The sequence below is a fragment of the Camelina sativa genome, chromosome 4 (assembly GCF_000633955.1).
Source record: "Camelina sativa cultivar DH55 chromosome 4, Cs, whole genome shotgun sequence".
Classification (NCBI taxonomy): domain Eukaryota; kingdom Viridiplantae; phylum Streptophyta; class Magnoliopsida; order Brassicales; family Brassicaceae; genus Camelina; species Camelina sativa.
Genome location: NC_025688.1, coordinates 6,750,378 through 6,815,238, shown reverse-complemented (window position 1 = coordinate 6,815,238; position 64,861 = coordinate 6,750,378). Strand labels below are relative to the sequence as shown.

General features: G+C 35.1%; 3 protein-coding genes, 1 long non-coding RNA gene and 1 pseudogene across 5 annotated transcripts; 3 read left to right on the top strand and 2 right to left on the bottom strand.

Annotated features, from left to right (window-relative positions):
• LOC104779994 lies at positions 832-1,672 on the top strand. 2 transcript variants are annotated; one of them, XR_766617.1, is made up of 3 exons: positions 832-927; positions 1,027-1,203; positions 1,292-1,672. It is a non-coding gene; the product is annotated as an uncharacterized LOC104779994 (long non-coding RNA). The 2 variants fall into 2 exon arrangements; XR_766616.1 differs by lacking the exon at positions 832-927 and having other exon boundaries at positions 934-1,203.
• LOC104779992 (pumilio homolog 15-like) lies at positions 4,701-5,124 on the bottom strand. The gene has a single exon (XM_010504456.1). It carries the CDS (start codon positions 5,109-5,111, stop codon positions 4,701-4,703), a length of 411 nt encoding a protein of 136 aa, XP_010502758.1. The 5' UTR covers positions 5,112-5,124.
• LOC104779991 (pumilio homolog 15-like) lies at positions 8,800-9,223 on the bottom strand. The gene has a single exon (XM_010504455.1). The coding sequence runs from the start codon at positions 9,208-9,210 to the stop codon at positions 8,800-8,802; it is 411 nt and encodes a 136-aa protein (XP_010502757.1). The 5' UTR covers positions 9,211-9,223.
• LOC104783624 lies at positions 16,589-18,671 on the top strand (annotated as a pseudogene).
• Positions 60,851-62,890, top strand: LOC104783621. The gene is made up of 2 exons (XM_019244561.1): positions 60,851-62,589; positions 62,690-62,890. Exons 1-2 carry the CDS (start codon positions 60,879-60,881, stop codon positions 62,806-62,808), a joined length of 1,830 nt encoding a protein of 609 aa, XP_019100106.1. The 5' UTR covers positions 60,851-60,878; the 3' UTR covers positions 62,809-62,890.

Sequence of the window (64,861 nt, the reverse complement as noted above, 5' to 3'; positions counted from 1 at the left end):
CACTTTGCATGATTTTTGTGTAGTTGGGGATATCAGATACGCCAAACCAGGAGAAAAGGTCGAAGTCACTAATAAATTGGTGGCTAATAATAGCTCTTCACGGCCGCTTTGCGACACGTGTCGTTGTCGTTGCCCAGGTCCCTTCATTCTCAGGGAAAGAAAAGACGTTTTTTTTTGTTCTTATTTTTGTTGTGTAACTCCATCCAGTAAGAGGCACTACGAAGTTAATTTCAGATGTCCTCCATGGGTATCAGGAATCTATTGATGGAGTTGCGAACCACCAATCAAAACCACAACGGAGAACATCGATGTTACGGGAATAGTTGTAGGAAATTATTACTACAAATTGTTACTAATTAGTGACTAATAAGTTGGGAAAAAAATTTGTAGCTAAGATGTCACTAAATGTGGGTATTCAGTTACTGAAAGTGTCAATTTAAATCTGTAGAAAATTTGCGACATAGTTTGTGACACAACATGTTGTAAGCATGTTTCACACAATTGAAGTCGTCACAAAATGTAGTTAAAGATAAAAAAAAATGTAAAATAATAAAAATATAAGTGTAACAATCTGCTATTAATTAAAATAATAAAAATATAAGTGTAAATTTTTTTCTTTAAGTCTTAATTAAAATCAAATCTAATACTTTTTAGATCCTAAACTTTCAATATCAAAATTATAACATTAAATGAGAGCAAATTACTTTATCAAAAAAAAAAAAAGAATTTTCTCATTGGCTAATATAGAAAAACCCATTTTTTCTTTATAAGAGATACACGTCATATATATACTACGTATTATGTAGACTATCTGTATGTCATATCTTTATTTCATTAATTAAAAAGTTATAGCCACTTGTAATTAAAATAAATAAACTAAAACCTAAATGCTCTTCTTTTTCGTTGCTTTACCTTGCAGCGCCGCTGGTAAGAGAAGTTTCTGTTCCTTTTTTTTCAGATCTAACCGCAAAACACATGGATTATACTTAGATTAAAATGCTTTGACAAAAATTTTAACGCTTCTAGGTCAATCTGTTCTACGCTTCCAAACACGAACCGTACGCTTCTCATGCGCTTCCAAATCAAAGTTTTTGGAATCTCGATTCCGCCACGCTTCCAGGCGATTCCGAGCGTTTCCGATTCCCATTCCGATTCTGAAGCGGGAATCGGAGCTTCAATGACGATTCCGTGTAAAAACACAGAGTATGTCTACGGAGCTGTTGTTTTGGTTTGTCACCTTCTCTCTCTCCTTCTCAATGTGTTTTAATTATTTTTTTGATTTGTATTTTAGGTTTCATCGACAGATCTGAAGAATCAGTGTCAATGGCGATGTCAGAGGTGGTGGATCTGAAGACCCTAGTGTCAACAACGACATCGGAGGTGGTGATCTGAAGACCCTTGTGTCAACGATGACGTCGGAGATGGTGGTGGAAGTGAAGGACCACCGAAGATGCTCGCACCTTTTACCACCGCCACTACGTTTTGAAGCTTCCGCCAGTTTACCACCAATACATCTCGGCCGCCGCCGTCGTTTTGTTCTCCGTTGCTCCGTCGCCGCAATAATACATATCCGTAGCTCTGGCCGATGCCATCTATAGATATAGTTGTATAGATATATATTTATTATACATATAATGAATTTAAGAAACAAATAAAAACTATTATTAATTTATTTTTCTAATTAATTTTTTTTTTATTTTTTTTTTAGCATTTTCCCATAAATTGTCTAGTGTCTAATTGGTAGCACTTTCCTACACTTTTAGTCACCAAATAATTATTAACTTTTTTGATCGCAAATTTGTAACTAATCTTTTCTTGCTACAAAAATCATAAGATAACTACAGAATTATTAGTAACTATATGACAAGTTTTTACTAGTGAATTATTAGTAGCTAGAATTACTACAAATAACTACAGAATTATTAGTAGCTAGAAATTTGGTCCGGTTAGATATAAATTTCTAAATCGGAAATACATGAAGTTTACGATTTATGTTTTCTTCTCCTAATGTTTAAGCAGCCATCTCTTCCACTCTTTCCTGTTTTCCTTGATTGTATTTGTAGGAGTTACGATTCCACTTTGCTTCCTGTTTTGTCTTCTCCTTAATTATGTTTTCATGAAACTTGTTTATGCAACTTATCACAAGCTTTTTATCTTTTCAAATAGTGTCTTTCTGCATGCTGACTGTAGCCTACACCTCCATTCTTTTGTTTTATGTCAGATTCAAAATATATATCATAAAGTGGAAACTGATCATATTCGTGGCATCAACATAAGAACCTAAAGCAACCATTCCAACATCACCAATCTAGTTTTTGTAACTCAGTGGAACTTTTGTACTTACACTGATGAGGTGGTAGTTAACGTCCGTGTTTGAAAGTAAATTTTTTATGTGTTTTATGAGCTTGAATTGATTGTTGTTGTCACTACTCACGACAATTCTTTGTCTACCTACATTTTACATTACCTGACAACTATAACATGATGATCATGTATATGTTTCCGAGCCTCGATGGAGCTTTGGCTCTGGCACGATCCCTTCTATATATGCTGTTTCCTACGTATGTTAGCCTACAACTTCATTCTTTGATATATATATATATATTTTTGTATCAATCAACAAGACAACAATTAATACAAATATTCATGGTATACGTGAAGTTAACACTCATACATTCACATAAGTTGGTGTAGCCTAGCTACGATAACACAATGGTCTTGTTTAGTCTAGAATCTCCAAGATTGGAAGTCTTCTTATTCCGTTCAAAATGCACTTGTTCTAGTTGTAATAAAGATAATTAAAAACAGAAAAGATTTTTGGTCTATATTATGTAAAAGTAGAAGTTATCTTGATGCAAAAAAGGTTTGGGGAGGCAAATTGTTTGTACATAGGAATCAAACCCTCTACTTTGAGAATCTTACTTTTGGATTACTAACCATTTAGCCACTAGATTTATTTTGTTTAGTACTTTAGTGTAACAATATCGACTATTTCAATTTTACTGGTGGTATAAGTACTGCACCCACAATCCACAACATGGATTCGCGACTGCTCCTTATCTCAATATTCACATTTATTTCTAAATTTCTTGTCATGTTGCATTGATTCATATTAGTATAAAATATTTTTATGATAAGAAACAAGAGAGGACTAAACGAAACCCACTTGAATGATTATTTTTATTAATTTCGAAGGCATCATCGTCGGCTCAGTGAACTTTTAATTTTGACTTCTTCCTTCGTTGATCTCGATTGATTCAATAAAAATATGAATACTTGCATATTGAGAGTTAAAAGAAAAAGGCAAAATAAGAAAATAAAAGATGTCAAGTAACTAACATGGCAGACAACCTGAACGGGACAATCAATATTAAACTAAACAAAGACTAACGACTTGCACTGTTGCACACCTGTTGTATTGTATTACTATAGATTCGTCAACGTATATTATAATTAGATCGAATGTACTGAGGAACAACTATATTGATCCATTTTTTATTACACACTAAACTGAAGTCGGGTAAAGTACTATTACACAAACATTAATTTGCATACTCTCCTAACCGCAACCGTCATGAGTTCCAGCTTACAAGGACACAAGCAAGCATCGTGTATCCTAGTTATACATCGGTGATCGTTTGGAATGCGATGCTTGCGATCGATTGCACGATGGTCACTACTTATGCGGCGAATGCAAGTTTAATATCCAATCCAAATGTGCATTTGTGTTGAACACACAAGAGATATGCGACCACCCTTCTCATGTTGGACATTGTCGCAAGCTTCTCATGACCGGGGTTCCTGATCACACCGGCCCAAAATGTCATCTATGCGGTAAAAACATCAAGCGCTTTCTTTTTTATCATTGCTATGATTGTAAACTCAATTTGGACATTGGTTGCATAGTTGATCACATAACTTCCCCGTTCCATTTTTATATACCGTGGCACCACCACCCTCTACAAGACTACAATTATGTTATTTTAGATCATTACGTACTTGCGACTTTTGTAACGAATCTGTTGGACAAGGCTATCTCTGCCTTCGTTGCGGGTTGGCTATTCATGCGCAGTGTCTATTAGGATAGTTAAATGGAAAAATCTATTTTGACTTAACAATAAGCTAAGAAACAGGTCTTCGAGCTTTAGAGTCATGAAAGCTGGTTGGATAACACAGTATTTGTTTTGTAGGGTTCAGCTATAAGACACACAAATATATTCTTACAAAATTAGTGTGATACATCATTGAAAGCTATGTGGGTGCAACTAGACATCTCAATACCCTTTTCTCAATCTAATTCACTGACTATGTTGGGCTTATATCATTTTGTTGGCTGGTCATTGCTCCACTTGGATCACAAAGGCACCAAAGCGTATTACAAGATAAGAGTTACTTTCTAACTATCTCCCTAGAGATCTAAATCCCTCCATAGCTCCAAATTAGCATACGAAACTATGATGAACGAACTTTATTTATATCACTAATTCATATGTAGCAAACTCTCGCACCCTTTCATCGAGTATATACATTCCAAAACTTTTCAATTCTTGTTTGAGTCAATCTGGGTAAATTTCAGTTTTTTATTTATTTGATTTTTAACTAGTTGATAGAATACTCGATATCAAGATACTTTTATATATTTTTTTCTTGTTTAAAAACGTAATACAACTTTTTTTGTAAGATATCTTGTTAATTTTTCTTTAATTTATCCAATCATACTCTTTATGCAGATTAACTGGATTCTGAACTAAAAATTCATGTTCTTTCACTAAATAAACTCCATCTTCTCTAGCTCTCCAATCCCATAGCCCTCCGGTATCTGAATTACTGAAAACCTTGAATGCTGTAAAACTCTGATAGTGTTTATAGTTAGGACCTTGTTTCAAAGTACACATAAAACGCGTTGTACTAAAAAAGTTAATGCCAAAATAAAATGAATAATCTTGTCCCATTGGTATTATTTTTGGACCAATAACATCATCTTTAGAATAACATCTCATCCAAAGATTTTTGTTGAATTTCAGATCGTTCGCGATCCTGATTCCGGCGCTGGATACATGGTTGAACACGCAGAGACTTAAAATAAATAAAAATACTGAGAAGTTTTTCATATTTTTTTTTGGAGTAGATTTTTAGATCTTTTGTTTTGTTAACTTAGTTTTTGTGTAGCTGGTATTTATATGCACACATATGTATAACCATGGTTGGAAAACGTTTTCTTTAGGTATTATGAGTTTCTAAGTTTTAGTATATACGATATATGTCAAATGGCATAATATCTTCCATGATTATTTCATATTTGTAAATGTCTCTTAAAAATATCAATATTAGGTATCTATATCTATTAAAAATTGAAGTTTGAAATAAAAAGGTTAAATCATATAACTATAATTGTGTATCAGTTAATGTAAACGTATCGTAAAAAAATCAATATTAGGTATCTGTATCTATTAAAATTGAAGCTTGAAATAAAAAAGGACAAAATCATATAACTATAATTGTGTATACCAGTTAATGCAATACGAAATACTCCTCTAAGAACATCAGAAGTGAATAGAGCTATGTGCATAACTACATTCTAAGAGATAAATTTGTAAAACGATATTAGTGACTTATACTGAAATATCAAACATAATCAATTATATATCCGAATTTCAACGTAATCAATGATACTACTATCTTATATCTTTAATATATATTTGTATCTTTAAAAATATCAACAAAATCTATTTTCCAAATCCATTCAATTTTTATCAGTTAATTTTTAAAAATTATTATTTAAAAACAGGAATTAATAATTCATATTGACATATCTTTATATTTATATAACTAGATTAGGACCCGCGGTACACCGCGGGACAAAATATTTATAACTAAAATATTTAAATTATAAGTTATATTTGTTGGTTAAATATGTTATAATTATATAATAATTAATAATTTTATGGTTGAAAGTTTAAACCATATAATACTGCAATATAATTTATTTTTTACATAACATTTATTAATCAATTTAATTAGATATGTCTATTCTCTGATACCGATAGTGTTAATAAAATAATGAAAAGATGTTTTACCCGTTTAACACTAAATTAATGATATTTTAAATTTATATAAATATCGACAAAACCCTATCCGCTATATAACTCCGTCCCAAGATATTTTAACTCGCAATATATAATCTTAATTTTTAATATTTATTTTTTTATTATAAATATTAGATTGAGTTGAAATATTATTTATTAAGGTTGTAACCATTTACATTTTATAAGATTGACGCTTCTTGTGAAGTGACCTTAGTGCAGTGACCAAAGGTAAGTCCTTAATGCACAAGGCACCATCACACCAGGGATCGAGTCCCGCTCTCTACGAATGTAAGAATTAGGCTAGTGAGTGGTCCAATGGTTGACAAAAAAAAATTGACGCTTCTTATAAAGTTTAAATATTTATGATACTTGAAATTCTTAAAATGATTGAGTATTTTTCATATTTGAAGTTTCGTAAAAGTTTAAATATATTATTGATATTTTAAAGGTTTTCTAACTTTTTTAAAAAGTTGAAATATTTATAATATTTAAACTTTATATTTGAAACTTCATAAATGTTTAAATATTATTAATATTTTAAACATTTTATAATGTTTAACTTTCAAAAAAATATAAAAATTTATAATATTTATACTTTTATAAAATAAATATTTATAATATTTAACTTTTTAAAGTTTTAAATATTTATTATATTTAACTTTTTAAAAATCTTTAAAATAAAGAACCAGAATAAGCCAAATAAAAGTTTTTTAAGTTTGAATGCCTGATAAATAAAACTTTCTACTCATCTGTATTATGAATAATTTTGGTTTCTTTTATAGTATGACTTTTAACTATTGCTTAATTTTTTAAGACGATGTGGGATATTGTACCCGTATTTTTTAATTAATCTATTGAGTATTATATGTCCGTTTTTTAAAATTTGTATTACATCATATGCAGGAAAAAAATTACAATTTTTATTAACGAAATGTATTATAGAATAATTCAAAAATAATTTAAATATAAATTCAAATAAAATTGAAAGGGAATCATATATTTATGTTTGAATGAGATAGAAAGATTTCCATATTTTTTAAATCTTACCTATAATTAATTTTAAAACTTTTGGTAACTAATATTAAAGTCAATGCATTAAATGTAAAAACTTTCTAAAAAATATTTTTGAGAAAAAACTGCTGCAAAAATACTAGTATAGATAAATTAAAAACATAAGTGAAAAGGGAAAATCTGAATGTAATATTTTGTTTCCAAAATATCTTTGTAATAAAGAAAAAGTCAGAAAATCATTTCATTAATACATATTATTGTCTTATATGAAGTAAGGAAACAATATAAAATGAAGTCAATAGTAGTATATAACTTGAAACTTTGTTTCCGTTGATTAAATTATTGAGTGGATTTCTTTGCTACAATCCGACAATACCCACAAGATATTAGTTTAAAAAATGTTGTATTTTTAGTATGAATTAGGTAAATACCCACGTTACGCCACATGATAGATTTTTAAGTTCATTTTATTTGACGTAAGTATAATTAGTTAAATTTTTAAATGTTTTTAAAATTTAGTATTTTGCATTTGCTCATTTTAGTGATTTTACTTAGACTCATATTTTTAAACTGAAAAATTCATTCATATATTTCTAACTCCAAGATCCATTTTTAGAGATTTCAACACGTAGATGACAAAACAATTCCAACCAGATTCATTACTTACATGAAATTTAAGTCTCTGATATAATAACCATAAGTTGTCTACATAATTTATTGATAAGTTATTTTATAACAAAAAATTATATATATATAGCAAGGTATACCAGAAAATAATCATTGGCTGTAAAATAATACTCTATATATATCAAGTTAAACGGACTTTAAAAAATGTCGATAAGTTAGTTTGTGATAAACTTATATACCACATTTTCAAATATATATAATTTATTTTTATTTTTTGAAGCTTTGTTAATCCAAACAAAACCTTTTAAGTACCACAATCAAACACAAATAAATCATAAACAGATTTTCACCTTCATATAAATTTTAAAATGATGAAATTGTATATACATGGAATCATTTTGACTCAACACTATTTTCTAAATGACAAAAGAGAACAAAAATTTGCCTTCTTAATGAAGTACTCAAAGTTAGTGTTCCACTCGGGGAATCATGTTTATGCTCTTCCGTTCTCCATCGCGTCAGTACTAATATTCACACTTTCATCTTCCTTCTCTTATGCATACGGAGACTTTGACTTAACACATACCCTTTTTTTTCTTCCAAAATTATTCCTCTCAACTCCTAAAAAATAACTACCGTGTAAAACCAAGAAAGCATCAATTGTGAGTTGTCTTTAGAAACCAAAAATCCATCTAAATTACGGTGAGTTGTCTATTCTGATTTCAATTTATAATATAGTGTAATTTAGTTTGCTTTTTTTGTGTGGAATGAATGTAAAATATATTAGGGGAAAAACCATGTTTACATCTACGACATCCTTGTTTTTCACTCTCTTTTGACAAACTAATGAAAACAAAAATTCATATGTAGCAAACTCTCGCACCCTTTCATCGAGTATATACATTCCAAAACTTTTCAATTCTTGTTTGAGTCAATCTGGGTAAATTTCAGTTTTTTATTTATTTGATTTTTAACTAGTTGATAGAATACTCGATATCAAGATACTTTTATATATTTTTTTCTTGTTTAAAAACGTAATACAACTTTTTTTGTAAGATATCTTGTTAATTTTTCTTTAATTTATCCAATCATACTCTTTATGCAGATTAACTGGATTCTGAACTAAAAATTCATGTTCTTTCACTAAATAAACTCCATCTTCTCTAGCTCTCCAATCCCATAGCCCTCCGGTATCTGAATTACTGAAAACCTTGAATGCTGTAAAACTCTGATAGTGTTTATAGTTAGGACCTTGTTTCAAAGTACACATAAAACGCGTTGTACTAAAAAAGTTAATGCCAAAATAAAATGAATAATCTTGTCCCATTGGTATTATTTTTGGACCAATAACATCATCTTTAGAATAACATCTCATCCAAAGATTTTTGTTGAATTTCAGATCGTTCGCGATCCTGATTCCGGCGCTGGATACATGGTTGAACACGCAGAGACTTAAAATAAATAAAAATACTGAGAAGTTTTTCATATTTTTTTTTGGAGTAGATTTTTAGATCTTTTGTTTTGTTAACTTAGTTTTTGTGTAGCTGGTATTTATATGCACACATATGTATAACCATGGTTGGAAAACGTTTTCTTTAGGTATTATGAGTTTCTAAGTTTTAGTATATACGATATATGTCAAATGGCATAATATCTTCCATGATTATTTCATATTTGTAAATGTCTCTTAAAAATATCAATATTAGGTATCTATATCTATTAAAAATTGAAGTTTGAAATAAAAAGGTTAAATCATATAACTATAATTGTGTATCAGTTAATGTAAACGTATCGTAAAAAAATCAATATTAGGTATCTGTATCTATTAAAATTGAAGCTTGAAATAAAAAAGGACAAAATCATATAACTATAATTGTGTATACCAGTTAATGCAATACGAAATACTCCTCTAAGAACATCAGAAGTGAATAGAGCTATGTGCATAACTACATTCTAAGAGATAAATTTGTAAAACGATATTAGTGACTTATACTGAAATATCAAACATAATCAATTATATATCCGAATTTCAACGTAATCAATGATACTACTATCTTATATCTTTAATATATATTTGTATCTTTAAAAATATCAACAAAATCTATTTTCCAAATCCATTCAATTTTTATCAGTTAATTTTTAAAAATTATTATTTAAAAACAGGAATTAATAATTCATATTGACATATCTTTATATTTATATAACTAGATTAGGACCCGCGGTACACTGCGGGACAAAATATTTATAACTAAAATATTAAATTATAAGTTATATTTGTTGGTTAAATATGTTATAATTATATAATGATTAATAATTTTATATTTGTTTGTTTTACCAAAATATTGTAAAGTAATTAATCTAAAGAATCTATTTCAGTCATCAACTAATTATAATTTAGAAAAAAACATTTTTAATTTTGCCAAAGAATTTTCCAATGGATTTTCCTATTTTTATTTATATAGGTAAATTTTACTCTAACATACTTCTAGTCCCACCTCTAAAATAGAGATTGCTATATTTTTCTTCTATATAAAAAAATATAGCAGTTTCTATTTTAGAGAAGAAAATAGAGGTGTATTAGAGCAAATTTATCTCTATTTTAGAGATTGCTATATATATTTTTATACATAAAGACAAATATAGAGATAAATTGGAAATGCTTTAAAAAAACTGAAACTATATTTGAGTTTTGAGTTTTGAATTTATGACGTGGCAATATAAGAAATATTATTTTAAAAACTGATGTGGATTGAGGAACCTGAATTATCCGCTTCCAGAGGACAAGCGGACAAATCGCTTTTCGAAACCAATTTATTATATATTTTTAAAAACCTTTAAATTATATAAATAAATAATAATAGATATTTTTAGATTCAATATATCTTCTTTTACTAAAAGTTGTGGTTTAATAAAAGTTTTTGCATAATTTTAATCGTAATTTTGTCTAAGATTTTGAATTAAAAAAAAAAAAGGCTATAAGTCTTTATTTTTTTTGCTTCGGACTATCGTTTTTGTTCGACCGGCCTGGCACAACATGATTCCCTATTTTTTGTACTTTTAATGTATCTCATCGACTGCTTAATGTTAGCTGTCATGACTTTGACTTATTCCTTCTATGATCAAGATTCATACATCTGATGAATAAAATAAATCTTCTTTTATCCTTAGTGTCATGATTATTTTGTTGCCTTGGGATGTCGGCGAAAACCGGACAAACTAAACCGAGAAACCCGATATTTTTGGTTATTGAAAATTACGAGTTAGTGAGCAGCAAACTGTTCAGGACAATCTTGATCAAAATTCGGATTCGGTTTCAGTTCGGTTCAAAAATCAGAACCGATCGATTTTACCTAAACCGAGAATTGGCAGCCATATATAAGCGGAAATGTAGACACTAAGTTCATTTTTCTCTCTTTTCTATCTTCGAGTTCTCCGCCTCCTCCCCTTGGCGACACCGCAAAAAAAATCTCCGTTCATCTTCTCCGATCTTTTATTCAATCAAATCTTCACTTCTCTATCTTCGATTAATCTTCATCATCTTCGACATCATCGACATCATATCGCCTCTTGCCTTTCTCTGGGATTCAAACCCTAATCCAGAACGTAAGCTTTTCTTCTTCTTCTTTCTCCTAATCGCTTATTCTTTTGATTATCTGTTATTCTGGGTATGTTATTCTAGATTTTCTTTATGTTTATGGTATCGATTTGGGTTAATTTTAAAATCGATTTGGGCTTTCTCCTTAAACTATTATTGTTTTGTTTATTTGTTTTCATGCGGTTTGTTTATGGTAATAACTTGCGTATTTGTATCGATTTGGGTAATTTAGGGTTAGGGTTTTAAAATCGATTTGGGGATTTCTTTTCAAACGATTATACTTCTGTTTATTTGTAGTCCTGCGGTTTGTTTATGGTCTTAACTTGTGTATTTGTATCGATTTGGGTCATATATGGTTAGGGTTTATTTTAAAACTTCGATTATCTCTGAGATTTAGGTATTTTGTTTGAATGTTTTTAGATTAACGAATAGTAATCTGTTTTCTTCTTTGTGTATATTGTAGATGTCTAGAGAGCACTTCAACATGGAACCTCCACATTAACCTCAAGTGACAGATGCAGAACAGACTGAAGCTGGGAATAAGCGTAAGGTACCTGCCTCTAGAGCTGATAAGCTACCGAAAGCATGAAAGAAGTATGCTAAAAGAGCACCTTGCTGGGAACACTTTCTGCAAAGAGACGAAGATCTCACTAAGAGCTACTGTAAGTATTGTGGTGTGATTCGAAGATAGTAGGCACTAGTCCTATGATAGGTCACATACGGATATGTAAGTAGTACAAGGATTGGGTAGAAAAAGAAAAGCAGCAGGTTCTTAGTGGTGATAGCAAAGGGAACATGAAGGTGATTAAGTATGATCCACATCTGTTTAGGAGGTTAGTTAATGGATGGTAGTAGTCAATGAGTTACCATTCTCATTTGTAGAATCTGAGGGTTGGAAAAGGTTTTGTTTCAGTGTCTTCCCTATGTACAAGACATTCTCTAGGAGTACATGCAGTATAAACATTGTTGGGATATACCTGCAACAGAAAGCAGCCTTGAAGAACATGTTCGTTGTTGAGAAACAAAGGGTCTCTTTAACAACAGGCATATGAACATCTCCTACAACCTCGTACAACTACATGGTGATCACTGGGCATTGGATTAATGCTAACTAGGAAATATAGAAGAGAATCCTTAGCTTTAAGGTCATCACAGATCACAAAGGAGACACCATTGTAAGGCAGTTGCTGGACTGTATAGAAGATTGGGGATTAGAGAAGGTTTTTACAGTGACAGTGGATAATGCAAGGAACAATGACAAGGCATTGAGTGTTTTTAAAGATGAGTTAAGGTTGAGAGGTGAAGACTCCTTGGTTAGAGATGGTGAGTTCTTGCATATGCGTTGTTGTGCCCACATCCTGAATCTGATTGTTGGTGACGATTGTGGCTGTTAGGAATGCTGTCAAGTATGTCTGATCTTCTTTCACTTGGCTTAGGTCTTTTGCGATGAGGTGTGAAAATGGGAAGCTATGCAGAGGCATCTTGCCACTAGATGTTGTCACAAGATGGAATACTACTTACCTTATGTTGAGTTCTTCTTTGAAGCTACGGGTTGCATTCGAGAAGATGTTGGCCGAGGACAAGTTGTACTGTGATTACTTCTTCTTCTTGGAAGAGGATGAGAAGACAAAGCTCAAGAGAGTTGGTCCACCAGCTGATTCAGAATGGGAAGAAGTATCAAGGTTAGTTAAATTCCTCAAGATTTTCTATAAGGCAACTTTGGTATTCTATGCTTCTAAGTTTGTCTCTTATTCTGTATGTTACAATGAAATTATGAACATTGAGAGGGCTATGATCGCCAAGTGTGCCATTCTGGATGAGGAGACCAGAAAGCAAACTCATGTCATGAGGGAAAAGTTTGAGAAGTACTGGGATGGATTGAACAACATGAATCCACTTGTCATCATAGCCAGTGTCTTTGATCCTCGCAACAAGAAGCAGTTTGCTTCCCTCTGCTATAATCAGCTATATGACAGAGATACAATAGACAGTAGGCATCTTTCTGCTAGAGTTTCAAGTGCAATGAATAGGTTGTATGAATAATATTCTTCAAGGCTGAGCAAACAGATTGGCATGGATGAGTATTCTGATGAAGAAGATGATTGTGAGAGGATCAAGTCTCTTTACAAGAAGATGGTTAAGTTTGGGGTGAATGATGATAGTGGCAATGAGTTGCAACGCTATCTGGCAGAGAAACCTGAGGTCAGAGTTGAGAATAGGCTAGGGATGTCTTATGATGTTCTAAGTTGGTGGAGGTGTAACAGCTCCAAGTTCACATTCTTGTCTGAATTTGCTAGAGATGTTCTAGCATCGCAAGCCTCATCAGTTGTTTCTGAGTCAGCTTTTAGTACAAGCGGCAGAGTGTTTGATCCTTATAGGAGTTCTTTAACTCCTTACATGGTGGAGGTTTTGGTATGCACCCAACAGTGGTTGAGGTGTTCATTCAAATCAAAAGCAGAGGTGGTTAACTTGGTGCAAATGTTGGAAGACGTAGAGTTCTTTGAATCTCTTGGTAAGTCATTTTACTTTGCCTTCTTTTGATTGTGTTCTGTAGTTTGTTTAAATGTAAATGTCTAACTTTTTTCTTTTGTAGATTCAAGGAATGCTCTAGCTCCTCCTCCATGATTATTCATAATATGGCAGGTATGCCTACTTATTAGATAAGTTTTTGTTTCTGTAGCTTAAGAGTTTAAGTAGTATTTGTTTTTGATTTACAAATTCATATTGACATTGTTTGGTATGCATTGTACAGGTAGGTACTTAGGTAGGAAGCTGCTCTTTTGTCCTTTTTGATGCACCTTTGCAGCGTTAACTATTAGAGATAATTGGGGATAATACTGACTTTTGAAGCTGCTCTTTTTTTTACCTTTTGATGCAGATTAGCATGCTTTTGTAATAGCAAACAACTCAACTCTGGTAAGAGTTGCTAACTTTTGGATGGTTCTGTAACCTCTTCTTCATGTAATAGCTAGCTTGAACAATGATGATATGCTAGCTAAAACATGATGATATGCTAGCTTATTAGCTTCTGGATCTGTAATGGTTGCTAGATGTAAAACTCAATCAAAAACTAGCTTATATCCTCTGTATTGTAATGGTTGCTATGTGAGGCAAGTGATTTGTCTTCTATTTTGTTGTTTTTGTACTCTGATTATGATTGTATCAGGTGAATAACAGGTGAATTCGATTTAAATAAACCGAATTTTGCAGGTCCACAATTGTTCTTGGAAGATTTTTAAAACTGATAACCGACCCGAATAATTTCTGTACCATTTAACCCGATCCGAATTTCATTTCGGTTCTAATCGGCTAAAATTTATAAAACCCAAATTTCACACCAACCAAACAACCCGACCCGTATAACCCGTTTCTTTCTAAACGCACAGGGCAAGTATTTTGTTATTTAATTAAAAAGAAAGAAAACTTGCAAGTTAAGAACTAGGAGAGCAAAGATAAAGAAGTCGGAGTAAACAAGTGATATATCATGGTTTTTGCGGTTTTTAACCATGATATAAGTGTGCTTTTGAGTATTTGATTCGGTTTGTAGGATGTTTTTGAGTTTTTTCAGGTTTTCTAGGATTTTAGCACTGATGGATCGGAGCAAAGTGAAGCAATTTGGATCATTTTGGAGCATTTAACCGAAGAAATCAAGTCGAAGCTGATCAAGACTGATGGTGTCGGTCAACACCCTGTTGAGCCGACACATGAAGCCAAGTTTTGGAAGTTTTACAAATTACCCAAAGTTTTTCACAATTGCAACACAAGACCTCGACGTGTTTTTAAACATATATATAGTGTTTTTAGGTCTTAGAAATCCGGAAATTTTTATTCTAGCAGCTTTTTGAGAGAGAGATATTGAAAGATTTTGGGAGAGATGGATCTGAATTCATTTGTAGAGAGAAGATTCTTAAACTCCCTCTTTTACTTTTAATATCTATTGCTTATTATTCAGAAAGATGTTTTGTTTTTCATTCAATATGTCTTAGTAGTTTACTTGTTAGGTTCAGGGTTTTTACGGTTTATTAGATCTGTTATTATTAGGATTCATTATCCTTTATGATCTTCATCATAGGTTGTTTTTCATATTAGTTATGGATTGATCACCTAGAATCAATAACCTAAAAATAAATTGATATGAAAGTATAATTGATTTTCCTGATAAAACCTTTGATGATCAAAATTACTTCTTGCAAAGAGATTTGATTTAGTAATTTTGTGAATTAACTAAACTTGTTTTCAAAGCTGGTTTGAACTTTGAATTTTATGAAGACATTTAAATTTTCGAGTTTTAAACTTAAATAATATTTGCAGTGAGAACTGATTTATTTTACCATTGAATTTAGAGTTCTAGATCTGTTAATTTGAGATGATAACTCTAGAATTTAAATTTGAGCATATCAACAAATTAACATGGCAAACAAAACCTGAATGGGACAATCGATATATTACCGTTTAAATTAAATAAAGACTAACTAAGTGTGCCCTAGGGGTGAACCTCTTCATTCACTCCCTTATAAAATAAGGAAATAAAATCTATACACATTTATTATAAAATTAGAAACTTAAATCGCTTTTTTATAAACCCAAACCGATATATAATTTTGTTGTAGTTGTAACATTTAAACCCTAAAAATCTCATTTGTAAACTCAAACCATCTCATTTGTAAACCCAAACCGACATATACTTTCGTTCTAATTGTTAAATCTAAACCCTAACCATCTCATTTGTAAACCCAAACCGACATATAATTTCGTTCTAATTGTAAAATCAAAACCCTAACCATCTCATTGTAAACCCAAAACGACATCTAGTTTTGTTCTAATTGTAAAATCTAGACCCTAACCACTTCATTTGTAAACCCAAACCGACATATAATTTCGTTTTAATTATAAAATCTAAACCCTAATTCTCATTTATAAACCCAAACCGATATATATCCTCGTTTAATTGTAAAATCTAAACCAAAACAATATTTAACTTTCTTTAAATAAAAGTATACAAAATTGGTTTCCTTAATTAGTTTTGTCTTTTAATTTAATTTTGATTTATATTAGATAGAATATTCTGATTGGTTGAGAGTGAAGGGGGTGAATATAAAGGCTCACCCGTAGGGGTGTACCTAAGTGTTTTTCATATTCTTAACATTGTGACAACTGGTCGCTAGTAGTGTTCAGATAATTAGCACGAAATTATCCATTATAAGTTTATAACACAAAATTACCCAAACTTTAACTTGGATTCTCTCCACCTCAGCTAACCGCAACCAAGATGGCTTTAGAATTAAAAGGACACGAGCATGGTGTATCCGTCGTTCACTATTTTGAAGGCTTGGAATGCGATGCTTGCGATCGATCGTATGGTGGTGGCTACTCATGCGATGAATGCAAGTTTTCTATTCACACGGTATGTGCATTTGTATTCAGGATACAAGAGATAGTAAACCACCCTTGTCATGATGGACATCGTCTTAAACTTATCACAACGGGAGCACCTGATCACACCGTCGACCCGAAATGCCATCTCTGAGGTAAAAACACTAAAGCGCATTCTTTATCATTGCTCTGATTGTAAACTCAATTTGGATATCGATTGCATAATTAATGCCGTGTATGCTGGAGCCCATCTCAATATGTCGTGGCACCACCATCCTCTACTCATGCTTGATTTGGTTCGGAGCTGCAATGTGACTTTTGTAATGAGGAAGGCAAACATGGCTACCTCTGCCCTCTTTGCAGGTTGGTGATTCACTAAGGATATGTTTCCGTATTTGAGTCACCAGAGATTACTCACAATTCTCATAGCAGACACCCTCTTAAGCTTCTCACCGGTGGAGCTCCATATTACACAGATGGGAGATGTCATCTACGTGGAGGCCACGCTGGGAACTTACTTTATCATTGTGATATTTGTAAGTTCAATTTGGATTTGGCTTGTGCGATTCATAATCCCCCAACAATTGCTCTTTCAAATCTCCAAGTCTATGAGCATACACTCACACTCATGCCAAGATTGATATCCTTCGTTTGTGATGCTTGTGGGATGAAAGGCGACCGTTCTCCTTATGTGTGTCATCAATGCAATTTCATGATTCACGAAAAGTGTGCTCATTTACCTCGTGTTATTAACGTCAATCACCATGATCATCGTGTTTCGTTCAAGTATCCTCTTGGTCTTGGAGAATATTGGAGATGTGGACTTTGTTGGGAAGAGATTGATTGGTCATATGGGGCTTATTCATGTTCTCTTTGCCCTCATTACGCTATTCATTCAGCGTGTGCAACAAGGGATGACGTGTGGGATGGGGAAGAGCTTAATGGAGTACCTGAAGAAGTTGAAGATATCGAGCCATTCAAGAGGAATGATGACAACAAAATCACACATTTCGCTCATGAACATAACCTCATGAGCCTCAGCAGAGTCGACGGTGAAGAAAGCAGCTTCTGTGGAGCATGTGTTCGTCCCATTGGTACTTGTCACGCATTCTACAAGTGTTCAGAATCAGATTGCAGTTTCATTCTCCATGAAACCTGCGCTAATTTACTTACAAAAAAATGACATTTTCTGAGCCCACAACCTCTCACTCTTTGCCTCCGAAGTCAACGCTACGAAGAAGTTTGTGAAGCTTGTCGTCAAGTTGTTTGCCAGGGATTTATCTACTATACACATTATGGGAATATGAACTTTGACTTAATATGCAGTGCATTACAGTGCCTTTTATCCATGGAAGTCATGCTCATCATTTTTAGTCTTCCTCAAACTAGAATTCATTGACATGAAGACTTATCGGAACTGCGGCATCCATGAAAGAATAACACCTGTCATAGGTTGTAAGAAATGCGATTACTTTTTGGATTTTCGTTGTGCCACTCTACCATTAACGGTAACATGACTTCCCATTTATGATGATCATCCATTCACTCTATGTTATGGTGATAAAAAGGCAAGCGGCAAATACTGGTTTGATATTTGCGAAAGAGAAACAAATCCAAAGACTTGGTTCTACACTTGTAAAGATTGTGGAGTCACTTTGCATGATTTTTGTGTAGTCGGGGATATCAGATACGCCAAACCAGGAGGAATGACAAGAAAACATATTCAACTGCTGTCTAACAATAGCTCTTCACGGCCGCTTTGCAACACATGTCAATGTCGTTGTCCAGGACCCTTCATTCTTAAGAGTAAAAAAACGGATTCTTCTTTTGTTCTTATGGTTGTTGTGAGTCTTTCCAAACTAATTTGGACTCCATATTTAAGTTCGGATGTCCACCGTGGGCAGCCCCGGCTCTGGACATGTGCGAGTGGTGCAGTAGCACCGGGTCCAAAGGCCCAAAAAAAAAATTTCCTTCTGTAAGCCCATATTGTATATTATTTGTTTATTTATTTGTTAATTAAGAGGCAAAGGAAACCTAATCTATTATATTGTTGTTTACTCTTTTTTTGCCGGAGATCACGAGACGATCCGATGGATAATCACAAGAGGAGCTGTAGAAAACTACAGGTAAATCGATAAATTCATCAGATAGAACTTTTAATTTTGATCTAACCGTTAGAAATTTCTACCTTTTTCTCATAAATCTGTAATTTTCTGTTCTGAATTTTATTTTTCTCTAAGTGCCGAGTGTTTGTATTGTTCCTTCTATCTCAAAATTCCAGCAAGTTTGGGACATCTACAACAAGGTTTTACAAGAACAAGACTACAATTATTCAGTTTCATTTTTCAAACAAGTACCATCTTCTTTGCAACAATCCAGGTTCTATCGCTTCTTGAACTTTTAATTCTTGTATTGTATTGTTTGAATTTTGATTGTTCAATTAGATATGCCTCCATGTGGTCATACTAAACGACAAAAAAAGAACATATAGAAAAATTCATACAATCACAAAAAGGGGCTTTGGATAAATTTATTGTGAAAGAGAATCATGGTGTTTCTAGTGCTAATGAGGATGTCAATGATATAAATAATATAATGAGGATCTCAAAATTGAAGCTTTTGAAGTCATATCTAAGAGCATCTATGTCACAAGACAGATTGAATGGACTAGCTTTAATGGCGATCGAAAACAACTTCTTAGAAGAACTAGATGTTGAAACGTTGATTGACGATTTTGCTGCAGATCATGTACAAAGGAAGGCCTTGTTTATATAAAAATTTATGCAGTGACCATCTATTACGATGGATGAAAATCCCCTGTTTTTTTGTTGTGCTATGTTTTTCTTTATAGTCGATGTTAGAAGCTTTTTGAACAGAACTAAGAAATGTAATTTTTTTGAGGTTATATTTAAGGGTCCTTTCCTCATGATAGCACCGGGTCAACCAAAAGTTTGAGCCGGGCCTGGCTAGTATCAGGCGTGCAATCCAAAATTACAGAAAAATATTTTGCTTCTTTTACTCTTGCAATGATTTTTGATTTAATTTTTGAACCAATCAAAAGAATTTATTCATTTTGAATATTATGACCAAGATAATGATGATGAATGGTGCCACTAGTAATCCGATTAACATGCTCTTTCATCACCAAATCAAATTCTGCTAATGTCTCTACTAATCCTAAAAAATTACCATTACTCCGTTGATATAATTTTTCATTTGTTCCACGGAATGCCAAATTATGTTTTGCAAGATATTTCACAATTGCAATAATTCGTATTAATACATTTTTCCAATACTCTTTTTCTTTCCTAAATTGTTTTTGAGCAACTTTATCAATAGTTTCATTTTTTTTTAATCTATGTCGTAATTCAATCCAAGCTTTCATATTAAGCATATGTTCCTTACTTTTTTCATGATCAGCTAATCTAACAAGTATATGACTCCAATCCGAAAGACCACTATTTGCTAATTACTTTTCCTAATACCTTTCCTAAAAATTTTACAACAAAAACAAAAAACTTTATCTAATTCTTTAGAATAAACTAGCCACTTTCTATCACTTGTTTCACCATTAGATAATACTTTAGTGTAGCAAGATGACATAAATCTTCTAGAAGATTTGTTTTTAGGACCTTTTACAATAGATAAATCTCTTTTTGGTCTATTTATTGCTAAAGTTTCTATCATTTTCAAATCAAGCGTATCCCAACTTTTTGGATCATAGATATCAAAAACACTAGCACCAACATCATCAACCTCATCAAGAACTACATAAGCATCTAGGACTTCTATATTATTTATATCATTGACATCCTCATTAGCACTAGAAACACCATGATTCTCTTTCACAATAAATTTATCCAAAGCCCCTTTTTGTGATTGTATGAATTTTTCTATATGTTCTTTTTTTTTGTCGTTTAGTATGACCACATGGAGGCATATCTAATTGAACAATCAAAATTCAAACAATCCAATACAAGAATTAAAAGTTCAAGAAGCGATAGAACCTGGATTGTTGCAAAGAAGATGGTACTTGTTTGAAAAATGAAACTGAATAATTGTAGTCTTGTTCTTGTAAAACCTTGTTGTAGATGTCCCAAACTTGCTGGAATTTTGAGACAGAAGGAACAATACAAACACTCGGCACTTAGAGAAAAATAAAATTCAGAACAGAAAATTACAGATTTATGAGGAAAAAGTAGAAATTGCTAACGGCTAGATCAAAATTAAAAGTTCTATCTGATGGATTTATCGATTTACCTGCAGTTTTCTGCAGCTCCTCTTGTGATTATCCATCGGATCGTCTCGTGATCTCCGGCAAAAAAAGAGTAAACAACGATATAATAGATTAGGTTTCCTTTGCCTTTTAATTAACAAATAAATAAACAAATAATATACAATATGGGCTTACAGAAGGAAATTTTTTTTTTGGGCCTTTGGACCCGGTGCTGCTGCACCGCTTGCACATGTCCAGAGCCGGGGTGATGCTAGCCATCAGGAACAAATGTCTTTAATTCTAAGGTGCGTTCCTTTTTCCTCAAACTCTTTTAAAGTAGAAGAGTATTTTGTTGGATTCTTGAAAGTAGATGATACAACCGGCTATGGTCTTTTTGAAGTGTTAAAAGATGTTTTAAAATCTCTAGATCTTGATATAGATAATGTTAGAGGTCAAGGATATGATAATGGATCAAATATGAAAGGAAAACAAACAAGGTGTACAAAAAAGATTTTTGGATGTTAATCCTAGAGCTTTTTATACTCCATGTGCTTGCCATAGTCTTAATTTTGTTTTGTGTGATATTGGAAATAATTCAGTGAAAGTTAAAGATTTTTTTGGAGTCGTACAACGTTTATATACTTTGTTTGCTAATTCTATAAAGAGGTGGGAAATTTTGAAACAAAATGTGAAATGTTTAACTCTTAAGCAATTGTCAACGACACGATGAGAAAGTCGTGTTGAAAGTATTAAAGCCATTAGATTTCAAATTTTTGATATACTAGAAGCTTTATTTGAAGTAGCTGAAAATGATAATGATTCAATGATTCAAAGTGAAGCTAAATCTCTAGCAATGAATGAGCTTAGTAGTTTTGAATTTTTATTATCTACTATTATTTGGTTTGATATATTGCATGTGATGAATATGGTTAGCAAAAAATTACAGTCAAAAGATATGCAAATTGATGTTGCAATGACTAAGGTAAGTGGGTTGATTTCTTGTTTAAAAAGTTATAGAGAAACTGGTTTTGTTGATGTTATGACAAAAGAAAAGGAAATTGCTATTGAAATTGGTATTGAACCTATATTTATTCAAAGACGAGTGATTCGTAGAAAAAAACAGTATGATGAAGTTAGTGGTAATGAAACTATATTATCGGTAGAAGAAACATTTAGGATACAATACTTTTTGTATATTGTAGATCATGCTATTTGTTCACTTGATAAGAGGTTTGAACAATACCGCTTATATGAAAATATATTTGGGTTCCTTTTTGATTCTACTAAATTGAAAATGTGTGATGATGTGAGTTTAAAGTCTCATTGTAGTTGTTTAGAACATAGTCTGAAAAATGGAGATTTGGTAGATATAATTGGAGATGAACTTTTTCTTGAGTTAAAGTTTCTTGTGGAACTTTTACCAAATGGAAAGATGGGAGCATGTGAAATATTGAATTTTCTTGTTCAGTTTGATTGTTTTCCTTATACTACAATTGCATTGAGAATTTTGCTAACTATTCCAATTACAGTTGCTTATGTAGAACGGAGTTTCTCAAAATTGAAGCTATTGAAGTCATATCTAAGAGCATCTATGTCACAAGAGAGATTGAATGGGCTAGCTTTAATGGCGATCGAGAACAACTTTTTAGAAGAACTAGATGTTGAAACATTGATTGAAGATTTTGCTGCAGATCATGTACAAAGGAAGGTCTTGTTTACTTGAAAAGTTATGCAATGACCATCTATTACGATGGATGAAAATCCCCTGTTTTTTTTGTTGTGCTCTGTTTTTCTTTATTGTCGATGTTAGAAGCTTTTTGAACAGAACTAAAAAATGTAATTTTTTTAAGGTTATATTTAAGGGTCCTTTCTTCATGATAGCACCGGGTCAACCAAAAGTTTGAGCCGGGCTGACCGTGGGCATAGTTAATGTTCAAGTTAGAAACTCCTCTTATCAGATTTTGTTTTTTTTTTTTTTTGGTATTTTATTTACAAGCTTCTACTGATAGTTTCTTTCTTAATAAACATTTGCATAGATTGTTGGTACGATGACTCTTCACCCATAATGATTAGATTGACCATTGTTTATATAATCTAAATATCTATTATCTACTGTCTACGAATAAATGATCACATCATCACAAGATCGTTTGTGTAATTTTTTTTGGATGTCACTATAGAAGAAGACCCACCCGATAATCTATTTAGTTATAAAAGATTGTTTTTTTTTATATAATAAATCAACATCAAAAAGGTTATAATATAATAGTGCAATTAGATAATTGAAAATTTGATGGCAATAAAGAAAGATATAAGATTGACAACTCTTTTTCTTTTCATTCATTTTATTAGAACTTAACCAATAAAAATTACAAACAAATGCGACGAGGCCATGTACACCCACATCATCTCTCAAGAGTGGAACTAAAGCAACAGGAATCAAAGGCAAAACATGAAAGCCTAACGGTAGTGAAAACGCATAAGTAGCTAACCCATCCGCTAGACGGTTAGCCTCCCTATACACGTGCGTAATACGAACTATCCAGTCCCTAGTAAGAAAGTCGTGGCACAAGCGTTCCAGGTATGACAAGGGGTGAGAGTCACCAATCTCTACTGTCAAAAAACCAACCACTATCTCCGAGTCAATCTCCAACTCCGACTTCGATATGCCTCTCCCCCAAGCCGTATATAATCCATAATAGACACCCCACAATTCCGCTAACAGTGCCGAACATCGCCCAATGTTCACAGCGAAACCCCCACACCAACCACCAGCACTATCCCTTATAACACCCCCTGCCGCTGCTATACCCGGGTTCCCCTTTGACGCACCATCTACATTCACTTTGAACTATGCTTGAGTCGGTACCACCCAACCAACCTCTCTTAGTACTCGGGCATTTTTCATTTGATTTGCTGTTTCCCTCCGATTGGCTAAAGTCACGTCGACAACAAGATCCTTAATAAATCGAACTCTGTCTCTATGAAGTCGAGTGTCACCAAATACATTACCACACCGCCATTTCCACTCCCACCATACAGCTAATGCAAACATAGTGGACCAACCTCCCTCCGCCAGTACTAAAGTATCATTCATTTTCTAGTAGCTATAAGTTAGACTCTTAATATAGACAAAGTTCCATTTATCTTCTCACTTTAATTCATTATTTCCACTAAAACAAAACTCGAGCTTTAAGGCAAAATTTTATTCATTTATTTATTGTCAAACTTATTGAGTTTTTTTTTTTAATTTCAAAAACCAAAAATCTTCCTAAGTTGTTGACCCTAATATTTGAACCTCTCTTACATTGCATGAGAACCAAAAAAATACTCTTATTCTGGCATTTCTTTTCATTTGTGATGAGAGAGTCTTTCTCATGTAATGCTCTAGAGCTTGTTCTCAACAGCATACGCTCTTCCCTGACCAATTATCTGTAAGATCGGACGTCTTCAATCGATCAACTGTTGCATTAATGCGAGTGTGAGTGAGGTTTTTTATGGACAAAATTGATGTTCGACTAATTTTAGTTTCTTAATTTAGTTCTCAAAAAACACAATGGCCTGCCTGGGCTTGTATTATTTTTTCTTGTGACTTAATTTGAAAGCCTTTTAACAAAAAAAAACAGAAAACTAAGAACGACGCCGTAAAGACTTATCTACTTCCACTCAGCAATAGTCTCCCAAACTCAGCCGCTCCAAGATCAAGAAACAATGCAACGCTCACTGGTTCAAGTGAATATAACTCTTTGCAGAAGACACTGGAAAGTTCATCTACCATTGTGAAATGTGTATGTGCATTTGTGTTAAATTTTGGGTAATAACAAATTGGTTTGGGTAATAACACATTGGTTTCGTCATATAAACTTATAATGTATGTTTGTCAAAAAAAAAAACTTATAATGGATAAAGAGGGAGTTGTTCCTCTATACGCTAATTATGACCAGTTGTCACATTATGATAAGAGGAGTTTACATTAGCAAAAAAAAATATTGTTTTAATGTTAAGAATATTTACATTAGTATTGATTGACGTCACTACCAGAATGTTAGATATTGATAGCACGTGACTATCTAACGAAATCATAGTATTTTAACAAATGTTGTATCTGCCTCCGTGATAATAGGTCAGTCACTTTTTATAGCGGTTTTTGGCATTGTTATTATATCTTCATTTAATATAGCACTTTGTGCAATGCAGTCATATAATTTATAATAACAATTGTATATTGTTATAAATTGTTTTATTTATAATATTAAATTATAATATATTATATCATATATGTAATAATTTTATAATTTTATTTTTATATTTTATTATTCTATTATATTTTGCATTTTTATTAATTACTTCCAATTCCAATTATATTAAATTATAATTGTTGAATTTTTTGGGATAAATTATTATTGATTTTTTGAGGTAAATTGAAATAAAAATATTATATTTTATTAATATCTATATGAAACAATGATAAAAAAATCTATATTACAAATTAAAAATACAAAATCAAAAAGTGGTGTCGATTAGAAGATTCATTATTCTTTCCCTTCAGTCCTTCGCCAATCCGTAAGGTTACAGGTCCATCCTTATCTCTTGTTGATTAGAAGATTTTCCCATCATGTTCAGGAGTTTCTCAGCCATCTCTCCTCCAATTTGATCAACTATGCAATAGAGAATCCAGCAAAAGAATGCATTAGATTGATGAAAATAAGAGGAAACAGATTGAAAAAGTTCAACCGATGTATTGAAAATATTCCATACTAATAAACAAAAGAGAACATAGATCGAAGCAACTTTCCACCAAATCCGGTAGAAACAAGCAATGAATCCAAAAGGAAATCAGAAAAGTTCAAGCGAAAATAGGAAGAATTGCTTACTCGAAACAAATCTCTCTTGGGTGGAAAACGAGATCCCCAACTTGAAAACTAATTTGATAATTGATTCAATTGCAGGGTAACAACCCGCACATAGTGTGGATGAATCAATTCAAATAAAATTATTATTTGGGAACTACACATAGTGCGGATGAATCAATTCAAATAAAAATATTATTTGGGAATTGATATTTGTTTGTATAAAATAAAATATGTAAGTAATTTTTTTTTTGTTTTATTCAAATTTACGTTTATATTATATAAAAATATGTTTTATCCGTGAAATATTTTAAAGTAAATAATAATTTTAATGCAGTGAAAAAATTTGTATGAAATTTATTTTAATAAAACATGAATAATTATTAAATTTTTAAAAGAAATTAATTTGTTGTGTTTTTAAAGAAGTATAATATAGTTTGAAATTAAATGACTACAAATAGTTTAATTTATTTAATAGATTTTTATTTAAGTCTGTAATGGCATAGATGTAATTATGATTAATTAATAGGGCTTATTTGCTAAAATGTACTTTGAGCTCTCTAGCGACGACACATCAACATTTTTTCAAGAGTGTTTATCTATTAATATATAGGGGATTCCTGCATATGTAATTAAGATTTAATTTAACTTTATAATGACATAGATGTAATTAAGATTAATTAATAGGGTTTATTTGCTAAAATATGCCTCGAGCTCTCTAGCGACGATATATCAGCATTTTTTTAAGAGTGTTTCTCTATTAATATATAGGGGATTGGAGAAGAAGATGAAAGAGATACGACAAAGAGGAGAATGAGGGGAAGAAGTGAAAGGAAAAGATTAAAAAAGAAGATTTAAATTCGTGTTCGTTAGATTCATTTTAATCAACGGTTCATATTAGAAATATTGAGATCCTCACTCTAATGGCTGAGCCAATGAAATAATAAAGAGAGGTTATAAATGTATCCCTTTGATTTACTCTCATCGTATGCCGTGAGAATAAGCCACGTCAGCTATCCGAGTGATATCTTCTTATTGGCTTTGCTCTTATTTATGTTCTTATACTATTTTAGACATATTATAGAAAAAAATACGATTATTATTTGTTAATTTGTATATTTGTAATATGTTTTTAGTTTTGCTATTTTATGTACTTAGTATTACAAATAAATTTTTATTGTATTTTATTTGGTTAATGATAAATAGTAGAATATGGTTTAAGACGTATAGAGTTTAGGGTATAGGGTTTAGGGTATAAGATTTAGGGTATAGGGTTCAGTTTTGAAACATAGTTTTTATCATTAACAAGATAAAATGCAAAAGTATTATTAGAAACTTTATCATATTTGATTATATATAATTAACATATGAATGTTTGAGAATATTATTGAATATGTATAATTAACAAATGAGAATAATTATGAACAAAATAAAGTTTAATTTGTAGTTAAAATTATGTATTAAGTATTTTTAATTTATATAATACATACATATTTCTAGTTTTAATTCCGTGTTCTTAAAAGAGAAAATACTTTATTAAATTAAAACCATAACAAAACATTAACAAAACATAAACTCGTTTTACGTAGAAGTTTTTATGTACTCATGAAATTCTCATCTTACAACTTCACGAATAACCTAAAAAGGCTTGTCATCACTTCTAATTTTTTTTTTTTGGTCAAACACTTGCTTTTTCATTCATCAAACTGGATTCATTACAGATAAAGCATTTTTTGCAAGGCCATCTGCCTGAAGGTTGAACTCCCTAGGGATAAATTTGAAAAAACAAAAGCTAAGTTGAGAGGATAGAGAGAGGATATCATGAAGAATCCCATGGAGTTCCTTTGATTGGATCTCCCGATTAAGAGCTTTGACAAGGTTCAGCGAGTCAGAAGCGAAGATGATGTTGGTGAAAGCCGATTCAATGGCCACTCTTACTGCTGTCAGAGTTGCTAGAGCTTCAGCCATCAACGGTGAGGACACAAACGGAGCCGACGACTCTCCCTCCAAGATCAGGGTGTCGTTAGGGTCCTTGAAAACCCATCCGAAGCCCGCATGGTTGTCCACTCGCCAGGCTGCATCCGAATAGGCCACAACGGCAGATCCCCGATTTGGGAAACTCGGGGGGTCGCGTCTCTGGACTGGTTTGATCCTGGATTTCGATTGGGCTTCTTGCCATTCTCGACAACGTACAATCGCCAGCAATAGGGTTTCCATAGGGGTTTGGGGGTTTTTGTTAAAAATCTTTTGATTTTGTGCCGTCCAAATCGACCATAGTATCCATGGTGCGAGGGGACCCAGGGTTATGCCCGTAGGTGGGAGGCTTGTCAGCTTTCCCGAGATGGTGATGCCCGATTTGATTGTACTAACTTCCTGTGTCCTGAGTGTGGTGGACAGTGGAGCCATATGCCAAAAACGTTCCGCAAAAGGGCAGTGGAAGAACAAATGAATAGTCGTCTCTTCGGCTCCACAGTGAGGGCATACCACATTTGCATCGATCTGTTTCTGTTGTAGCTTTGCTCCCACTGGGAGTGCCTCTTGAGCCAGTTTCCAAAGGAACATTTTGATCTTTGGTGAGCATCTTACTTGCCAAATGGAAGAGAGCCAGTTAAAATCGGTTGCTGGAGGTGGTGGTAAAGGGTTGTCTCCTCTTTCGCTCAGTTGAAGTGCCTCATAGTATCCCGATTTTGCCGTGTATATACCAGTCGTGGTTGGTAGCCAAGCCCATTTATCTAGTGCCCCTGTTGTACTTGGCCTCAGTTTTAGGATCTCATGCTCGTAGGCAGGTAGGATTTCTCTTAATAAGGGTACATTCCAATCACCCGAGTCCGGGAGAATAAGGTCCGCAACGCACAATGAACTTGAAGCTTCTGTTGGAGGGCCCATTGGACACACCGGCTTGGTTAAAGATAACCAGGGGCTGTACCAGATTGGTGTATCCTTACCATTTCCGATAATCCGGCCTAGTCTTTTCTTCAGTAGGTCACGACCGATACATATGCCCCTCCAACCATGTGAAGCATTTGCAGACATAGGGCAGTCTAAAAAGGAGGAAGACTTACAATATTTTCCAATCAGTACTTTGGCCAGGAGACACTCTGGATTTGTAAGTAGTCTCCAACCGAGTTNAAAACGTTCCGCAAAAGGGCAGTGGAAGAACAAATGAATAGTCGTCTCTTCGGCTCCACAGTGAGGGCATACCACATTTGCATCGATCTGTTTCTGTTGTAGCTTTGCTCCCACTGGGAGTGCCTCTTGAGCCAGTTTCCAAAGGAACATTTTGATCTTTGGTGAGCATCTTACTTGCCAAATGGAAGAGAGCCAGTTAAAATCGGTTGCTGGAGGTGGTGGTAAAGGGTTGTCTCCTCTTTCGCTCAGTTGAAGTGCCTCATAGTATCCCGATTTTGCCGTGTATATACCAGTCGTGGTTGGTAGCCAAGCCCATTTATCTAGTGCCCCTGTTGTACTTGGCCTCAGTTTTAGGATCTCATGCTCGTAGGCAGGTAGGATTTCTCTTAATAAGGGTACATTCCAATCACCCGAGTCCGGGAGAATAAGGTCCGCAACGCACAATGAACTTGAAGCTTCTGTTGGAGGGCCCATTGGACACACCGGCTTGGTTAAAGATAACCAGGGGCTGTACCAGATTGGTGTATCCTTACCATTTCCGATAAGCCGGCCTAGTCTTTTCTTCAGTAGGTCACGACCGATACATATGCCCCTCCAACCATGTGAAGCATTTGCAGACATAGGGCAGTCTAAAAAGGAGGAAGACTTACAATATTTTCCAATCAGTACTTTGGCCAGGAGACACTCTGGATTTGTAAGTAGTCTCCAACCGAGTTTTGCTAGTAGTGCATCATTGAAATTCTTAATCTCTCTGAAACCCAAACCACCCTGTTTAAACGATCTTGTCATTCTCCTCCAGGATATCCAGCACATCTTCTTCCTACCGGAGTTTGAATCCCACCAGAATCTGGTGAGTGCAGATTGGATTCTTTTGCAGAGGGCGTTAGGAAGTTTGAAGCAAGTCATAGTGTATGTGGGCATAGAAGAGAGGACCGACTTGAGTAAGGTAAGCTTCCCCGCCGCAGATAGGAATCTTGAGGACCAGCTGATTGCTCTTTGCTTGATTCGATCTACAATTTGTGTGAACAGATCCTTCTTTTTTCTTCCAAAGAGCTCAGGAAGTCCCAGGTATTTACCTTGACCGCCCTCTTTTGAGATAGCTAGATCTCTTTTTACCCTTACTTTGGTCGCAGCACTGGTATTCTTAGCAAAGGTGACTGATGATTTCTCTGTATTAATCCTCTGACCTGATGCATCTTCATACTTTTGCAATATTTGTTTGAGTTTCAAACAACTTTTATGGTCAGCTCTACAGAAGAACATAGTATCATCAGCGAATAATAAATGATTAACCCGAGGACTAGCTTTTGCCACTCTGATACCAGGGAGACTTCCTTGTTCCTGAGCTTGTTGCATAGACCAGATAGCACTTCACTACATAGGATGAAGACGTAAGGAGAAAGCGGGTCTCCCTGTCTGATGCCTCTTGTTGGTACTACCGATCCTAAAGCCTGGCCGTTTATGAGGTAAGAATACGACACAGAGGTAATACATTGCATGGTCCACCGGATCCAAATCTTGTGAAAACCCATTCTCTCCAGCACTGCCTCAATAAAATCCCATTCTAACCTGTCGTAAGCTTTGCTCATGTCAGTTTTAACTGCCATGGACACCCTTACTTTTGCATTTGAAGTTTTCAGGTAATGTAGGGTCTCATGTGTGATCAGGACATTGTCGGATATTGCTCTGTGGGGCACAAAAGCCGATTGGTTTTCCGAGATACATTTCTGCAGAATAGGTTGTAAACGCTTGGTTAAGATTTTGGAGATGATCTTGTAGTATACTGAGCATAGTGCGATAGGTCTATAGTCTGAAACCCTTTGTGGGCTTGGAATCTTGGGAATGAGCCTAACATGTGTGTGATTTATTTGCGGAGGTAAAACACCAGATACAAAGAAGGCTTGAATTTCCGCAATGATTTCAGTCCCCACTGTGTTCCAATTGGATTGGAAGAAGCTTGCTGAGAAGCCATCTGGCCCTGGGGCTTTCTCCGGGTTAATGTCAAAGCAGGCTCTGTGAATTTCCTCTGCAGTTGGGATAACCGTCAGTTTGTCATTTTCTTGTGAGGATATGCACGGGTTTAGGGCTTCCAGTACGACTGATCTCCTGTCACCTTCCTGTGAGGTAAAGATTTGTTGGAAATACTCTGTTATAGTCTGTACTATCTCTTTTTCCTCAAACATCGGGGCTCCCGCCGCTGATTCCATGACAGAAATATTGTTAATAGCTCTCCGACCTTTTGTTGCAGCATGGAAGTATCCGGTGTTTTTATCTCCCAAGGTTAGCCAGAGCTGTCGACTACGTTGCTGCCAGAAGGCTTCTTCTTGCTTATACGCATTGAGTAGTTTCATGTTGATGAGGGAGATTTCTTCTTGGTTGTCTATATCAGACTTCATGCATGCTTCTAACTTCTCTCTTAGCACGTTAATTTCCTTTTGGCTGTTTTCATGTTGGGCCTTACTCCAGGTGCTTATAGCATGGCGACAGGCGCTTATACGTTCATTAACAGATCCCGCAGGAATCGAGCCCCAAGCAGTGAGTATTATATTATGCACATCCACATTCTCTTTTAACCTCCTATCGTATCTAAATAAGCTGTTCCTTCTTTTTTTTGATAGGGTCAAACGACGTTACCAGAGGACGGTGGTCTGAGCCTTCAAATCTCAAGTATTCACTACGACCCGAGGGAAATTCAACAACCCATTCACTGTTTGACATGGCTCTGTCTAGTCGGCAGCGGAACATATGGGTATGTCTTTTACCCCTCCAGGACAGGTAACAGCCAATGTGTTTTAAATCATATAAATCACAAGAAGACATAAATGACCTCAAGGCAGTAAATGATCCTTCTGTTCTTTGTGGTCCACCAGCCTTTTCAGTATCATTTATTATATCATTGAAGTCACCGGTGAGAAACCAAGGACCGCTTCTGCTGGTATCTAGCTCTTGGATCTGATTCCAAATGAGTTCACGCTTTGTGCTGTCTGGTTCTCCATAAACAAAGGTAGAGAAAAACACTTTTCCTTTTGATGAGATCTTTGTATCAATATAGTTTGGACACGATTGAAGTATTTCAATGTCTATGCTTGTTTTCCAAAACAGGGCAAGGCCCCCAGCTGTGGTTGGTGAAGGAGGGACTAGAAAGGACGAGGAATAACCCATCCAATCTAGGTGTTGGAGGACAAACTCTGTCGAGTTGCGAGTCTCCATGAGGAATAATACATCAGGGGAAATCTTCTTCTTGATATCCCTTAGCCTCTGGCCTGTTATGGGATTCCTCAACCCACAACAGTTCCAGATCAATACCCTTAAGGAAGAGGAGTTGGCAGATTCGGAAAATCCACCATTCGTTTNGCGGAACATATGGGTATGTCTTTTACCCCTCCAGGACAGGTAACAGCCAATGTGTTTTAAATCATATAAATCACAAGAAGACATAAATGACCTCAAGGCAGTAAATGATCCTTCTGTTCTTTGTGGTCCACCAGCCTTTTCAGTATCATTTATTATATCATTGAAGTCACCGGTGAGAAACCAAGGACCGCTTCTGCTGGTATCTAGCTCTTGGATCTGATTCCAAATGAGTTCACACTTTGTGCTGTCTGGTTCTCCATAAACAAAGGTAGAGAAAAACACTTTTCCTTTTGATGAGATCTTTGTATCAATATAGTTTGGGCACGATTGAAGTATTTCAATGTCTATGCTTGTTTTCCAAAACAGGGCAAGGCCCCCAGCTGTGGTTGGTGAAGGAGGGACTAGAAAGGACGAGGAATAACCCATCCAATCTAGGTGTTGGAGGACAAACTCTGTCGAGTTACGAGTCTCCATGAGGAATAATACATCAGGGGAAATCTTCTTCTTGATATCCCTTAGCCTCTGGCCTGTTATGGGATTCCTCAACCCACAACAGTTCCAGATCAATACCCTTAAGGAAGAGGAGTTGGCAGATTCGGAAAATCCACCATTCGTTTCTTGCTTGTCGGAAACAAGGTAATTTTGGGTCCAGTCTGTTTTGAGGTCTTTTGTTTACCAGTCCTTGATGGTCCGACTTCAGTCGAAGATACTTTGTTTCGTGACTCTTTTTCTTTTGCAGCTCCGCCCAAGGTATTAGACCTTCCCACTTGAGGCTTTTGATTTTTCTTTGGTGAACCAATGGTAAGGTTTCGTTTCTGTGATTTTGCTCCCATTAAGGTGGTATTTGCTTTTGGTGCACCTTTTGATGATGGTGGTCGACCTCTAATCTTCTTTTGGTTCTCCACCTCATGGGTGATTGGTCTTGGTAAATCCTCAGGAAGGGTTCCACTTGGAGTAAAAGAACCAATTGTTGGGGAAGGTAAACCTTGGGGTGCATCAGGGACTGGTTATGTAGATGCCGCTAGAATACAGTCTGTTGTGGTAGCCATCATATTCATCTTTCACCCTGGATCACTCGCATTTTTCTTGCAGCACTTTCGGTTTGGTCAACACAAGACGTATACTGGATTGTGACTTCTCTGAGATCATTTAAAATTTGTTCTCTTGAGATTGTTTGCAGTGGAGGTGGGGTAGTTGGGTCTGGACTAGTGGTTGTCCTCTCCAAAGAGGGACGGCGGGCTTTGGACGAAACGGACGTTTCTTGGCTGGGCAGAGCAGGGGATACAGTCTTTGCTCTCCATTCCAAATTTTGACGTCTGAGGTGGTTTTCATTTCCGCGGTGTGACCAGTTTAGGCGACTATCTCTTTGAGAGGATCTGGTTTGTTGGTCTGAGCCTCGCCCAGGAGATCTACGATGGGAGATCATTGGGTGGTTATTCGATCTAGTTTCCACTTGAGAGTAGTCTCGATCCTCCAGGTTTACTGCTTTCCTCTTTCTGTGATTATAGGAATGCTCAGGATACTTTCTCAGTTCCGGTGCCCTTGTCCTCTCTTTTGGTGCAGTGAAATTGTCCTGAGGGGTGTAATAGTTTCTGGAGATAGACTGAGAGGCCGTTGGTTCAGGTTGCCGTTGAGTTGTGTGATACGTCTCTCTTTGGTTAGCTAGCCCCGGACAGTTTTTAACTTGATGGGTGAGACGGAAGCAGTGTGTGCAGTGGTTTTTAAGATTTTTGTAATCCAGGTATACAACTGTTTCTTTTCCATTAGCAAATTCCACGACCGTTTCTTTTGTTAGGGGTTGTAGTCCGTTGATTAGGACTTTTACCTTAGCCGTTGCAGGTGTGATCTCCAGATCCACGAATTCTCCCAACTCTTCTGCAATTGTTTGTAGCATCTCTGGTTGCCAGAAGTGTTTTGGGAGCCCTTGTAGTTTGATCCAGAAAGGTATCATAGCTGGGAAGGTCTCGGAGATTACTGGTTCCCACTTTTGTAGTATAACCATCCATTGATCGAAGAAGTAAGGTCTGTTGTCCAGGACCTTTTGCATGTCCTCTTCATACTCAAAGGTGAATTCAAAGCATCCTTTCCCAAGATCTGCGCCCGTGGCTGAGCCCCTTAGATTCCAGCGGTTTGATAGGAAGGGAAACAACGACCATAGACGTTGAGCAGACGGGTTTGTGAGTCTTCCCATGAGAGTAAGGGCATTTGCTTCAACAAGCTCTGTTGTATCAAGGTCTGGTGCTCGGATACGTTTGCGTGGGGGTGGAGAGTAGCCATGCTCTATACCTTTTCCTTTGAGGTGGTAAGGTATGTTTCTGTCCATTTTGTTAGATAGGTTTGAAACACTGCGGGTTTGACTACACACGTAGGGATTGAGCACTAAAGTTTTGTGGATTTACCAGGGTTCAAAAACGGTTTTCAAGGGTTTGCAAGGGTTACAGAAGGTATACAAGGTTAAAGAGAGTAATAGAGAAACGAGATGTACCAATATTGTTACTGCAGATCGAGGATGTCCAGCTTGAAGATGCAGATTAGGGAGGTTTGGGGGGTGGAGTTGCCGGACTCTTCAACCAGATTCCCAGAATTCAAAATGTTCATTGCTCAGACTGGCGGGTAAAAGATTGGTTCAGTGCTTTTTGGTGGTTGAGATCTGGACAAAAGGAAGTAGCATTCTTTTACCAGCGTTCTTGGGTTAGGGCCAGAGAGCATTCCCGCTACACTCTCAGTTGTCATCACTTCTAATCAACAAAAGTTCTTACAATACGCAAGAATCAAGTCCGAAACTCAAAAACAAAATTGGATCTGAAACCCTGACACGGCTGCAAGTCTGCAACCCGTCTTATTAGAGAGATTCAGCTACTACTTTGCAAAGCATGATTGAGAAGAACGGAAGCTGCCATTGACGAGTTCAGAAGAGAGAACGAGAACTGAGTAGTCGCTTCAAGCTAAGTTCCTCATCCGACACATTATTCAAGCAATTGTTGATCACTTTGGTGACATAAGATGACATAATCTGTAAATGCACGTACTTCAAGCTGGATAAGCCAACTGGCACCTGACCTGAAACCACGATCTAGATGATAAAACCAGTCTAAGCACACTGTAACAAATCAGAATTGAACAAACACTACTTATCATCAAAACACTCAACAAATCAGCAGAAGAGATTGAGTTCTTCCACCTATAAGAACGAAACTATGAATCTTAGAGCAAACATTCAAAGCTCCAAATGCTTTTCCATTAAAGTCTTTATCACATCACTAAGGAGAGGAACAATGGAGCTAAAACAAAATTGAAATTATGAACCCATAGCTACTGAAACTCAACCTATTCATGAATATGGGTCTGCGCAACAAATAAAATCAAACTCCAAATTTGTGATTCGACCCAAATTGAGAGCAAAAAATAAAAATAAAAAATTGGGTGTTAAAATTTCCCGCTAACGATTTCAATAGCGTTTCTATAAGGTATATGCTATTACAAACCAGTTTTATAAAATTGAAAAGTCAAAAAAATATATACGGAAATATTTCATAGCGTTTGTAAATTTTAAACGCTATGTAAAAATTATAGGTAAGTCAATTATAGCATAACTACCGAAAACAACGCTATCTTGTAATACTATTAAAAGTCAATATTTTGTAGTGCGTTGACATATCTACTGATACAACCAGTGAACACGTAGTTAGTCTTTATTTAATTTAAACGCTAATGTATCGATTGTCTCATTCAGGTTTTGTCTGCCATGTTAGTTTGTTTACTCTGACTTCTTTATCTTTGCTCTCCTAATCCTCAACATGCAAGTTTTTTTTTTTTTTTTTTTTAAATAACAAAATAATCATGACACTGAAAATAAAAGAAGATTTATTTTATTAATTAGTTGTATGAAACTTATTGTAGAAGGAATAAGTCAAAGTCGACAGCTAACATTAAGCAGTCATGAGATACATTAAAAGTAAAAAAGAATATCATGTTGTGCCAGGCCGGTTGAACAGAAATGGTTGTTCGAAGCAAAAAAAAAAAATTATAGCCTTTGTTTTTTTTTTAATTCAAAATCTTAGACAAAATTACTATTAAAATTATGCAAAATATTTTATTAAACCACAATTTTTAGTAAAAGAAGATATTTTGAATCTAAAATATATCTATTATCATTTATAAATATAATTTGAAGGCTTTTAAAAACATATAATAAATTGGTTGTCCAAAATGTCACTTCTATCAAGAAAAATGTCATCTATGTGGAGAAGACACTGGAAAATTCATCTACCATTGTGAAATGTGTAAGTTCAATCTAGATTTGGTTTGTGCGATTGAGAATCCTCGACTCATGCCATGATTGATCTCCTTCGTTTCTGATGCTTATGGGACAAAAGGCAACCGTTCTTCTTACGTGTCATCAATACGATTTCATGATTCATCAAAAGTGCGCATATCTACCACGTCTTATCACGTCAATCACCAAATCTCAATTACATGTAAACTAGATTTACTTTGTTATCCAATAAAATCATTTTTTGTATTTCTATATAAAAAACCTTTTATTCGTTAGAATAAAACACTTATATTTTCTTGTTTTTTATTTTATCTATAAAATATTATCAACGCGCTTTTTAAAACTATAAGGTATAAATTTTTAGTTTATTTATTTATTTACTTTCTTCTATATTAAAAATCATGTTTATTATCAACTCATGGTTCATAATATCAATCCTTATATTGAAACAAACAATACACATAAACCGATGATTACTATTATATAGATAGGTGAATTATGATTCAATAATTCAACGAAGAAAAGAATCATCCTTATTATTTGTTTTTTAATTATTATACTATGATTCAATGATTCTATTTTTATTTATACTAAGTTTTGAATTCATACTACGGATAGATTTATTTGATATATTTTGATAAAAATTATATATGATTGATTACAGTAATAAAATATTATCTCATAAAAAAATTAAAATTAGTATTAAAAAAAAAATTCAGATATACAATTTTTTAAAATATAAAAATCAATTGTGTTATAAAATCAAATCTGATAAAAAAATAACTGATGACCTCACATATTCTAAACCATTTTCTTTGACCACCAGAAAAACGAAACAATTTTATAATCACGAATTTAACTCGTTTTCATATTTCATTGATCGCTACCACCTATGTTTTCGTGTTTTTATTCAATGTTTTCTTATTCTTCATATTCTTTCTTGTCATTTTCATTTTCAAATTTTGTGTTAATTGTATCGTAACTTTTACCGTTTGGTTCTTCGTTATACTCTTTTTCTTCTTCTTCCTCGTCAACTTCTTTACATTCTTCCACTGAAAAACCTTTTTTTAGACTACCACAACACTTATTAACCCATCAAATTCCAAGAACAAAATCATGTCTTTTCTCATAAAATTTGTGAAATTCATGATTACCAACATAGTCAACACATGCACCCAATTATTGACAATTTTATCCATATACTTATTTGGTTTTAGATCCACACGTTTAGAAACTTCTCAAACCAAAATTCTTACTTGGTTTATAATATTTTAAAAACATAATAAAATATACTAATAATTATTTATTTAATATGAATCATATGATATATAGAAATATGAGTACACTATAAGAACATATTAATTATAAATAAATAATATCAAATATATTATCTCATCAAATAATATCAACAATATCATATTATCAAATAACCGTAGCCATATCTAACAGTAACCGCTTGAACCGTAACCGTATTTAAACATAACCGTTTAACTGTTTGTTAAACGGTTCTGGTTAAGGTTACAAAAATTTCTAACCATAACCGATGGTTAATAAACCTTAACCATGACAACCGTAACTCTGGTCATGCCTATGTATAGCTGATAAAACAAGTGTGTTTGTCGTCCATCTTTCTTATTTAAACCTCAAAATTTGACTCAAACATCAAATTAAGATCTTGCGATGTCAATCCTTCTTCCTTAGACCCAAAAATAAAAAATTGATGAAAGAATATCAACTAATCTATAAAATCATATACAAAAATATGTTTTACAGTCCATAAGAAATAAAAAGCACAAATGTAGATAAATAAGATAATTTATGTTTTGCATCAATATTTATAATATTTTAAACTTTTAAAAGGTTTCGAAATATAATATTTGAACCTTTTAAAAATTTTCAATATTTATAATATTTAAACTTTTAAGATTTTTAAATATTATAATATTTTTTTGAAATTGTTTAAAGTTTTAATTTGATCAAATAAAAAACCAGATCAAACCAAATAAAACTTTTAAACTTGGACGCCTGATAAATCAAGCTTTCCTGCTCATTCGTTGTTGGAAGCATATAAATCTTATTTATACTGGTTCTGAACTATTTCTAAAAAATTTCTAGCCGATGTGGGATATTGTGCTTTGTTCTTTAATTTCAATAAATTTAAAATTTTCCTTTTTCTAAAAAATTCAGTAAATTTAAAAAATGTTAATGAATGACATGTCAAATCGTGATAGGTTGTTTAAAATAATTTTTAATATAGAAAATTCTGGAAATTGTATAAAATGTTAATAAGTGATATGTCAAATTTCTATTGGTTGTTTAAAATCCTATGTTGATGGCCTTAGGAGCTTATAGCTCCTACTTTTTATTAGTATAGATTATTCTGCTATGATTCAATGATTCACAAGAAGAGAATCTATTTTTATTATTATAACGATGTTGAGAATATATTTTATTACTACTTATGTATTAGATAATATTTTATTATTTAGATAATATTTTATTACTATAATTCATCTAAATCTTTACTATTTGGTAAATATATTTATGTTTATTATTTACTTTACTTTAATAAACAAGACCTATTTATAGTTTAAATCTAATATAATATTTTGTTACTATAATTTATCTAAATTTTTACTATTTGGTAAATATAATTATGTGTATTATTTACGTACTTAAGATCTGTTTATAGTTTACATCTAATATAATATTTTGTTTCTATAACTCATCTATGTCACATATTGATGAATAATCATGAATCACATCTTACTGATTTGGTATATTCTTTGAAGTGAATATGAACTTATGCTATAAATGAAAAAGAAAAAGCCACATCAAAATAAGCAAGTTAGCTATAAAATTGATTAAAGTAAAGTAAATGTGTTATAGTTTCCCAATTAGTCTCAAAGTCAAAATGGTCTAAGATATAATACATTACCCAATTTGAGAATGTTATTGATTACAAAATGAGATTCAGATCGAGATTGATAGACATGAAGTATCATCATCTCGAGGGGAAGAATTAATGAATCCCACATACAGAGGTGATGGAACAAATGTAAGATTATATTTACACCCAAAATGAGTTTAATCACTCATATGATAGAGCAAATCTAGAGGATTTGAAAAGTAATCATGTTGAGACAAAAAGCAAAGAAAATACTTTGAAATCATAAGTATTATTACCCAAAGCAAGAAAATTATTTTAGAGATTACATGCATTATCTAGAAGATAAAATGCTTATATTAAACCAGAAGGTTTAGTGAAAAATCTCACTGCTTGGCATGACCGGTTAAGTCATTCTGGTTCAATAGCAATGCGAAATAATCATAGATTTCTGAAGTGATTTCTTATATGTGCTGCTTTGCAAAGCAAGCCTATTATATGGTTTTCACCGACCCCATAAATTTGGATAGTGTCAATAAACTGGTATGTACACAAATAAATACCGTGGACTGATCATCCTCTATATATTCTTGTTATCAACTTGCAACCTTGAGTTTGCGAGAGTATTTGGTAACTTGACAATGGTGGTAAAACCATGCTATGTGTCAATAAGTTCGCATCATGGCAACGAATTATTATGAGTACTCCCCACTATAATTGGTTTGGGTCAGAAACCATATATATCATCTAAATGTGTTATACATGTTGGTTTCTCCACCACAGTGATTAAGATGGGAATTGAAAGAATATTGGATATGAATCTCTTTTGAAGATTGAATATCTCGAGAATTTGAGTCTCAAGATGCAGAGACTATTTTTGTAGTGAGTCAGTCTTTCCAACATGAGGGAGAGAAAATATACAACAGAAATATATTGGATGAAATTATCTTGATCCTCGTACTAAGAAATGTGCGCTAGAAATTGAAAAGATAATTTATTTGCAAATCTTAGCAAAAAAATGCAAGAAGCATTTGCTGACCATGATAGTGGCAAAGTCACATATACCAGCTGTGCTCCAATTAATATTAATGTCCTAGAAGAATAAGATCAACTGCTAGTAAGTCTAAAGATCGCATGAAGTGTGATAGATTTATGGTTCCAAATATAAGTATCCTCGGAAAAGAAAATGAGCATATATTAATATGCACTGAGGAATGAAATAGTTATGAGAAATCTCTAAAAGATATCTAGAGACTTAGACATGAGTAAGAAAGAGATTCAGGTTCCTGAGAATCATAATAAAATGAAATCTCAACAAGTTGAGTCATGTCTAGAATGAAAAAGAACCAAAAAGCAAATCAACATTGTAATATGTTTGCATGCAGTGTTGCAGTTGATAATGTTATGGATAAAAATTGAGGATCATAAACCACGGTTAATAGAAAATGTTTTATTGAAAAGTGTACACAAGTAATGATTGGTTAATCATTAAAAGAAGTAACTATGAAATAGTTTCAAGTCTCTTAAAGAGATAATATTTTGACTAGTAGTCTTTACACTTGAATGTGTAAAATGAATGGAACATAAATAGATCTTATTAGAAATAAAGTACGTGTAGTAGTACAATGTTTCTCAGAAAATACTTATGAGAGATGTATTCTCTTTTAGTGGAAGAAACTAGTTTAGATCCCTTATGAGTTTGACAATAAGAGCAAGACTTGATTTTAGTTTAGTTAGAAGGTTTTTAGAAGTTTCATTTAAGGGATTATATTTCTAAAAGCAATATTTTATAGCCCTCGAGAACATTGTAAAGCCGAGAAAAAGAAAAAAAAAAGTCTTGTAGTCTTTTGACACCTTTGGGGAGAAAAGGGTGAGAGTTTATCTCGGTGAGAAAATCTTGGTTGTAGATCATTGTTGTTGATCTTAGAGATCTCATAGTGGTTTGAAAATAGATCGAGAACAAGCTAAGTAAAGATCTTAGCGTTGTGTAAATCCGAGATTGAACACTAATTGTAATTGTGTTCAAGAAGTATTTTCAAGAAAGTTTGAGGATGTAGGCATTTGTTGAACCTCGTTAAAAGAACAAGTGCAAAATATATTGATCATTAAAAGATTATCTGATCTCCAGTAGAGATTTCACGCACCAAGAAATATATGGAGAAATTGTCAATGATGAAATATTACTTCTGAAAAAAGAGAAGTCGGATTGTATAAGATCAGATCTTTCATGAAATTTCTTGAGGTTCCAGATTTGACATCTGATGATAGAGATGTTATCTCAAGATGGTTACATAATCTTACATAGTAAAATGATCTTGAAGTACCATACTAAGAAGAAGAGTTGAAAGAAAACTTCACAAGGAGAGTATGAATAACTCCTATGTATAAAATGATTGTTCGGAAGATTGTATGTAAAAGAATATTTGAGCTTGAAGTTCAAATAAATCTTCTATATGAAAGAGGTGCAAATAACACAGGAGAATATATGATCATATGAGTTTGTACATTAAAGCTCTGTTTATAACAGTTTGGAAAAGATGATATATATGATCATAATGCATAACTTGAAGATGATGCTTTCAGGGGGGAAAATATGTTATGTGCGTGGTTGGACTCTTTTTCCCTTATCATGTTTTTTATTCCATTGGATTTTTGCATGAAAGCTTTTTAACGAGACAACAAAAGAACACGCAAAAGATAAATACCCGAAGAGGAATATTATGTTTTCAATGGGGAAAGACTATCATCTTCAAAGTCTTTGACGTACATTGATTAGATGGTGAGAGATGAAGATAATGATCAAGATGAGTCATTTAAGAGACTAATATCCTGCAGAAGAATGGTGATGTACAATGATATAATTGTCGTACAAATTTGTTCAAATGAAGATTTGGCAAACAATTTACCAAGGCGTTTTCAACCACTACTTCAAAAAGTTACTTCATCATATTGGATTGCGACATTTCGAAGATATCAAGTGATGTACTCAAGAGGGGGTAAACACCTAAAAAATGGTATTTTGGTGCATCAAGAGACATACACGAAAAATGCGCTTAATAGGTTCTATATGGATGGAGCACACCCCTCAAGTAGTCCAATGGTTGTAAGAACACTTGATGTGAAAAAAAGATCCATTCCGCCTTCGGGAAAATGATGAAGAAGTTCTTGGTCCTGAAGTATCATACTTAAGTGCAATAGAGGCATTAATGTACCTTGCTAGTCATACAAGACCTGATATATCATTTGCCGTGAATTTATTAGCAAGGTTTAGCTCATGCCCAACTCGAAGGCACTGGAATGAGATTAAACATATTCTTCGTTACCTTCAAGGTACGAAAGACATGGGTTTCTTTTTTTACAATTTATCTAAGAAAGATTTAATTAGTTTTGCAGATGCAGGATACTTATCTGATCCCCATGGTAGATCGAAAACAGGATATTTATGTATTCACATGCGGAGGTACTACTACTTCCTGGCGTTCTATGAAGCAAACTATAAAAGCCACTTCTTCCAATCACGCAGAAATTTTAGCCATTCATGAAGCTAGTCGCAAGTTTGTATGGTTAAGATCCATAATTCATCATATACGAGAAGATTGTGGTATATGTGTAAGGAAAGATGCTCCAACAATTATGTATGATTACAATGATGTGTGCATCGCACAACTTAAAGACAGATACATCTAAGGCGATAGAACGAAACATATTCTACCAAATTTCTTCTACACACACTACCTGAAGAAAAATGGCGATGTACGCGTTTTAGAGATTCGTTCGAGTGAAAATTTGGCGGACTTATTTACCAAGGCGTTACCTACTGCTACTTTCAAAAAGTTGGTTTATCATCTCGGATTATGTCGTCTCATAATTCTCAGCATGTGTACTCATCAGGGGGAGTAGTTGCGGGTTGCACTCTTTTTTCTTAACCATGTTTTTTCCCATTGGGTTTTATTGGTAAGCTTTTTAATGAGACAGCATTTTCGGCTCATTCTGAGTTACATTATTATAATGGACATCCAAGGGGGGGGGAGTGTTATGAATAATAGATGGATGCCCATTATAAGGCCCATCTTCTAGAAGTCTCTAGAATTACTTGTAAACTAGGTTTACTTTGTCATTAAGCAAAACCCTCTCTTTGTACTCCTATATAAAGGATAAAAGGACCTTTTATTCATTGGAATAAGACACCAAAATCTTCCTCCTCTTTTGTATATCTACTAGATAAGGATTCGTCCGATGTCCGGGTTTAAAGTTTGTAATTAAAATTAAATTTAATAAAAATATATTAAAATTTATTGTACATTATTTATAATTTTTTTTTGCTATAATACACTGATTTATATCCATAAACAAATCTTTTATGTATGTTACCATTGAAAGTGTATTTTTTACACCTAGGTATACTATATGTTACAAATGACGTATTATTTACCGCCACCTAAAAAATGTCCATATGAATAAATTAAGCCAACTAATATATGTTTTTTTACTTTCACTTTTGCATAGTTTCTTTATCACTAAAATTGTTAGCTCAAAAAATATTTCGAATAAAAAATAAATTACATCACACTAGTGCATGACCAACCATGGAGAGAATCTTGGTTCTGCCCTCCTACCTTATTGGGAAACATTGCGTCCAACCTCCTCCACCATGGAGAGAACCTTGGCTCCGCCTTCCTCCAATGGAGAGATAACCTTGCGTCCAACCTCCCCCACCTTCTTCCCTAGGGGAGATAAACTTGCGTCCAACCTCCTCTACCATAGAGAACCTCGGCTCTGCCCTCCTCCTGTGTGGATAGAACATTTCAGGTTTTTTAGCTATCTCAAAGTGGCTTGCTACAATAACCAATGAAACTAAAGACCCTTTTCCAACGTCACAAAATCTTTTGATAGTAACTAATGTTAAATTTGCCAATGTATTCATGGAAGTTTCTTTGACACACCATGATGTAGCCTCTGTCTCCGAGCTCCTATGCATCTATCAACAACGATTTATGTTTTTCTAATCTATTTATGTTTGTTGTAAGCTTATGTTTGATTAGCCTATTTCATCCAACCATTAGGTTGATGACCTTTTTCTCATTATCTTCTTTTGGGATTGAACGAATGATAACAATTATGTTTGCACAAAAAAAAGTATATGGCCAACAAATCAAGGTTGACAAATTATGAAATTTTTTTTTTGACATAATTAAAGAAATAATAGATAATGATAAGCACAATATTATATAAATCTCATATAATTCAAAGATGAAAATATAAATTAAATAAAACAGTCTAAAACTACTATAATAAATTTTAAAATACAGTATTAGAAAAAGAAGATGCATATATTAATCTTCCATTTTTTTGGGTCAACATATTAATCTTACCTATTCCAAACTAAAAAAGGAGAAAGTAGGAGTATATTTTAGTTTTAAAAAGTGAGTATATTTTAGTTTTAGAATATTAGTATATTTTGGTTTAAAAAGTAAGGAAAATTTGCCTACCCATTAAAATGTTTCACCAATAGAAAAAAGTTGAAAGTAATATCATGGTAAATAAAAGCAATAGAAAAAGTCAAAATTGTCTCTGAAAATCATATGTTGTTGAAAACTTATTGGTTGACAATATTTTCTAGCATTATTGTCGTAGTGTTTTGTGTCTCCTTTAAGAATTTGAAGTCATGTAGTTGTAATGACTCTTGAGAGGGCTATATATAATTGTCTGTGAGAAAAGACTGGACTTGACAAATATAAACCAACCTTTTTTAAAGCTTTGACCTTGGCTTTTATTGATAGCAATTGCATAGCAAACTCGTACTGGAAATTGACGTCTTTTTAGTCGCGCAAATATCAAGACAAATTCTTCATCAAACATCATATTCTACTTCTCAAATAAGTTTTTATATTTAGTAATATTAATTTTTCTTTAACTAAATATATTTTTTTTCTCTTTTATGTGAATTTTGTAGGTTTTGAAATAAATAAGTAGAATCAATATTTTGGAGCATATTTAAAAAGCCTAGATGAAGAAGGTCTAAGGAAAATGACACATTCTCGACACAAGGTCTTTTGTATTTTTTTACCTTTCGTTTCTACATTTTGTTTATGTTTTGAAATTAGTAAATGTTGTTTAGAATTCTTATTTTGTGTATCAATATTGTACTTTGTTTCTTTTGATCTATTTTATAAATTTTAAATTTAAAAATTTAGTTCTAGATAATAATTCATAAAATCTATTAGATTTTTAGTTTCAAGTTAATATATGTGACACCCCGGTTTCAGAGACTTGCAGAGAGGTTTAAAAGAATTGATTTGGCCATCTATGGTCACCAAAGTGCACTTATCTTTTTGGTCAAGAGTCCTGAGAGACACAGTTAAACGTGCTTATGCTGGAGTAGTCTCAGGATGGGTGACCTCCCGGGAAGTGACTGTCGGAACTGTGAAAGTGAGGACAAAACATAGGGAAAGATCATGTGGTGATTTGTAGGGACGATAACAAGTCTTTAAAACGGTAACATCCGTGAACCAAAACTATGCGTTTTGGGGATGGGTGTCGATCGACACCATGGGTAGTGTCGATTGACACCATTATTTTTTGGTTCGACCAGATTGATTTAATGATTGATTTGGATTGGTTTGGTTTAAGGAGAACCATTGAACCGGGTTACTTAAGTGGGAATCGACGAAAGAAGGGTTTTGGGAAGTTTTGTTTGTCGCCGTTTCATCGCTTTGAGAGAAAAAAAATAGAGAAAGAAGAGTTCTTGAGATTTTGGGAGATATTGGGAGATTTCTTGGCTTTTCTTGGGAGATCTGAGGCTGGGAAGGTATTAGAAGATTGCTAGGAGGGTTGGATTCGTTTCTATTGGTCTGAATCTTCCTGTAAAGAGGTGAGTGCATGAGCATGGCTGATCTAGGCCTGAGATTCATTTGTTCTTGCTTGTTTGTTGTTGTTTTGGTGTGTTTTTTCTTGCTGGGATTGGTTGTTATGCGTTTCTACAGATGCATATGGCCTGGGTTTTGACTATTGGGTGATTTGGTGGTGATTGGAAGCGAGACTCGACTCTTGTCTCCGAACGGTTTGCGATTTGCAGGTGTAGTATCGATCGACACCAGGAGGGTGTCGGTCGATACCAATGAGTAAAATCGGTCGACACTGTGGGGTAGTAATGTGTGTAGAATTTCACTCCAAATCTTTTACCTGAAAAAATTACACAACGACTGAAAGTGCACAGTTAATCAGTGTAGTATTTTAGGGTTGATCTCACAGAGAGTAATAGCAAACACAAATTGAATTTTAAGAGAAAGAACTATGGCTAAGACTAAAGACGAGATTGGGGTTTTGATTTTCCTAATATATATTGCAAATAAATAAAAATGGTTTAAAACTATAAGACTAAGGCGTTTGGCGTTTTGGGAGTCATCTTAGGGTTTTCATGGTTTTAAACAATATTAAGTGTAAGATCTAACAAGTAAATACTAATTTTCGGTATAGGTTCTCAACTACGAAACACTAATGAACTAACAAGCTATTCTCATAGAATGAAAGTCTAAAGTCTTCACACTTCGTTACTCAACTTTCGCAGGCAAGGACGCAGGTCAACCAACTAGTGAAACAAGTTCGATACATTCACCAAACTCCGCAACTCAACTTACGCAGGTTACGAAGCGAAATTTCGGTATAATACTAGTTCGGAGAAGTAGGATAACACGGTTAGCGCTCCCGTTCTCTAGATCAACACTTGGTGATCAATCCAAGCACATGCATTAAGATAAAGATGTCAAAAAGAACTCTAATATAAAACCGAAAATAAGATCTAACAACCTAATTGAAGCGAACCATAAATTCCCCTTGAATCACCCTATAAAACCCAACAAATAAAACTACTCGCTCATGATGCAAAGAAACTACATTGATATTATAAAGTATAGCATCAAAAGTGAATCACTAAACAAAAAGGGGTTCAAAGGAAATTTCTCTATTTGTCACAAAAGTAACTTTATCCCAAAAGCAAAGTAAGTATGAAAGAACTAGAAAGATTAGAAAGAGAGATTGATGGCAGATCTTCAAGCTTCAAGAGAGACGGCGAGCAGGAGAGAGAGAGCTTCTCTGGTCGTGGCTAGGGCGGCTCCAAAGGCTGTAGAAGATGCACTCTCCAAAACCCTAGGTCTTAAGAGTATTTATTGGGTTTTGTTTAGGGTTAGGGTTTTGTAAGGGCAGAAACGTCTTTTCTTCTTAAGTGCAGGACAAGGGGCGGCGAAAGAGACTTCTAGACCGTGAAGGAGGCTTGGATTGGGCCGCAGTGATGGTCGCTGGTCAGGCCTTGAATAGAAGCCCATCGGCTGGTTGGTTCTCTTTACGTTGGTTTATAACACGTCTCGGTAAATCGGGCATACCTTCCGGATGAATAAATGGATTGACTTGATTCTACTTCGAGGAGAAAGATGACTCTTCCAGCTTTCCGTAGAAACCAAGCATAATATATTTTGAGTTCTGTAAGCTCTTCAAAAGTTGTCCGTACTGTAAAGCTCTGAATCTTTCCTAAAACGTGTTTTCCTTGTCTTTTGGTCCAAATTGCTATAAAACTATAAAACCTTCTTGAAACCTGAAATACTTGTTAATAGACCTTTTATACTAGAAATCTCATCAAACTGTTCCTAAATGCATATGAAAACTATAGCTAATATGAGTAAAATAATGATGTTATCAGGTAGTGTCGGTCGACACCAAGTGCCAGTCTCGGTCGACACTTGGCTGGTGTCGGTCGACACCTCCCTTCCAGCGAGAATAAGTGTTGCTTCCTGGTTTGTATGCTTTGTTTGTTGATTGTATTAGACATTGGTATCTCAGTTGCTTTTGTGTATAGCCCAGTAGATGGGAGGATTGCCCAACTGAGTGTTTATCAAATACTCATGCATCTCAATTTGTGTTTGTGGTGCAGGTAAAGACAAAGTGTGATCGTGGAATCAAGGCAATGAAGAGGAGGATGTTCTAGGGACTCAATTGGTTGTTGTCTGGTATTATTAGATTGCTAGAGTTGGGTTAGTAGAACATTGCTAGGTTGTTGGTTTTATGTTCTCTAATGTTTGGTTATTGGAATTGTTATACTATGAATATTGGTTATTTAATTATTGGATATTTATTAGTTTAATGATATTGGTTATGTTATCCGCTGTTATGTGTTTGTGGTTAGGTGGTTAGTGGGTATGGGACCACTAGCTGTAGAGTATTTATTATTATTATTATTATTATTATTATTCTTATTATTATTATTATTATTATTATTATTATTATTATTATTATTATTATTATTATTATTATTATTATTATTATTTATTATAAAAAACTGGGTCTCGTCGTTTCAGTTTGGTATCAGAGCCCTTACGGTTCTAGGTTTCTGTTGTTGATGTTTGGGATTGCATGTCTGGATTGATTATGTGAGTTAGTCAATTCTGTGTGGCATGGAGTCCTAGAATATCCTCTTCGAGCCTATAGTGTGATTACATGGTGAGTTTATGTTTTTGTGTTATGTATAATTGCTTGCTTAGCCTTCTGTTCATGGTAGTGCAGATGGTTAGAGAGGATGCTGTTGCTGGTCGTGGTTGAGAACGCGGACGCGATCGTGGTCGTGGTAGGGGCAGAGTCCCCACAGTTAGTGATATTGCGGACCAGAGTGTGACAGCTGAGGGTGTTGGCGAGTCGCAGGGTATCCAGGAGGATTCCATGAGTGTGGCCAGTGTTGGTGCTTGAGTGGCCAGTGATGCTAGGGTTCCTGGTGTGGGAGTCCTAGTGGGTAGAGTTCCTGGAGTGGATATTGCGGGCTTGTTAGCACAGGTTTTGGAGCGGTTGCCATCAGTGGTACCGGCTCAGGCTTAGGTAGTGCCACCAATTGTGGCGGAGGAGCGGCAGCCAGTGGCTGCGGATGCGGGAGCGAATGCTCGTTATTTGTCTATGATGAGGGAGATGCGTGGCCTGGATACAGTGCGGTTTCTGGATGGTACAGATTCTACTACGACAGATGCGTGGAGGACGAGTGTGAAACGTAACTTCCAGACTCTGAGATGTCCTGAGGAGTTTTGGGTGGACATAGGGGTCCACAGTTTGATCGGTGATGCTCAGGTGTGGTGGAGATCAGTGGCTGCGAGGAGAGTGCCGAGGGAGATGACTTGGGCTGACTTCGTGGAGGAGTTCAACCGCAAGTACTTTCTGAGAGAGGCATTGGACCGGTTGGAGGTACAGTTCCTTCAGTTATCTCAGGGGACACGGTCAGTGCGGGAGCTGGACTTGGAGTTCAGTCGACTTCTATCTTATGGGGGTCGGGCAATGGAGTCTGAGGAGGCCTTAATTTTAGGAGCTTTCTGATGTATCTTCGTGATGACTTGAGGGTCCATTGTAGAGGACGGAGTTATGCTACGCGTGCAGAGTTGGTTGAGACTGCAGCGGAGATTGAAGAGGATATTCGGGCACAGGCAGTGACGGTTAGTCCAGCGATGCAGCCTAGGAAGGCCCATCATCAGGGAGGTTCTAGCAAGGGCGGCAAGCCTGCGCAGGGAACAAAGAGGAAGTGGGAGGCTATGCAGACACCGAGTGGTGCAGGGTGCTTTTCTTGTGGGAACATGGATCACGAGGTAGCTAGCTGTCCCCAGAGGAGTGCTCCGACGACAGCGGTTCGTGTTTGCTATCATTGTAGGGAGCCTGGGCACATCAACCCCAAGTGTCCTAAGTTACAGTAGATGGCAGTCGCAGAGGTGCAGTATGTGGTGCAACAGGTAGCACGGATTGAGCAGGCACCACGGGTTTACACGACTGTCGAGACTGGTGGAACCAGTGACGGGCCGATCAGAGGTATTATTTCTGGTACTTAAACTTTGTGAATTGTAGTAGGTTCAGATTTTATGTTTGCTTGTGTTAAAATGTTAGGTTCTCAGCACATGAGGTTTGTGTAGGGAACTTGTTGGTGGGAGGATTTAATTCCCATGTTATGTTTGATTCTGGAGTTACTCATAGCTTCATTACTCCGGAGTGTGCAGAGAGTGCTGATATCAGAGGAGATTCTGGAGAGCGTACAGGAGTTGTTAGAGTTGCGGAAGGCAGGTTTCTGAGGGTCATTGGACGAGCTAGGGGAGTTGATATTCAGATTACGGAAGAGTCGTGGCCAGCGGATTTGCTTATCAATCCAGTGGAGTTGTATGATGTTATTCTCGGGATGGATTGGTTTCATCGGCATATGGTTCATCTGGAGTGCCAATGGGGTAGAGTGGAGTTTGCGCGTCCAGGAGGGAAGTTAGTTTTTCAGGGGATTAGACCGACTTCGGGGAGTCTCGTGATCTCGGCCATGCAGGCTGGGAAGAGGATCGAGAAGGACCGTGAGACTTATTTGGTTACCATATTGATGCCAGAGTCAGTAGGGCAGTCTACAGTTAGCGGTATTGAGGTTGTGAGGAGTTTGAGGATGTGTTTCAGTCATTGTAGGGATTACCACCATCTCGGTCAGATCCTTTCACGATTGAACTGGAACCGGGGTTAACGCTGTTATCGAAGGCTCCTTACAAGATGGCTCCAGCAGAAATGGCAGAGCTGAAGAAGCAATTGGAGGATCTGTTGAGCAAGGGATTCATCCGCACTATTGTATCACCGTGGGGAGCGTTGGTGTTATTTGTTAAGAAGAAGGATGGGAGTTTCCGTTTGTGTATCGATTACAGAGGTTTGAACCGGGTCACTGTGAAGAAAAAGTACCCTCTTCCCAGGATCGATGAATTGTTGGATCGGTTGAGAGGTGCTATTTGGTTCTCCAAGATAGATCTAGCGTCGGGTTATCATCAGATTCCGATAGATGAGGCAGATGTGAGGAAGACTGCGTTCAGGACGAGGTATGGGCATTATGAGTTTGTGGTGATGTCGTTTGGTTTAACTAACGCGCCAACAACATTTATGAGGTTGATGAACAACATGTTTCAGGAGTTTCTGGACGTGTCTATCATCCTTTTCATCGACGACATCCTGGTATTTTCTAAGAGTCTTGAGGAGCATGCAGTGCATTTGAGGGCAGTTCTGGAGAAGCTGCGGGAGCAGAAGTTGTTTGCTAAGTTGAGAAAGTGCAGTTTTTGGCAGCGTGAGATGGGTTTTCTGGGTCATATTGTTTCTACAGAGGGGTTTCTGTTGATCCAGAGAAGATTTAGGCTATCAGGGATTGGCCTAGACCGCAAAATGCCACAGAGATCATGATTTTCCTTAGTTTGGCAGGTTAGAACAGGAGGTTTGTGCAGGGCTTTGCAAACCTTAAGGAGATGTTGACTACTACGCCAGTATTGGCTTTGCTTGAGCAGGGAGAACTCTATGTGGTTTATACAGATGCATCCAAAGTTGGTTTGGGGTGTGTGTTGATGCATCATGGGAAGGTTATTGCCTACGCTTCACGGCAATTGTGGAAGCATGAGGATAATTATCATACTCATGATTTGGAGATGGCTGCTGTAGTTTTTGCCCAGAAGATTTGGAGATCTTATCTTTATGGTGCAAAGGTATAGGTGTTTACAGATCATAAGAGCCTTAAGTACATATTCACTCAGCCCAAGCTGAACTTCAGACAGAGGCGATGGATGGAGCTGGTGGCGGATTATGATTTGGAGATAGCCTATCACCCTGGTAAGGCTAACTTGGTTGCAGATGCTCTAAGTCGGAAGAGGGTAGCTTCAGCTGAGGAGCAGGTTATGGAGTCTTTGATAGGGGAGATCAGTGCGTTGAGTTTGTGTGCGGTTGCACATGAGAGGGATTTGGGGCTGGTGAATGCCTCAAAGGATGTTGATTATGAGTATCAGGTTTCGGCTAATGGTACTATTTTGGTGCATGGGCGGATTTGTGTGCCCAAGGATGAGGAGCTGAGGCAGGAAATTCGGAGAGAGGGTCATGCGGGCAAGTTCTCTATTCATCCAGCAGTGACTAAGATGTACCGTGATCTCAAGAGGTACTATCACTGGGTCGGAATGAGGAAGGATGTAGCTAGTTGGGTCGCGAGGTGCGACGTGTGTAAGCTAGTGAAAGCTGAGCATCAGGTCCCAGGAGAGTTACTGAAGAGTCTTCCCATTCCGGAGTGGAAGTGGGATATGATTACTATGGAATTCGTGTTGGGTTTGCCACTGTCCAGGACGTTGGATGCTATTTGGGTCATTGTGGACCGGTTGACTAAGTCAGCACATTTTCTGGCCATTAAGAAGACTGATGGAGCAGTGGTCTTGGCTAAGAAGTATGTGAAGGAGATAGTCAGGTTGCATGGGGTGCCAGCGAGCATTGTGTCTGATAGGGATTCTAAGTTCACTTCGGTGTTTAGGAGAGCATTTCAGGCAGAGATGGGCACTAAGGTGCATATGACTACAACTTATCATCCCCAGACAGATGGACAGTGAGAGAGGATGATCCAGACGTTGGAGGATTTGCTGAGGATGTGTGTGTTGGATTGGGGTGGCCATTGGGCAGATCGCCTGAGCCTGGTAGAGTTTGCTTACAACAACAATTATCAGGTGAGTATTGGGATGACTCCTTATGGGGCTTTGTATGGGAGGCCATGTCGTACACCGTTATGCTGGTTTTGTTCAGGAGACCTCAGAGAAGATTTGGGTTCTCAAGCTGAACATGAAGGAAGTTGAGGATTGGCAGAGGAGTTATGCCGATAGGAGGAGGAGAGATCTTGAGTTTCAGGTAGGAGACAGAGCATACCTCAAGATGGCTATGTTGCAGGGTCCAAACAGGTCATTGACAGAGACTAAGTTGAGTTTAGGTATATGGGTCTGTTCAGAGTGTTGGAGCGGGTGGGACCGGTAGCATATAGGCTGGAGTTGCCTGAGGTTATGTGTGCGTTCCACAAGGTTTTTCATGTGTCTATGTTGCGGAAGTGTCTCCGTGTGGATGATCAATTGTTGGCTAAGATTCCCGAGGATCTTCAGCCTAACATGACTTTGGAGGCGAGACCAGTGAGGATTCTCGAGAGGAGGGTCAAGGAACTTCGAAAGAAGAAGATTCCTTTGATGAGAGTCCTTTAGGACTGTGATGGTTTTGAGGAGCAGACTTGGGAGCCAGAGGCGAGGTTGAATGCAAGGTTCAAGAAGTGGTTCGAAAAGTAGGTCGTGACTTGATTTTGCCTAGCCTGATCCTAGTCGTAGTCCGTGGTTGGAGCGGGAATGGAGTATTCCAGCTCATCTCTCTTGTTTACTTGGTCGTTTAGGGGTGGTTGGTTGTGCGACTAAGTAACAAGATGAGGTGGTGTTCGGAGTACAAAATTTTTGTGAGACGGTTGTTTGAAGGAAAGTTTCCTGAAATAAATGTTTCTAAAACAGGAAAGTTTCCAAAAGTGGAAAGTTATAAAAATGGAAAGTTTTATGTGAGTTATAGTTTGTCTATTTTTAGTGGTTGTTAGCCTTGGTGAGATTTGTGTGGCCTTCGTGGCGGACTTTTGAGTCATTGTGCCCGTGTGTGGCTGTCTTTTGAGACATTGTGTGGCCTTTGTGGTGGGCTGTTTAGTCATTGTGTGGCTTTTGTGGCGGGCTGTTTAGCCAATTGTGTGGCCTTTGGGGCGGGCTGTTTAGCCAATGTGCTTGGTTAGGCAGTCCTTCTGGATGTTTGGTCTTCGTGACGGTCCTTTGGGATGTGTGGCATGTTGAGGCAATCCTTCGGGATGAGTGGTCTTCGTAACGGGCCTTCGGGACAAGTGGTCTTCGTGACGGTCCTTCGGGACGAGTAGTCTTCGTGATGGTCCTGTTTATGACATTTGTTTGGCCTTGGAGGCGGTCATGTCTAGGACATTTGTTTGGCCTTGGTGACGGTCCTGTTTAGGACATTTGTTTGGCCTTTGTAGCGGCTCTTGTGGCATGTATATGATCCTTGTGTGGTCATGAGGTATTCCAGTGAGGGGGATATGTGGCTAGTAGGACATTGTGACGTTTTACGCGAGCCATGGGAAGGAAACCTGGTTAGGGATAGACTTAAACGTGTTCAGAATTGTTTGCTCGCGACTCTTGCGGCAACTTTAGTTCTACTAGTTTAGACATATTCTGAGACTTTGTGGGTTGAGAGTATGATTGGTATATCGACTTCGGATGACGAATATTGGACTTCCTTATATTATGGCATGCGGGCTTAGGCCCGATGAGGAGCCAACATTATGACATGCAGGCTTCGGCCTGATGAGGAACCAATAAAAACTCAAGGTTAAGGCCTTTGAGAAAAGGAAAGTCCAAAAATCGAGAGAAAATAATACCTGGAGCGTGAGTCTATCGCCTAGAGGTGACCTTCCGTATATCGGTTGGAGGAGTGTGGGCCGTGGAGACGGTTGCACATGAGCCTTGGCCGATCGTTGTTCGAGATTAGAGTATGAATCTATGTTAATAGGGAAGAATTGTAACATCCGTGAACCAAAACTATGCGTTTTGGGGATGGGTGTCGATCGACACCATGGGTAGTGTCGATCGACACCATTATTTTCTGGTTCGACCAGATTGATTTAATGATTGATTTGGTTCAGTTTGGTTTAAGGAGAACCATTGAACCGGGTTACTTAAGTGGGAATCAACGAAAGAAGGGTCTTGGGAAGTTTTGTTTGTCGCCGTTTCATCGCTTTGAGAGAAAAAAAAAAGAGAGAAAAAAGAGTTCTTGAGATTTTGGGAGAGATTTGGAGATTTCTTGGCTTTTCTTGGGAGATCTGAGGCTGGGAAGGTGTAAGAAGATTGCTAGGAGGGTTGGATTCGTTTCTATTGGTCTGAATCTTCTTGTAAAGAGGTGAGTGCATGACCATGGCTGATCTAGGCCTGAGATTCCTTTGTTCTTGCTTGGTTGTTGTTGTTTTGGTGTGTTTTTCTTCTTGAAATTGGTTGCTATAGGTTTCTACGGATGCATATGGCATGGGTTTTGAGTATTGGGCGATTTGGTGGTGATTGGAAGCGAGATTCGACTCTTGTCTTCGAACGGTTCCCGATTTGCAGGTGCAGTGTCGATCAACACCATGAGGGTGTCGGTCGACACCAGTGAGTAGCATCGGTCGACACTGTGGGGTAGTGTTGGTCGAAACTTGGCTGGTGTCGGTTGACACCTCCCTTCCAGCGAGACTAAGTGCTGCTTCCTGGTTTGTATGCTTTGTTTGTTGATTGTATTAGATATTGGTATCTCAGTTGCTTGTGTGTATAGTCCAGTAGATGGGAGGATTGCCTCATTGAGTGTTTATCATATACTCATGCATCTCAATTTTTGTTTGTTGTGCAGGTAAAGACAAAGTGTAATCGTGAAATCAAGGCAATGAAGAGGAGGATGTTCTAGGGACTCGATTGGTTGTTGTCTGGCATTGCTAGGTTGCTAGAGTTGGGTCAGTCGAACATTGCTAGGTTGTTGGTTCTATGTACCCTGATATTTGGTTATTGGAATTGTTATATTATGAATATTGGTTATTTAATTATTGGATAATTATTGGTTTAATGATATTGGTTATGTTATCCGCTATTATGTGTTTGTGGTTAGGTGGTTAGTGGGTATGAGACCACTAGCTGTAGAGTATTGATTATTATTATTGTTATTATTTATTTAAAAAAACGGGTCGGGTTGTTTCAAAAATCTCTCGGACGTAGCAAACGGGCCATCGGATATGGATGGGCTCACGGGCTTAGTGAGAGGACGTGAGACCCATTAAGGAAGGTGGGTCCATGGACAGGAATTGGACATGGGGCCTACTAAGAGGTGGCGGTCGGGGCGTTACAAGTGGTATCAGAGCCAAACCCAGACGAGTGTGGAGTCGAGTGGGCTCACACCGTCTGGGGTGATGGTCTTGGTGCGCAACGAGGACGTTGCGAACTTTTAGTGAGCGTGAATTGTGACACCCTGGTTTTAGAGACTTGCGGAGAGGTTTAAAAGAATTGATGGGCTCACGGGCCTAGTGAGAGGACGTAAAGCCCATTAAAGATGGTGGACCCATATACTGAGATTGGATATGGGGTCCACTAAGAGGTGGCGGTCGGGGCGTTACAATATATCTTAGTTCCTACCGCTTTATATCACTTATGTAAACAGTGTTCATACGAATTGGCTCTTTTAAGCTAATCTATTTAAATTATTGGCAAAAAAAAATAATATATCTTAATTACAATATTAATATTAACTATTACTAAATGTATTTTAAAATAACTAAACATATTTTATTATATTCGTTTTACTCACACATCGCGTGAGACTTTTTCTATCCCAAGCAATTTGCATGATCTTATCTTTTAGTTATTTTCACAGTTTTGATTTCCATATGTAGTGTTCATGTTTGAAAATGCTAATTGAGTATGATACATTGGAATGACCTCTTCCTCTCTCTATATATATGAGAAAGATATGAGAGAAACATATCTTTATATTACTTTGTTCAAAAAGAAACATATCTTTTTATTTATTTATTTTTTCTTTTAAGATTAGGCCAAAGAATTCAATATAATGTAGGATTGTTTTTGTATAAGTTTAATTATTGTAAAAAATTTAGGATTTTCTTTAGGATAACTACGTGTATCTTTATTGCAAAATTATTTGTATGATTTCTATTATGTATTTGAATTATGGAATTTTTTTTTGTTTGGACGATTCTTTTTTCTATAGAATTACAAAATTGTATAATTTACAACACAATAATAAGATTTTATTATTATTTTAATAATCTACAACATAATAAGATTTTGATACATGTCACGATCTTATAAATTAGTAACGTTACAACTTAATAATAAGATTTTATTATTATTTTAATAATTTTATTATTTTAATAATGTACAATATAATAAGATTTTGACACATGTCGCGATCTTATAAATTTGTAACTTTTAAAACCATAAAAATATTTTATATAATAAGATAACAGTGTTCTAGCTAATTGTTTCTTTTTTCTTTTTCTTAATAGCACCTCAAATTAATATTAATAGGAAGCGAGTTCCCAAGTGCTGTGCATATCTGGAGAGATTGCTATCGTTTGCTATGAACTTTTTAGATATGTTAACGAGAAACGTGTCTTGCGTTGGTGGAAAGTGCAACAATTTCTTGAGGGTTCTAGGCACGTCCGTGTTTAGTGATTCTCCATACTCCAGATAAGTCGGAAATAAATAAGGCTGAAGTTCTTCAGTATATACATATAACATTTTGTTTTTTGGTAGTCAAACTTATATACATATCTTATTATATAAAGTTGGGTTTTGAAAATTAACCATTAATAAAATTTTGACACGTGTCAAGTTATTAATCTAAGATTTTAACATGTGTAAAAGTTAAATGTAATAGGAGAAATATGATTACAACAAAAATAAAATATTTTGTTTAAAAAATTATTAATAATGTAAATAGATAATTATCAAAAATTACAGAATTTATAAAAAAATATAAAGTTTTAAAAATAATTATAAGGAGATTACATATATATATATATATATATATATATATTTCATAAATTCAAAATTACAATATTATTTATTTATTTTTAATCTTTAAGTCATTAATTCTACAAAAAGATAGGAAATGGGATTAAGGAAAATAGAGAGTTAATTATTAATTCTAAATTTTGTAAATACTCACTTAGATAAACATAGATCGTCACATATTTAAATAATTTATTCAAAAACACTGCTTTCAATTTGTTTAATTGGAAATTTTTTTTTAAATGGGAAGGTAAATTTTTCTTATTCTTTTAAACCAAAATTTTCTCCTACTTTCTTCTTTTTCAGTTGGGAATATGTAAGATTAATATGTTGACAAAAAAGAGATTAATATATGCGTATTCTTTTCATAATACTATACTTTAAAATTTATTGAACTATTTTTAGATTGTTTTATTTAATTTATATTTTCATCTTTGAATTATTTGTGATTCATATACTATGGTGCTTATAATTCTTTATTGTTTCTTTAATTATGTCAAATTAATTTCTTCTAATTTCTTAACCTTGATTGATTGGCCATAAACCCATCTTTTTTTTTTGCAAACATAAGTGTTACCATTATTCATTCAATCCCAAAGGAAGATAATGAGTAGAAACTCATCAATCTAATAGATGGATAAAATAGGTTAATCAAACACAAACTTACAACAAACATAGATATATAGATTGGAAAAACATAAATAATTGTTGATAGATCTACAAGAGCTCAAAGACTGTGACACCCTGGTTTGCGAAAATGTTTAAAAGAATTGATTTAGCCACATATGTCACCAAAATGAAATAATTTTTTCGGTCAAGGGTCCTGAGAGAACTTCATGATGAGTGACCTTCCTGCAAGTGATTGTCAGAACTGTACGGTGAAGATAAAACATAGAAAAAAAAATCATTTGTTGATTTGTCAAATAAAACACAAAAAAAGTGATGGGTAAACAAGTTTTTAAAGCCTCCAGACGTAACAAACCAACCATCGAATATGGGTGGGACCACGGGCCAAGAATAGATGTAGGGCCTACTTAGGAAGGTGGACCTATGGATTGAGAGTGGACATGGGCTCACTAAGCATGGTTGCGGTTGGGGCGTTACAGAGACAGAGGCTACATCATGGTGTGTCAAAGACATTTACACGAATACATTGGGAAATATAGCATTAGTTATTATCAAAAGATTTTGTGACGTTAGAAAAGGTTTTTACTTTCATTGGTTGTTGGAGCAAGCCATTTTGATATAGCAAAAAGACGTAAATATGTTCTCTCCACACAGGAGGAGGGCACAGCCGAGGTTCTCTCTATGGCGTAGAAGGTTGGACACAAGGTTTTCTCTCCAATGGAGGAAGGTGGAGGAGGTTGGACGCAAGGTTATCTCCCCAAGGGAGGAAGGCGGAGCCAAGGTTTTCTCCTTGGTGGAGGAGGTTGAACGCAAGGTTCTCTCCATAAGGGATGAGGGCAGAGCCGATGTTTTCTCCATGATGGTCATACATTATTGTGATAATACATCATTGATTAGTATATTATGTAATATATTTTTTATTCGAAATGTTTTTCGAGCCAACACTTTTTAGTAATTAAAAAAATATGTAGAAGTGAAAGTAAAATAGTTTGATTAATGTGTTCATATAGACATTTTTTACGTGGTGATAAAAAATATATTTGTAACATAAAGTATATTTAGGTGTAAAAAATACACTTTTAATAGTAACATACATAAAAGATTTGTAAATGGATATAAATCAGTGTATTATAACAAAAATAAAATTTATAAATAACGTACAACAAATTTTAATATATTTTTATTAAATTTAATTTAATTTATAAAATTTCAAACCCGCACATCGTGCAGGTCATCATCTAGTAACATATATGTTACCCACTTGCTATAAAATTTGATGCATATTTAACTTATGTTTGTGGTTAAATCTAGGAGATTTTTAAAAATATAATTTTTTCTATGTCACTTTTTTAAAATATATTTTTATATTATCTATTTTTCAAACTACATATTTTTATGTATAAAATAACTAAATTCTAAACCCTAAACTCTAAATACTAAACTCTAATCTCTCATAACTATATTTTAAATGTAAAATAGAGAATTCAAACTTAAAAAAGATTCTAAAAATTAAATTTAATATATTAGAATTATGTTAAAAAGGATAAAATTAAAAATATTCAAAAAAATATTTTTAAAAAGGAATATTTCTAACAAATTCTCTTAAATCTACTTGTTGGCTTATAGATTCAGAAGAATTCTAACATTAACGTACGATCTAAGTCGAGTTTGGCGTTTCATTTTTTATTTATTATTTATTATTACTACAAGACGTTTTAATTATTTTTAACGTGGCATGGACTATTGTCTTCATTTTCTTACAAGTTATTATCAACTACTTTAAATCCACATAAACCAAATAGGCAAAGAAAAATGATTTGATGACTCAGAAGTTAGTATACTTTGCCTATCATATTGTCTGGTATTTTTGTATTTATTAGACAATATGTGGTAACCAATATTTCTGTGAAAATCATCGAAAAACTCTTACGGTATTTGATTTACGTCTATCATTTAATTCTCGATGTTTTAATTGTAATGTGGCAGCATTAACATCAAATATAATGGGCTGGTTTGGTTTTGTTAAGTTCGTTATGTCATATATTTCAGATATTGATTTCTCATTTCTTCATTTAAACCTCTTTAAGAAAGGGCTAGATGAGGATTTAAAGAAAAGGAAAAAAACATGCCTGTTGCGGATTAGATGATATGAAATTAAAGAAGTCGAAATAAACAAACTAACATGGCAGACAAAAACCTAAACCTAAACTGGACAAACGATATTAATTAGTGTTTAAACTAAAGTAAACAAAGACTAAAAACGTGCCCACTAGTTGTATTAATATAGATTTGTCAACGTCAATATATGAAAATTTATAACTAGTAGCATTGATATAACAACTATATTGATCCATTAATTAACACGAAACCGAAGTGAATCAGTATTAGTACCAAAACACTAATTTGCATTTTCTTTATCTCTGCTAACCTCAAAAGACAAAAAACCATGGTAGAGAGGGCATTTTGGGATAATTATGAGCTAAACGCACACGAGCACCGTGTATCCTACGTTAACCATCGTGATGGTTTGGAATGCGATGCTTGCGATGCTTGCGATCGATCGTATGGTGATTGCTTCTCTTGCAGTGAATGCAAGTTTACTGTTCACCGAAAATGTGCGTCTGTGTTCATGACTGAAAATATATTAGACCACCCTTCTCATGCTGGGCATTGTCTTAAGCTTCTCACTACCGGAGCTCCTGATCTCACTGACCCTAAATGCCATATCTGTGGTAAAAACACCAAGCGCCTTCTTTACCATTGCTTTGATTGCAAACTCAATTTGGATATCAATTGCATAGTTGATGCCCTGTATGCTGGAGCCCATCTGACTATGCCTTGGCACCACCATCGTCTACTCATGCTTGATTTTGGTGCCAACGTGGAATGCGACTTTTGTCTTAAGGATGGCAAACATGGCTATTTCTGCACTCTTTGCAGGTTGGTGATTTATGAGGATGAGGAATGTATCTTCCTTTTTGAATCACTAGAGATTAGTCACCCTTCTCATGCCAGACACCCTCTTAATTTGATCACCAGTGGAGCACCAGATTACACAGACCGAACATGTCATATATGTGGAGACGAGACTGGGAACCTACTTTATCATTGTGATATTTGTAAGTTCAATTTGGATTTGGCTTGCGGGATTGAAAATCCCCCACCAATTGCTCTTTCAAATCTGAAGGTCCATAAGCATACACTCACACTCATGCCAAGGTTAATCTCCTTCGTTTGTGATGCTTGTGGGATGAAAGGCGACCGTGCTCCTTATGTTTGTGTTCAATGTGATTTCATGTTCTTCCATCGAGAGTGTGCTCAACTACCACGTGTTATTCACGTCAAACACCATGACCACCGCGTTTCATACAAGCATTCTCTTGGTCCTGGAGAATGGAGATGTGGAGTTTGTTGGGAAGGGATTGATTGGTCATATGGGGCTTATTCATGTTCTCTTTGTCCTAATTATGCTATTCATTCACTGTGTGCAACGAGGGATGACGTGTGGGATGGGAAAGAGCTTGATGGGGTACCTAAACAAATTGAAGATATCGAGCCATTCAAGAGGAATGATGACAACACAATCACTCATTTCGCTCATGAACATAACCTGATCATGAGTGTCAGCAAAGACGGTGAAGAAAGCAGCTTCTGTGGAGCATGTGTTCGTCCCATCGGTTCTTACACATTCTACAAGTGTTCACAATCAGATTGCAATTTCATTCTCCACGAAATTTGTGCTGATCTCCCTAAGAAGAAACGACATTTTCTGAGCCCACAACCTCTCGCTCTTTGCCCCCAAAGCCAAAGCTACAGAGAAATTTGCGGAGCTTGTCATCAAGTTTTTTGCGAGGGATTCATCTACAAAACAGATTGGGGCGAGCTCTTTGACTTAATATGCACTTCCATTACGGTGCCTTTTATCCATGGAAGTCATGATCATCATTTGCTCTACCTCAAACTAGAATTTGATGACATGAAGACTTGCCAGAACTGCGGCATGGATGAAAGAAGCGTCGCCATAGGTTGTATGAAATGCGATTACTTTTTGGATTTTTGTTGTGCCACTCTACCATTAACGGTAACGCTTCCGAGGTACGATGATCATCCACTAACTCTATGTTATGGTGATAAAAAGGCAAGCAGCAAATACTGGTGTGATATTTGCGAAAGAGAAACAAATCCAAAGACTTGGTTCTACACTTGTAAAGACTGCGGGGTCACTTTGCATATTTTCTGTGTAGTCGGGGATATCAGGTACGCCCAACCAGGAGGAACGACAAAAAAAGATATTGAACTGCTGTCGAACAGTAGCTCTTCACGGCCGTTTTGTAACACATGTCTATGTCGCTGCCCAGGTCCCTTTATTCTTATGAGAAGAAAAAACGGATTCTTCTATTGTTCTTACTATTGTTTCGCATCTGTTAAAACTAAGAGGGCCTCCACATTTAAGTTCAGATGTCCACCATGGGCATAGTTTAAGGTGTTCAAGGGCCTCTATTAGATTTTTTTTTTTTTGTTTTTTTTGTTTTTTTGGTATTATATTTACGAGCTTCTACTAATTGTTCTTTTCTTAATAAACATTGTATTGAACTATTGATTGTTGGTACGATGACTCTTCACCATTAGATTTGACCATCGTTTATATATCTAGTTGTCTATTATATACAGTTTACGAATAAATGATCACAAGTTCATTTGTGTATCTTTTTTTGGTGATTAGATCTTTTTATTATCTTGTCAATAGAAGAAGACTCACGCTTATTATCTTGTCAATAGAAGAAGACCCACGCTTATTATCTTGTCAATAGAAGAAGACCCACGCGATGTGTGAGATTAATTTAAGAACAATACACCTCCTTATAAAATAAGAAAACAAAATATGTATACATCATTATAAAATAAAAATCCAAATCGCTATTTAATAAACCCAATATATAATTTCGTTTTAATTATAAAATCTGAACCCTAACCATCTCATTTGTAAATTCAAACCGTCGAAACTGACATATAATTTTGTTCTAATAGTAAAATCTAAACTCCAACCACCTCATTTGTAAACCCAAACGAGTATATAATTTTGTTCTAATTATAAAATTTAAACCTTAATCATCTTATTTGTAAACTCAAACCGACATATAATTTCGTTTTATTTTTAAAATGTAAAGCCTAATCACCTCATTCGTAAACCCAAACTGATATATAATTTCGTTCTAATTGTAAAATCTAAACTGTAATTCTCACTTATAAACCCAAACCGATATATAACTTCGTTTAATTTTAAAATCTAAACAAAGCTAATATTTAACTTTCTTTAATTAAAATGATACATAATTTGTTTCCTTAATTTGTTTTATTTTTTAATTTAATTTTGATTTATTTTTAAATGAAATATTAGATAGAAAATTCTGATTGGCTGAAAAATGAGTGGTGAATAATACGAGCGTTCACCCCTAAGGGGTGTGAACCTAAGTATTTATTTTTCTTAATTTAAATCTATTTTAGTTAAAATATTTTTTTTTTTCAAATAAATCAAGATAAAAGAGATTATAATAGTGCAATTAGCTAATTGTAAATTTGATGACAAAAAGGAAAGAGATAAGATCGACAACTCTTTTTTTTTTCATTCATTTTCTAGTACAGTAGTTAGTTATAAAGGTACACTTATATTAGATCGAATGTACTGAGGAACAACTATATTGATCCATTTTTTATTACACACTAAACTGAAGTCGGGTAAAGAAAGCATACTCCTAACCGCAACCGTCATGAGTTCCAGCTTACAAGGACACAAGAAAGCATCGTGTATCCTACTTATACAATGGTGATCGTTTGGAATGCGATGCTTGTGATCGACTGCACGATGGTCGCTACTTATGCGGCGAATGCAAGTTTAATATCCACTCCAAATGTGCATTTGTGTTGAACACACAAGAGATATGCGACCACCCTTCTCATGTTGGACATTGTCTCAAGCTTCTCATGACCGGGGTTCCTGATCACACCGGCCCAAAATGTCATCTATGCGGTAAAAACATCAAGCGCCTTCTTTTTTATCATTGCTATGATTGTAAACTCAATTTGGACATTGGTTGCATAGTTGATCACATAACTTTCCCGTTCTATTTTTATATACCGTGGCACCACCACCCTCTACAAGACTACAATTATGTTATTTTAGATCATTACGTACTTGCGACTTTTGTAACGAATCTGTTGGACAAGGCTATCTCTGCCTTCGTTGCGGGTTGGCTATTCATGAGCAGTGTCTATTAGGATAGTTAAATGGAAAAATCTAATTTGACTTTACAATAAGCTAAGAAACAGGTCTTCGAGCTTTAGAGTCATGAAAGCTGGTTGGATAACACAGTATTTGTTGTAGGGTTGAGCTATAAGATATCAAAGATATTCTTACAAAATTAGTGTGAT

Bases quoted from the DNA above. Each gene is read 5' to 3' on its own strand.
- LOC104779992 (XM_010504456.1), bottom strand. From the start codon at position 5,111: ATGAAAAACTTCTCAGTATTTTTATTTATTTTAAGTCTCTGCGTGTTC.
- LOC104783621 (XM_019244561.1), top strand. From the start codon at position 60,879: ATGGTAGAGAGGGCATTTTGGGATAATTATGAGCTAAACGCACACGAG. The intron at 62,590-62,689 runs GTGATATTTGCG...CGGGGATATCAG, and splicing joins GGCAAGCAGCAAATACTGGT to GTACGCCCAACCAGGAGGAA.
- LOC104779991 (XM_010504455.1), bottom strand. From the start codon at position 9,210: ATGAAAAACTTCTCAGTATTTTTATTTATTTTAAGTCTCTGCGTGTTC.